General features: G+C 40.2%; 2 long non-coding RNA genes across 2 annotated transcripts; both read left to right on the top strand.

The window, feature by feature from the left end:
* The first annotated feature begins 23,399 nt into the window (after positions 1-23,399).
* Positions 23,400-34,146, top strand: LOC137445756 (uncharacterized). Its single transcript, XR_010988479.1, has 3 exons — positions 23,400-23,677; positions 24,896-25,050; positions 33,385-34,146. It is a non-coding gene; the product is annotated as an uncharacterized lncRNA (long non-coding RNA).
* A 14,289-nt stretch (positions 34,147-48,435) lies between these two features.
* LOC137445757 (uncharacterized) lies at positions 48,436-62,984 on the top strand. The gene is made up of 3 exons (XR_010988480.1): positions 48,436-48,506; positions 61,787-61,836; positions 62,806-62,984. It is a non-coding gene; the product is annotated as an uncharacterized lncRNA (long non-coding RNA).
* The last annotated feature ends 9,105 nt before the right edge of the window (positions 62,985-72,089 follow it).

The raw sequence follows: 72,089 nt of genomic DNA, 5'->3' as shown, positions 1-72,089 counted from the left end.
CTTTAGGGTGTCCTAGAAGTGCTTTCTTGGATCATCATTGCTTCCTCTTTCCACACTTAGTTCCCTGCATAGGAGGTACTTGAACATATGTACACCATTGATCCAAGCCATATGTCCAGCCCATTACACCTGGGCTTTCCATGTGGATGCACGGTAGGAATTCATCACTGGTCAGCTTAGTATAGCATCTGACTCATAGCAAGACACATAGGTGCCTTTGGTGGAACTTCTCCAGCTGGCAGATGTTCGTTCTATACTATGTCAAAATCTTGTGTCTGTTCAGCACAACAGCCTTGCACAATTTTAGTGTGCCCTGTCATCTGATCTGACACAGTTTCCATACTTGATTGGTAAACCTGGCAGGAAATTCTTTTAAATCTACGGATGTAGGAAACTCTCTCAAATCTACAGATGTAGGAAACTCTCCATCACAAAACTGGCAATTACTCAGAATAATTTAAATGTAAGCGGGCTCATGTGCAATGCACAACTCAGTCTCACTGTGTTTAGTGGAAAGGACAGAATGTTCTTCTCCAAGCTGTGATTAGTCTGATTTTTTTGCTGTGGAAGTAGCATATTTGGTGTTCAGAAGATCTGAATGTCTTGGACAATGTGTGCCACCACTGTGTAATGCTGAGCACATCAGTGCTATTAGTTCTCTGCCTGGAAACCTTAGGCCTAGTGTGCAGTTCTCCTGTAGCTCAAAAGTGAGTCCTGAGGCTGCATTCATTTTATCCAATACCTTGGAACAAAATAACATTTCTCAACTAAATGCACCAAGTACAACGAAGGACAACTTTCCATTTCATAACTAGCCATTTACAAAAACAAAGCAACTGGCAATCAGGCAGGGTCCGAATGGTATGCAATCTAAATAGAAAAATGAAGGCAGAAGGAAGAGCAGCAGAAGAAGGGAAGAATGAAGTCAAAAGGAGGTGGATGGGGGTGGCATAAATGGACAATGAACACAATGGTAAGGATGCTGAAGTTTAAAGCTAAGGAAAGAAGCTTGTCATCACAAACCTTAGTGAAGGAGTGAGTCTTTTTCTTAATGGCCAAACCACTGCATAGGCAAGAAATGGCACTGAAAACACACCTAAGTGAAATTACAGAGAGCTTCAGTTCTGGAGTTACTGGTGGCAGCAGCCTCTCAGAAATATTGTCCCAGAGGAAGTGTTTAAGTATTGTGCATAAAAGATTTTTGTTATAAGGTAAATTAGATCTTGTCCTTGTATAACAGTGGAGCAACATGACAGATAACAGTTTTTTTTTCCCCCTAAAATTAGGAGCTCAGTTCCATATGTTCACTTTAATATTAAAGATGCTGCAATGTAAAGCCTCTGTTCTATAATCTCTTTTATGACAATTTTTCATGACAAAATTGCTAACTGAACTTTGAATTCATCACCATGTTAATTCAGCTTTATATCTGCGTATCTGAGAGAATTGGATCAATGAATCTGGAAGAAGAAATGGATTAGTCTGTATGTTTAAATCTTTGGGGTTTTTATTTCCCCGTTAGCACAAGTTTGTAAAAAAGGGCTTTGCAGTTGAAGAACTACTTGAAGTTCTGCAGAGTTAGGACTACAATAAAGAGCAGCTGATATATTGACTCTTCACATACATTGCCTTATCAGAAAAATATTCAGGTGTCCCTTAGTGACAAGTAAACACAGACCACTGGTCTCATTTGTTTTAACCAATTGACAAGATAACATCATGTTATGACAAATCCAACTGAAGATTTGGAGTAAGTAATTATAACCTCATAATCTCTCAAAAGGAGTCTCTGGGTCTTTTTTGAAGCAACAAAGTTCTTGTATTACAAAACCCTGGTAGAAGCCTCAGTTCTATAAGCCACATGAAGAAACCTCAAATTAAGAATGATAATTACAAACAAGAGACATTCCTCTTGTGCTTTTTTCATTAAAAATAAACAAAAAAAGAAAAAAAAAAAGAAGCCGACTTGGCCTTTTAAAAGACATGAAGCAATGTTATCAGATTGTTTTCCCATGTGAAATACTTGCACAGGAGATACAGATACCAGCAGCATGTAGGTACAGCGCTGCAGCATGCAAGAACATAAAACGACTTTCTCTGAGGAAGCAGATGACTGATTTCTACAGCACTCTGGTTTCAGAATTGTCCAATTCTATAACAGTCTTGTCTTTTATGACTGAAGAAAGAAGGAAAAAAAAATCAAAACACACCTTTTCCATTTTCTCTAACAATTGTCAAGCATTCCTTGCAGACGTTCAAGTGCTCAAAGAATGATTTGAAACTGTATTCTGAACCTATTGGAGGAAGTTTCGAGTGTGTTGGCCCAACTGCTCCATATTGCAGAAAGCTCATTATTAAAAAGGATCCAACAAAAGTAATAGTCCAAAACGACCAAACCATATCTCCTAAAGAAAGAGTTCTGAATCCACATACAAGCACATGGATAAGAGGAAATATTTGTAGGCAAGAAGGTGAGATTGCATTGATTGCAGTGTGATTTACTGGTGTTGCCACAAAGCAGTAGTTTCCTTCCTGTGGATTTAGAAGCGTAACTTTAGGCTTCTAAGTTTACAAAGGGCTTCTACCTTCTGATAGGAAGCTATTGTATGTGCTTTTATAGCTATCTGTAAGGATACATGTCTGAAGGGATGGCATTCTTGTTTCAGTTAGTGGAAAATCTAGTAACCATGTCAAAACATTCTCCAGCTGAATGCCATAAACTCTAGATTAGACATGGAGATATAAGGCCAGCTACTACATTCATTTTAATTTTGGGAAAAAGGCAGGGATGATGGTAGATTGATTTGAATGAATTTTCAACAGATGAGAGTTTGATTGTTTTGGAATGAGAATCTTGAAGTCTCAGCCATTTTTTTTTTTGGTTGTTTGCTTTAATACAATGGAGTTAATGGACTACCCCAAAGTATGTGTTTTTCACTTCTGACTTTCTGTATAGTAAGTAACAAAAAGCTCAGTTATACTGATGCAGTAGTACAGCAGCAAGATATGAATAACAGAGGGGGAAAATGAGTTATATACAATTTGGTTCCTGAGATTTCCTTAATGGCTTTGACAATATAAAGGGAATTGTGCATAATAGAAAACAGTTCCATGAAAATTGTACAGGATATAATATTTCTGTGCAACAAGCAAAAAGTCCACATCACCTTACCTCACAATGAGAAAACAAAACTTAACTTCTATCTGAGGGAGGCTATCTGAGGCTGAGGGAGTTGGGTTTACTTAGCCTGGAGAAGAGGAGGCTCAGAAGAGACCTTATTGCTGTCTACAACTACCTGAAGGGAGGTTGTAGCCAGGTAGGGGCTGGTCTCTTCTCCCAGGCAACCAGCACCAGAACAAGAGGACACAGTCTCAAACTGCACCAGGGGAGGTTTAGGCTGGATGTCAGGAAGAAATTCTTCATAGAAAGAGTGATTGCCCATTGGAATGTGCTGCCCAGGGAGGTGGTGGAGTCACCATCACTGGAGGTGTTTAGGAAGAAACTGGATGGTGTGCTTGGTGCCACGGTTAAATTAATTAGATGGTGTTGGTTCATAGGTTGGACTTGATGACCTCAAAGGTATTTTCCAACTTGGTCTATTCTATTCTATTCTATTCTATTCTATTCTATTCTATTCTATTCTATTCTATTCTATTCTATTCTATTCTATTCTATTCTGAGGTTCTTCACCATGAGAGTGGTGAGAGCCTGGAATGGGTTGTCCAGGGATGTGGTCGAGGCCCCGTCCCTGGGGGTGTTTAAGAGCAGGCTGGATGAGGCTCTGGCCAGCCTGATCTAGTGTAGGGTGTCCCTGCCCATGGCAGGGGGGTTGGAACTAGATGATCCTTGTGGTCCCTTCCAACCCTGAATGAAACTATGAAATTATGAAACTATTGTCCCTTTAAAGAAAGCTATTATATACTACCTCCTTCATCTTGAGTCAATGGCATTTAAATGGAATTTAATACTAATTAAAGGACATTTACATACAGGAATAGTTCTAGGCTATCATCAACTCTAGTTATTTCAGTTTGATTTTTTTCTTTTAGTTTCTTTCTTTTTTTTTTCTTCTTTTTTTCTTCCTGGCTCACTATGACTATGTTTGCTTTACTTGTGAATGCCACTGTGTCACATTCCCTCATGAAGGAACTGTCCAGAACTGTGGGTTAACCTTTCTCTGGAGAACTATGAGCAGGTTCGCCTTGCCAGAAAAGTGAGTGGAGCAAAGAAGGAAGTTCATCCACTGCTGAGGACATCAGTGAGCACACAATGAGTTGGACATTGCAAGAGGTGAAAAGAAAGGCTGGTGAAGGAGATAGAGCAGCATTTCTGCAGATTTACAAAGGCAGCATACTGAAACTGAGTGTGGAGGGCATCACTGATCGGCACATAGGCAGAGTTTTATGAGAATATTTTTATTCTATCTTGTCTTACCTTGGCATTCTGAATTTCATCTGTTCCAAACATGTAGTTGTTATTTGTCCAGAGGTAACTATCATCTACAACAAATACAAAATATCTGTAAATATGGTTCCCATGTTTATGAGGCTTTTAGGTCTTATGCAGGTGTTTGTGATTTCACCACAATTCTTTCAAAGCTTCTGGTTGTGAAGATAATTTTAGAGTACTGGCAGGAACTTACAAACTGATGGAAGGCTCAAAGTATGATATTAAAGTATGAATAGAACAGAATAGAATAGAATAGAATAGAATAGAATAGAATAAATAGAATAAATAGAATAAATAGAATAGAATGGAATAGAATAGACCAAGTTGGAAGAGACCTTTGAGATCATTGAGTCCAACCTATCATCCAACACTATCTAATCAACTAAACCATGACACCAAGCACCCCATCCGGTCTCTTCCTAAACATCTCCAGTGATGGTGACTCCACCACCTCCCTGGGCAGCCCATTCCAATGGCCAATCACTCTCTCTATGAAGAACTTCTTCCTAACATCTAGCCTAAACCTCCCCTGGTGCAGCTTGAGACTGTCACTTTCTGTCACTGGTTGTCTGGGAGAAGAGACTGACCCCCACCTGGCTACAACCTCCCTTCAGGTAGTTGTAGACAGCAATAAGGTCTGCCCTGAGCCTCTTCTCCAGGCTAAGCAACCCCAGCTCCCTCAGCCTCTCATCATAGGGCTTATGCTCCAAACTCCTCACTAGATTTGTTGCCCTTCTCTGAAGACCCAAATTCATATTTTCAAAGAGAAAACATGCACACCATGACCTACTATTATTTTTCAATATTAAGCTTTGGCATTAAAATCTTCTGATGCTTACTAAGGTTGTATATATAATCTGTGACTTGTAAACCAATGTTTTGTAAAACATTGTAAAACAATGTTTTGCTTTATTTGTTTTTTGTTCTCACACACATAAAATATTTGGTTAATGAGTAAAATTTTTGATTTTCACTATTAGGCTTAGAGTCTTCCAGAGTTAGGTTCTAGTTAATGTGTGACTTTAAATCTAATCTTCTTGTTTTCTTTTAGTCTTAGTTCTTGGTATTTTTCCTTAAAATGAGTTAAAGTATAAATCAGCTGACATCATTCATAGGTACAAGATAAAATAACCATATGAATTTGCATTTGACAGATTTTCTTCTTGGATTAGTTTCTGGTATTTTGTTTTTACAAGTAACTGAACTGTCCATGACCATCAAATGCTAAGGTCAAAGAAAAATGCTACATTTTAAACAGGAATTGATCCACACACATATTCATAAAGCGTGTCTCCCATACACTACTCTGTGGTTTAAAAAATGTGATTGATATAATAGTAGTTCATTCTGTTCCAAGTAATCCTTCCTGATGGTGATTTGTTGCACATCATACTTGAGGGTAATCATGCTACTGGAATGAAGGCTACTGTACCCTCTGTACAGTATTTTATCCACGGGAGAACTGTCACATTTTAACTATGTTCCACTACTCATTGCTTTGTAATCTACACAAAAGTAGTATAATGACTTAACAGCAAAGTGTCAGGACAGGTATCTTGTAATAATATAACCTTATTACTTTTAAGGCACATCCTGCAGGAAATTTGCAAATAGCATAATTAAAATAAATATATTCCCCACTAAATTAGAGTTTGTTTTGTCATGTGGAAAAGACCCCCACCTCCACAGGTCAAAAAAACCCCAGGCTAATTTGCTCTCTACAGATTTCTTTTGGTTCTGTGTGCTTTCTTGGGAGATTGTTACTGACTCTCTCAAATACAGACCCTGTTACAGTAATCCATCCTTGTGTCACAGTGAGACATAATCTTCACAGGATTTTGTGTGATGCTTTGTGTGGATGGCTTTAAATCACATATTAATCATGGTTTGAGAGAGTAGTGTTCTAGTATCAACTTGACTGTGCCCCTGCTGCAATGCTCAGTTTAAGGCTCTGAGTTTGACCTAAATAGTCCAATGATACAAGGTGAAGGAGTAGTCTTTGTCCATGGCTTTATACACTAGATTTACTTTTTGGCTTGGCCTACCTGCAGGTATTAGTTCTTGAGTCATGCTGAAGAGCTTAGCTTTTCCCACAGGGCTTTCTGCAGGGTGGTGCAAGTTTTGACTATAGTTCAGTACATTTCTGTACCAAGGGGGAATTTTTGATGTGCACATTCCTTGGAGCAGTTCGTTAGTATTTGCTTATACTTTAGAATAGAGGTATTCCATTAAAATTGGCATAACTAAGTAAGTTGTGGAAGTACAAATAGATCTAATTTATACTGCTGACACCTGTCATGGGAATTTGCTTGGCACCTTTTCTTATTTCACCAAACTCAAATAATTCATAGCAATGTCAAATGAGGAAAGCATGATATATCCTTGCAAACTCTGATATATGGGGGAAGGTGTTTGAACAAAACCTGATTTCAAAGATCCCAGACAGCTGTATCTGAACCTGCTAACAGCTCTAACTAATTATCCTTAGCCAAAAAGCAACTGGACACAAGCAGAACACTGGTTTTGTAAAGGATACTGGGATACTTGCCGTCATCTGGAGAACATATTTGTAAGCCTTTGGCCAAACTCAGTGTTGATATCCATGGAGTTTTACTTCAGTAAAGCCTTTGACACCATCTCCCACATCATTCTCTTCATGAAAATTGCAGCCTATGGCATATACAGGTGTACTCGTTTCTGGATTAAAAACTGGCTGGATGTTTGGGTCCAAGAGCTGTGATAAACAGAGTTAAATCCATGTCCCTCAGGGCTTGGTACGTGGGCCAGTTCTGCTTACTATCTTTATTAATGATTTGAATGAGGGGGTAGAGGGCACTGTCAGCAAGTTTGCAGATGACACGAAACTGAGAGGGAGTGTTGATCTGCTCAAGGGTAGGAAGGCACTGCAGACAGATCTGGACAAATTAAATTGATGGGCTGAGGTCAGTGCAGTGAGCTTTAACAAGGCCATGTTCTGGGTCCTGCATGCTGGGTACTTTGGTCACAACAATCCCAAGCAATGCTACAGGCCTGTGGAAGAGTGGCTAGAAAGCAGCCCGGTGGAAAAGTATCTGGGAGTGGTGGTAGACAGGCAGCTGAACATGACCCAGCAATGTGCCCAGGTGGCCAAGAAGGCCGATGGCATCCTGGCTTGTATCTAAAGCAGTGTTCTCAGCAGGAGTAGGGAAGAGATTGTGCCCTTGTACTCAGCCTTGCTGAGGCCACAGCTTGAGTACTGTGTTCAGTTCTGGACATCACAGTATAGGAAGGAGATTGAGCTTCTGGACTGGGTCCAGGGAAGATCAATGAGGCTTATGATAGCTTTGGAGGACATGTTATATGAAGAGTGACTGAGGGAGCTGGGCTTGTTTAGTCTGGAGAAGAGAAGGCTAAGGGGAGATCTTAATGCTCTCTACAACTACCTGAAAGCAGGTTATAGTGAGGCTGGTGTTGGTCTGTTTTCCCAGGTAACTAACAATAGGATGAGAAGAAATGTGTTTAGGTTGTGCCAGGGGAGGCTGAGATTGGACATTAGGAAAAATGTCTTTACTGAGAGAGTGGTGAGGTGTTTGAACAGGCTGCCCAGGGAGGTGGTAGAGTTGCCATCCCTGGAGATGTTCAGGAAGTGTGCAGATGTGGTATTTCAGGATATGGTTTAGAGGTCATGGTAGTTGGGTTATGGTTGAACTTGAAGATCTTAAAATGTCTTTTCCAGCCCTAGTAATTCTATGGTTCTCTGATTATATGCACACTGCAGACTGTTGTGGATTCAAGACTTTTATCACAGCCTGAATTATAAATAATTTCATCTAAGTTCACACATTTTCTCTAAGAACAGGGACCCACCTAGTCTGGATGATCATTTTCCCAAGACCCTTGAAGCTTAAGTACATTTGTTGTTGCAAGGTGAGCTCACAAAAGCTCAATTGCATGCCATCTGCAAACTAATTCCCAAATACTTCCTCTATTCTCACCACTCGAAGTAGTCCATTTTTTATTGATCACAGTCATCCAGGCTGGTATTAACTAACAATGAAAGAAAAATATTCACAAATATCTGTTTAGGTGGGTTGGATTTATTGATGGGTTGGACGCGATGATCATGAAGGTCTCTTTCAACCTGGTCTGGTTATTCTATTCTATCCTATTCTTCCAAAATTTTAAAACGGCACATTGAATTTGGTGCACTTGCATTTTATGTATTCATGTCACATAAACACTGTTTTGAGCTAAGTTTTGTTCCTGTACATGTTTCCTATAATTAGAAAAGTGCAGTCAGTATAAATTTATTAAAGGACTAAAGCTCAGTTTGGTTTTGGAGAAGGTAGAAAGAATCTAGCAAGTTTAGATGATGCAATTTGGGTACAGAAACAAGACCATGTGTTGTGGGTGACCTGTCACTAACATTTAATAGCAAACAGAAAAATGGTTGTTATGCGTATTCCATCAAATAGTCAATCTCAACACAACTCATAGATCAGAAACATCAATATCACTGTTCACTGAGAAGTACCAGATAGAAAACCAGTCAGGCATGATGAACTCCTTGCAGATAGTTCATTCTTAGAGAATTCTCTGAAAGTGGCAAAGCAATCCTTCACGATGGAGAACCACTCTGAGCAGTTCCCCATGTGGTCTTTATGCTCTACTTGATTTTATTTAGCATTAGGTTAAACTATCTGAAGATAGTTTAGCCTTAAATGTTAACGCCAGGTTTTATGATACTCAGCTAAATATATCATCCTCATTTTGAATAAAATATGCTGGTTTTATAGCTTGCTTAGAAGAAATGAATACCTGGATGAAAACCAGGCAGTTTTAGCTAAGCCTGAGGTTCAGCAGGGCTTATGATCAAAGGAACAAGCATAACTCCATAATGCAAAAGGTCAGAATGAGTTGAAGTTTACCTTCCTGGTCTGCTTCCTTATGTTTTGAACACACTTCTTGGAAAACAATGCAGGCATCAAACTATTTCACTCATTGCTCCCCCTTTAAGTACCTATGGCCCAAAAGACACTCATTAATATTTGTGCATAATTTCAGTTTTAAATGTCTGCAGGGTAGTTTTTCCTTCCTTCCTTCCTTCCTTCCTTCCTTCCTTCCTTCCTTCCTTCCTTCCTTCCTTCCTTCCTTCCTTCCTTCCTTCCTTCCTTCCTTCCTTCCTTCCTTCCTTCCTTCCTTCCTTCCTTCCTTCCTTCCTTCCTTCCTTCCTTCCTTCCTTCCTTCCTTCCTTCCTTCCTTCCTTCCTTCCTTCCTTCCTTCCTTCCTTCCTTCCTTCCTTCCTTCCTTCCTTCCTTCCTTCCTTCCTTCCTTCCTTCCTTCCTTCCTTCCTTCCTTCCTTCCTTCCTTCCTTCCTTCCTCTCTTTCTTTCTCTCTTTCTTTCTCTTTCTCTCTTTCTTTCTCTCTCTTTCTCTCTTTCTTTCTCTCTTTCTCTCTTTCTTTCTCTCTTTCTCTCTTTCTTTCTCTCTTTCTCTCTTTCTCTCTTTCTCTCTCTCTTTCTCTCTTTCTTTTTCTTAATGATTCACAAATGATGGAGCAAAAATGGAATTTTCTTGAATGATATTTGCAAGACGTGTTTATTCATATAATGTATGCATGTAGGGCTGTATAAACCCTTTAACAGTGGATCCAATTGTCTCAGTGTTTAAAAAGCTACATAAAATAAGTAAAAAAAAGAGAGCTAAATTATATATTTATATATTATGATTATATATTTTATAATTACATATTATATAATTATATATGATATATAGTATACGAATATTTATACATAGAGTAAAAACCTGTATAGAAAGGTGATGAAATGCTCAATTTTCCTGAGATCTTTAGACAACTATTAGCACACCAAATGGAAGCACCCACTACAAAATGAATCTCCATTTAGAAAACACGTTAGGAGAAAATATTACTTTTGTGTCACTTGAATATAGGGAATTTTTAAATTAACATGTTCTTACATTTCTTAGAATTTGCTGTTTTGAGTGTGGTTTTCTGTACTGCTAAAACTCCACATTTTTATTTCTCCTTTTTAATTCTAAAGTAAAGGGAAAAAACAAAGAATATCACAGAAATATTCCTTTTCAAATGTCTATTCTGTTTTCTTCTTCCTTTCATTTTTTCTTTCTCTGTGGAAGTTTCTAGACCTTTTTCTAGATCAGAACAAGTGCTGATATGTAAAACATTAATGGCAATACAAAGTTTTGTATCTTCATGAAATTTGAAAAAAAAAAAAGGAAAAAAACCCCAAAATTATATAAAAACAAGAGGAAAATATCTCTCAAATGGGATTTTATTTTATTTTATTTTATTTTATTTTATTTTATTTTATTTTATTTTATTTTATTTTATTTTATTTTATTTTATTTTATTTTATTTTATTTTATGTTTTTGCAAAAGGAAGGAATCTTTTTTAGAAGTAAAGAGTGTTCCGCCCCCATCCAGTAATCTGAGAGTTCATCACCCAGCTGCAATTCCTTTGTATTTAATAGCTTCATGATATTTCTCAAATGGGAATTTTCTAGGCTCCTGCTGAACATGTATAAACTTCCAGTTTATTTTGTGTGAAGCTACTCCACTCTAACTATATTGCTTTAGGAAAGATCCCCTTCTTTACTTTAAAACTTCCTTTTGCCTATTATACAGCAAAAGACAATGAATGGGCCATTTTGCCTACTTTTCCATCCTGAAGATGATTTTATCATAGAATGGAATGGAATGGAATGGAATGGAATGGAATGGAATGGAATGGAATGGAATGGCATGGAATAGAATAGAATAGAATAGAATAGAATAGAATAGAATAGAATAGAATAGAATAGAATAGAATAGAATAGAATAGAATAGGACCAGGTTGGAAAAGGCCTTCAAGATCATCAAGTCCAACCTATCACCCAACACCATCTAATCAACTAAACCATGGCACCAAGTGCCTCATCTGGTCTCCTCTTAAACACCTCCAGTGATGGTGACTCCACCAACTCCCTGGGCAGCCCAATATAATTCTTGCTATAGTTGTATATTTTCTAAACTGAAGAAACTGAAGTGTGCTCTTAGTAATCTGAATTCTTGGTTGCTCTTGCCCTCCCCTCAACCTTCCCCATTTGAATGATCTCTTCCTGGAGATGGGGGAACAGAGCTTCTGCTATTCAAGGAGTGGGTCAGGTATCGGTTTACTGAGTGACACAATCATATACTTTTACCCTTTAAATTTCTAATAGTTGGCTTCTCTTTCTGTCTGACAGAGTGCATCAAGTTGAGGTTTTCACACAAGTTTTCCTCATAACCCCAAGATCTCATTCTCCAGGGAGAGTGGTCAGCTCAGGGACCATCCCTTTATATGGAGGGATAGGACTTATTTTACGATAGGCATCAGACCAGGTTTATCAAAACCAAAATTTCATCTGTTTTATTGCCCAGACCCTGAATCACAAGAAATCCTTTATATATTCTAAAGAGTTGGCTGTAGTTTTACCATCATTAGTAGTGTTGTAAGAACATTTGTCACTTGCCATCATTTTTTTTCCCAGGGATGTAAACATCAGATCATTCCACTGAAAAGGTTCCTTCTATTGTAAGAACCAACCTGCTCTTTGTTTCCAGCACAGTAGTACACCATCAGTGGACGTGTTTAGGAGGAGACTTGATGGGGTGCTTAGTGCCATGGTTTAGTTGATTAGATGGTGTTGGATGATGGTTGGTCGTGATGATCTCAAAGGTCTCTTCCAACCTGTTCTGTTCTGTTCTGTTCTATTCTATTCTATTCTATTCTATTCTAATTTATCCATGCTATAATTCCTTTTATCCTATGACTGTGTAGTTCCTATGAAAATGTTTAGAACCTTCATGGAAGGTAACTTTACCTTTCTAATTCTGCACTCTATTGTTGAACTCTTTAAAGAAGTATCACATGACTAATTTTAAAATGCTAATAAGCACTGAAACCAAAAATTAATCACTTCCATGTCTCTCCAGAATAAAACTTGATACTTGTCGTAGGGTTGGGGGAAAGGTTGGGCCTTCTCCCCACACTGTGAGTAAAGGGAAGAAAAAAAAAATTGAAAGGGAAAAAAACACACAGCCGGATTAGTGAAGGAGTGTGTGCTGTATATTTACAAAGCAGTTTAGGGAATGCAGGGAAATATATACAGAATTTACAGTATTTACAATATATACAGAAATATACAACAAAGTCACACAGAAATGAGATTTCCCTCCTCTGCTGAGGAGGGTCCCCCACCCCTGTACCCCCCTTCTCTCCCCCTTTTCCCCAGAGAGGGTTAGAAAGAGAGAAAGAGAGCAAATGTTAAAAATGTTAAAAGCAGTAAGGCGGTTATGTGTTAGAAGAGGCCTTATCTTATCAGTCAGTGTGGCCGAAAGCCCAGAAAGCTGCGAGCTGCAAGCCACCGAAGGAGGGGAAGAAAAACTGAGACTAGTCCCACTGGGAATCAAAACTTAAGGCAATGCTTCTGCCTCTCCACGAATGAAATTAGTTTAGACCTGCCCTTTGTTTATAAACATTCGGTCATAGTGCCCCTTTGTTAAAGGCACCGCCTCAAATGGTCACAATACTTCTTCAATAAAATTCAATATGATCATTGGAAAAAAAAATACTTTTTGTTTTAAATGCTTCTCATCATGCTTATGTGGCTTATGTGTGTTATATTTAGAATTTTTGACAGTCACATAAACTAATAAGTTGTTTCTTATCCTGTATGGAAATTCTGTTTGTTCTATTTAAATCTTAAATGTTTGATTTTGGATCAATTATTATCCCATGAAAAATGATGTATAGAATCATGTAAGATGATTTTCCTGTCTAACTGTTGAGGAAAGGAAATATGAATCTGTGCTGGACACAGTACTTTGAGAGGAACAAAAATAGAAGAAACTTCATCATAAAAATGTGTCATAAAGACAGCAGAAAAGTGCAAGCTGGAATCTCGAAGTGTTAGAGACAGCTGCACACAACTAGTGGAGAGAAGACTAATGCTAAATGGAAGTGAAGGAAATACAGCCAAATATATTTAAAATTATAACTGGATATCACTAAAGGATTTTCTGTAGGTCATCACTCATTGACAATTTCTAGAGATCGTATGTTACTGCAGTAAGGGTAACGTGAGAATGTTGTCTTTTCCAAGCTGACCATAACCAATTATGTTGTGCTTAACATTCAGCTGTTTTCCTTTTTGTTTCACTTAAGACACAACATCTGGAGTGCCTCATTAAATGAAGGTTAGATAATCTACTAATAAACTATTTAATTAGGAATTTTTCAGCAAGGAAAGTATTAAAGCTGTTATTTGTCTTTACTCACATTTATTAGTGAGGGAAAAGAAACTACAGCATTTGCTAGAAGATTTTGCATCTTTGAACAATGATTTGAAACAAACTTACTGTAGTTAGAAAAGACCATCTAGAGAATTTTCAGTTACAGTTTAGCACATTAATGCTGCAGAACATTTTACATAGCTTCATCATGCCTTTCAGATGACTTTTTCCCCCCCATTTTCTTATCCACTCTGTAAAGCTAAAAAAATAATCAAACATATTGATTTGGCACTTTATCCTTCTGCCCTTTTCATACCACTTTCAGTAGGGAAAATATTTTCCTAACTTTTTATACATGACTAGAAGACATACAATATTCTTTGCCGATGAGCCTGTAATACTCTCACCCTGGGCTGCTTTATTCAATCATTTTATCATCAATCTAGTGTGAAATACACCTTGCTGTAATAAAGCTATCTGTTTTGGTGAGAATGTTGAAAGAGGACCAATGCTGGGTATCTTCTCAGATGACTGTTTCTGTTCGGCATCAACCGGGTTGAGACCTTTTTAACACAATTCACTTGTGATCTTTTAAAGCTGTCAGGATGGAATGATTTTCAGTCACTTTTCTCTGCACTGGATTTAAAATCTTGTCCCAAAGGTGATAGATTAATAGATTAAAAAGGCAAAGTATTAATCTAATGCACTGTCCTGTCTCCTTACCCATAACTTATAGTATAGCTGTCATATGATTATGGCAGCTCTCTGATGGAACAAAGTACCTATATTTTGTTTCCTGTAAATCATTTCACTGACTGGTACACTTGTTATTTTGGTACATTATTCTGTCTGGAGTAGAACAGTTAACTGAACATTTTTTTTTATTTTTTTTTTTTTGGCAAAAGTAAAGGCCATATGAGTTATTTTTTATTTGTTTGTTTGTGGGATTTTGGTTTTTTTTCACATTTGACTATGGATTTAACTGTGTGTAGGAAATCCAAGCATAGGTTGGAAGAAGTTAGTTGAGCCAGCAGTGTGCCCAGGTGGCCAAGAAGGCCAACGGCATCCTGGCTTGCATTAGGAATAATGTGGCCAGCAGGAGCAGGGAAGTCATTGTGCCTCTGTACTCTGCATTGGTTAGGCCACACCTTGAGTACTGTGTCCAGTTCTGGCCCCTCAGTTCAAGAAGGACATCGAGACACTTGAACGTGTCCAGAGACGGGCAAATAGGCTGGGGAGAGGCCTCAAACACAAGCCCTATGAGGAGAGGCTGAGGGAGCTGGGATTGTTTAGCCTGGAGAAGAGGTGGTTCAGGGGTGACCTCATTGCCTTCTACAACTACCTGAAAGGTGGTTGTAGCCAGGAAGGGGTTGGTCTCTTCTCCCAGGCAACCAGCACCAGAGCAAGAGGACACAGTCTCAAACTGCACCAGGGGAGGTTTAGTCTCGAGGTGAGGAGAAAGTTCTTCACCGAGCGAGTCATTCGTCATTTGAACGGGCTGCCCAGGGAGGTGGTGGAGTCACCGTCCCTGGAGGTGTTCAAGAGGAGATTGGACGTGGCACTTGGTGCCATGGTCTAGTCCTGAGGTCTGTGGTGACAGACTGGACTTGATGACCTTTGAGGTCTCTTCCAACCTTAGTGATACTGTGATACTGTGAAACACTTTTCCCCAGGAACTTTAAAAGAGCTCCTTGTCTAGTGCCAAGTCTCAAGAAGGTAAAGAATGCTTTAATATGAAACACTTCCCCATTTGCTTTCAGATTTTACCCAATAGCTTGGCTTGGCAGGGGGCAGAGGCATTCTTTGTCAGGAATAAAAAATTAGTGTTTTCTTTTGCTAATTGTGGTGAAGGAGATTCTATGTTCACTTGGTTGTTAGTGTGTGGACTACAAAAATATTAGGACCACAAAGATGATCAAAAGACTAGGAAACCTACCACATTAGGACAGGTTGAGAGAAATAGATTTCTTCAGCCTTGGGAACAGAATGCTTAGGGAAGATCTTAGCACCATATTCCAGTATTTAAAAGGTGGTTAAAAAGAAGATGGATTAAGTGGAAAAGACCAGGGGTAATGAGTGCAAGTTACTCCTGGGGAGGTTCTGGCTAGACACACAGGAAAAATTCTCATGAGAGCAATCAACCATTGGAATATTCTCCTCGGGGCAGTGGTGGATTCCCAATATTGTATGCTTTTAAGACTCGTCTGGAGAGAGTGTGCAGTCATCTTGTTCAGAATGTGCTATTGCCAGAAAAGTTTGGACTGGATGATCTTTGAGGCCCCTTCCAGCCAGGTATTCTATCATTCTATGAGATTTCTTTTTTCAGTTTTTAATTAAAAAAAAAAAGGTTTTGCTTTCTTTATTGTTGTACTGTTGTCTTTGTTTGTTTGTTTCCCCTGCTTGTTTTGTGGGTTTTTGATTACTAAAGCTGAAATACCTCATGAGTTTGCTCTGTAAAATTTGCTTTGCTAGGCTAAAACACAGGCTACTTTAGCTAAGGAGTTCCTGATGTAGGATCTAGGTTGGACTCAATGATCTCAAAGGTCTTTTCCAACCTGGCTTATTCTATTCTATTCTATTCTATTCTATTCTATTCTATTCTATTCTATTCTATTCTATTCTGACCAACTTCTATTTCTAGAATTTTCTTAGAATACTTTTAAAGATAAGTCAGTCCTGCATCTTCCTTTTCATGATTCCTGTCCAGCACCCTGAACAATTCCAGGAACTCAGTATTTTAGAAAGAATTGGATTTACTTTTGACTCTCTGAAAGGGTGCTTTGAAGGATTGTGGGCAAACTGTGAAGCCTGTGCTTGTTTTAAGCATTAATTTTGGTTGGAAAACAAGAAACCTATGACCACAAGGTGAAGCCTATTTTCTGGTAGTGGGCACAATCTGTTGGTATATGATTGTATACCTGCCAGCATATTTCAACTTATATTAATTGAGATAGAGGCTGTGTAAGTGGAGTCAATTGGCTTATATTTGGAGTTTTGAATAATGTTCTCTTCTGCTCATACTATATGATTTTTTACATAATGTAGTGTTTTGGTTTTCTTTTTAATATGCTTCCAGTTTTGAGATGTATGAAGTACAGTGGGATTTCATACTGCACATATTCACTGGTGTTGTTCACATTTAGGCCACTGCTCTCAAATGACATGTCAAGAAACCCATCCCCTGTGAGTATCCAAGAATTTACATCACTCTGTATTTGAACAAGCTGCTGTGCCTCCTCGATACAGAAGAGCCAAATCTTGATATCTTATCTAAACAAAGAAAGCATCAGGATAACTACAAATTTGAATTTATAACAAAAATATAAATAGTCACAAAGGTCTCAAAAGTACTAAAAATTTAAAATACATCAGGAGTAGGAAGCTTGGAAAGCTGAAGAGAGCTCCAGGAGAACAATTCAATAGTAAATTTCTTTCTTTCTTTCTTTCTTTTAAAGTTATTTTCATAACAAAAATTTTGGAAAGTTGAAACATAAGAATTCCTATTTCTGGGTGCAGCTCACAGATCTGTCTCAAAGTTAACATATAAGTAGAAGGTGCTGAGGAATAGTTCTTGCCTCTCAGATTCCATAGGCTACTTTGGATGAAATTGCTGAAATATTAACTTTGGCATATACCGAATACAGAATTAACCAGGTCAGAAAAGACTTTTGAGATCATCAAGTCCAACCCATCACCCAACACCGTCTAATCAACTAAACCATGGCACTAAGTGCCTCATCCAATCTCTTTTTAAACACTTCCAAGGATGATGACTCTGCCACCTCCCTGGGCAGCCCATTCCATTGGCAAATCACTCCTTCTGTGAAGAATTTCTTCCTAACATCCAGTCTGAACCTCCCCCAGCCCTGCATTGTAACACAGACTCAGGATGAAGTATTTAGGAGATCATTCAGGGACTAATACAAATCTGTAAAGTATTTATGTACTCAATAAGAACAGAAATAAGATAAAATATGGAAAACCATATTATACTAAGGATAAATATAATAAAGAACATAATAGGAAAGAATCATCAAATTGTTGTGAAAGGAATTCTAATCAACTAGCGAGCTACAACTTCTTTGAAGAAGTCAAGTATGTTGATAAGAAAGATCAGTTGATGCAGCCATTTGGTTTTTCAAAACCATTTATCTTTGGAGTTTCTTCTCCAAAATCTCTTGAACTGACTTACTGTGAGATAAATTAAAATCTTCTTATTAAAAAAAAAACAGTATAAGAAAAGTAATGTCAAAATAAATGTTTATACTGGAAGGAGATCAGCTGTTGAGTCTTACATGGGTCTATATCATATATATGCTGTTCAGCATGTTAATGAATGATTTAAGAAAAAGGTAAGCAGTGAGGTGAAAAAATTCAAAGGGGCTACCAGATTAATCAAAGTCATAAAAATGAGAGACACCTGCTAAGTACTGCACAAGGACATTATCACAATGAGTGAGCAAGAGACCAAATATTGCTCTCTACAACTACCTGAAGGGAGGTTGTAGACAGGAGGAGGTTGGTCTCTTCTCCCAGGCAGCCAGTACCAGAACCAGAGGACACAGTCTCAGGCTGTGCCAGAAGAGGTTTAGGCTGTGCTAGGAGAGGTTTAGGCTGGAGGTTAGGAAGAAGTTCTATACAGAGAGGGTGATTGCCCATTGGAATGGGCTGCCCGGGGAGGTGGTGGAGTCACCATCATTGGAGGTCTTCAGGAGAAGACTTGATGGGGTGCTTGGTGCCATGGTTTAGTTGTTTAGGTGGGTTGGATTGGTTGATGGGTTGGACATGATGATCTTGAAGGTCTCTTCCAACCTGGTCTATTCTATTCTATTCTATTCTATTCTATTCTATTCTATTCTATTCTATTCTATTCTATTCTATTCTATTCTATTCTAAATACCAAATGAAATTTGGGGTAGATAAATTTGAAATGCTATGTATCAGGGAACACTCCTGATGTTGTAGATCCATTAAAAACTATTCTCAACATTAGCTAAACCCCAAAAGATTATGAGCTGAAAATAGAAGATGTTTCTGGTTTGCTGCATAAATCCCCTATATGCATGATGAGTATTGGATCTGTAGAACTGGGATTCCAGCTTTCTAAGGAGCACAGGATATGGTAAAGGCAAACAACAGTAGAAACAATCAGAGATATTGAATGACTCTCATGCAAGTATCTCAAATATCTCATACAACTGAGATTTTTTGTAAAGGATGTAGTAGATGAGGGTGCAAGTTTGCTGATGACACCAAGCTGTGTGGTGCAGCAGACACACTGGAGGGAAGGGATGCCATCCAGAGGGACCTTGACATGCTGGAGAGGTGGACACAAGCCAACCTCATGAGGTTCAACAAGACCAAGTGCAGGGTCCTGCATCTGGGTCGAGGCAATCCCAGGCACAAATCCAGGCTGAGCAGTGACTGGCTGGAAAGCAGCCCTGAGGATAGAGACTTGGGCGTGCTGGTGGATCAGAAGCTCAATATGAGCTCTCAGTGTTCACTTGCAGCCTGGAAAGCTAATCAGATCCTGGGCTGCATCAAGAGAAGTGTGGCCAGCAGGTCAAGGGAGGTGACTCTCCCCCTCTACTCAGCTCTGGTGAGACCCCACCTGGAGGACTCCGTACAGTTCTGGAGGCCCTATTGCAAGACGGATTATGGATGTGCTGGAACGTGTCCAGAGAAGGGTCATGAGGATGATCAGAGGGCTGGAGCACCTCTCCTATGAGGACAGACTGAAGGAGTTGGGGCTGTTCAGTCTGGAGAAGAGAAGGCTCCGAGGTGACCTAATTGTGGCCTTCCAGTATCTGAAGGGGGCCTACAGGAAGGCTGGGGAGGGACTTCTCAGGATCTCAGGTAGTGATAGGACTAGGGGGAATGGAATGAAGCTGGAGGTGGGGAGATTCAGGCTGGACATGAGGAAGAAGTTCTTCACCATGAGAGTGGTGAAACCCTGGAATGGGTTGTGCAGGGAGATGGTTGAGGCCCCATCCCTGGAGTTGTTTAAGACCAGGCTGAACCAGGCTCTGGCCAGCCTGATGTAGTGTGGGATGTCCCTGCCCATGGCAGGGGGGTTGGAACTAGATGCTCCTTGTGGTCCCTTCCAACCCTGACTGATACTATGACACTATGATAGATTTGACAAACGTCTATATATTTGAGATGAATAGAATAGAATAGAATAGAATAGAATAGAAAGAATAGAATTAACCAGGTTGGAAGAGACTTTTGAGATTATCGAGTCCAACCCATCACCCAACACTATCTACTGAACTAAACCATGTCACCAAGCACCCATCCAGTCTCTTCCTAGACACCTCCAGTGATGGTGACTCCACCACCTCCCTGGGTGTCTAGAATAGTTATCACCATTACTTCCACTGCAATAACTTTGAAGTCATCAAATTAAACAGGTCCCAAACAAGGAAGACAGTTTTTCTGTTAATGTGTGTCTATTTGTGAAGTTCTCTGCCAAAAGGCTGTTTTGAATATCAGAAACTTACCCAAGATAAAAATAAATAAAAAAATTATTGGATAAACTAATGGAAGAAAAACTTCTAAATAAAAAAATGCTATTTCTAAATCAGAAGTTTGAGTTGCCACTGAGGGATTAGAGATTATCCAGCTGAAACATCAGCATGAGTTTCTCCTGTTTGCTAACTGTTCCAGAGATATCTTCTGACAAGTATTGTCAGAGAGTGGATTACAGGGATCTTTGGTCTGACAAGGTGTTGCTGTCCTGGAGTTTTCATCTGTTCATTTCCTTCCAGACAGTGGCAGCTCAGAAGCCCATGATCTAAAAAGCAGTGTTACTCACTGACACTGGACAAATGAGCATGGTAGTTCAGGTGTGAGCCTTGCATTTACTTGGTGTTCAAAGGAAAAGGTTAAGCCACATTGAAGGCTGGCTTATCAAAGCTCACACGTGTCTGATGTTTGTAGAGAGAGTGTGGTATCATTTTGTTTGTTGTTCACACTGTTAACACGAAGAGGAGGAAGCACAGAAGACTGAAGTCTCAATTAGACTAACAGAGAGCCTGCTTTATGGGGAGCTGATGATAGGGAGACCCACAATGGTGAGTTCAAGAAGAGAAATACTATCTCCAAAGCTAACTCCCATAGGCATTGCCTTGCAATGCCAAGAACTATGACTGAACTCATAGCTCCAGCACATGCAGGCAGTTGTGAACTGTGAGCTACTGTGCACATCTTCAGGCTGCCAGTGTAATTCTGTGTGTGATTACTCATGCAGTTTGTCTCTTATCCCTAATGTAGGTGTCTTTCATGCTGTTGTAAAAACAGTGAAGGAAGAGGAACAAGAATGGCATGTGCTACTGAAAGATACTGTCTATATATTTCTTCTTCTCTGCTTTAAAATACTCCACAACACCATACACAACACCCTAAACCAGATCTTGGAACAAGCTGGAAATTCATATTGCAGTACCTGAATACAAAAATTAAATAAAGAGACCACATCTACGTCAATACCCTGCACTAGCATGAAATATGATGGAGGTTTTTGGAGATGCATCATCCCACCGAAAATATAAGTAGAGACAAAAATGGAAAAGGGAGAGAAAGATTGGAGATTGGATGTGGCACTTGGTGCCATGGTCTAGCCATGAGGTCTGTGGTGACAGGTTGGACTCCATGATCCTCGAGGTCTCTTTCAACCTTAGTGATACTGTGATACTGTGATACTGTGAAGATTCTAATATGCAGTTAACTAGGGGAAGGAATCTGGCTGTATGTGAGGAAAGGAGAGTTGTTCAAACAGAAGTCTTTATGGTATGTTTGCATGCTTTCTCATTTGCCTGGGGCAAGAGCCCTGCAAGGCACTGTCAACTTCCAGAGGGACCTTTTAGTAAATCTCGTTTTAGACATAATAAAAGTGCTTCTTGGTAACTCCAATTCAGCTAAAACACGTTGGGGGAGGAAGGTGAAGTACCGGTCCAGATGAATGGCAAGAATTGAATGAGAGTTGTATCAAAAGGCATTTTAAATTTTATTTAATTATTTATTTGTTTAGGTCAAGGTAGACACAAAGAACAGAAAATAAGTATTGCTTTGTACTTTCTTAGAGAACAAATAGTGATCCAGGGAATGGTAGAAAGCCAAGCTCCTGTCCATTGTCAAGAAATGCTCATTGTTATGCTAAGTAACCTAATTTGTTATTTCAGTAATCTGATAAAAAACACTATTTTTGAGCAGCTGAAGACTAAAACAAACACCCCAAAACTCAGGTCTGAACTAGGTATACTCAAGACAGAAACGGTTCTACCTTTGTTAGGACAGAGATATGTTACATAGCCAGAGGGGATATCACATTGGAAAAAGAAATATGATTGACTTCTCTGGTGGTTATTCAGATCTTATGTGTAAATGAAAGGTGAGAGGTGAGACTGGGGAAGTAGGCAAAACTGTCAAAGATGCTTGGTTGTTTTTTGTTTCCCACATGTATATCTGTTTCATACTCTAAAGAGACCATTTGGAGCAGGTCTTACCCTTTGGTAAGTGCTTGTAGCAAGTGAAGAAGACTCCACAAAACTTGTCAGTTTTTTTTTTTTTTTTACTGCCTTCTCCCAGCTTTGGCACAGTTTACAAAATAGGGGCCAGGATCTGAAAGAAGCAGCAAATATGGGAAGTAATGGGTGGTGGTGAGCAACTGGGAAGCCAGGGCATAAAAGGATATGTAAATGACCACATATCCTGGAGGAAGAATGGCAGTTCCTGCTTATCTGGTTACTATTAAACCCTGATCATTTTGTTTCAGGAACAAATGGCTATTACATTGCTTAACCTGCTTGTATAAGTGACCAGTCTTTGTCATTTACTTAAGTCCATCTCCTTTTGTACTTCCCTCCCATTTTACCTTCCTTTCAGACTGCTGATGATGTAAAATTTAATTGGGCAGAAATTAGATACTTTTAGCACACTGCTAAAATAAGTTAGTTAGTGAGTGCTCATTTGAACTTGTTTATATACAATTTAATATTTTCTCTGTTAATGAGGTATGTTACTAATAATTTATCTCTCATATGCTACCTAGCATAAATGCAGCTTTGTAACACCAATACTCCTTGCTACTTTAACTGAGCCAAGTATCAGTAGAAATAAAGAAGCACACACGTACATACTTCAGTACTAGTTTGCCAATACATCTGTGCTGGGTATTTGGCAGCATTATCTTGCGTTATTTTGTTTTTCCTACTGTCCAGTGCCTGATAAAAGTCCAACCAGATGTGTACACAAAATACAATCAAACTTTATCAGGAACCTGAATTTTCCAAAAGAATTCTTATCAGATTTATTTGAAAAAATAAAGAATTAAAATTAATAAAATGAATTTTCTACTGCTTCTCAGCAACTTCAAAATGTATCAGTCAGTGAGCATCTCTCCACCTCAACTTTTAAGGATTTTCTTACCTGATAGTTTGTTTGGTTTTTAACATGTGAAATTTGATGGAAGATGAACAAGGGGTACTCCTGGTTCCCACTGTTTGTCAGATGAGAGTATTGAGTCCAGGATCATAAAGGAAGTCGCATTCCTAGGGAAGGAGCTGGGAAGCCAGTTGCAGACGATTGCTTCCTATCACTTCAGATCAGCTAGATGTGGACTAGCTCCAGCAGGAAGATGTGCAATCACATTAACATAACGCTGTGCCTGAAGGAATGATCACCGCTGTGTTCAAGTACCTTCTCTGTCTGAAGATATTTGGCTCTTTTGCCTTGCAGCTCACACAACCTCTCTGGGGTAAAAAAAATGTGTGGGAGAGAATAGAGTGGAATGGTCATGACTGGCTGATGAGTCCTTCTGTCCTTGTCAGCGAGAAACCTAGGATTGTGATTATAGCTCTGTACATTTTGGATGCAATAGTCATTGACTAAAAAGCATGGGCATCTTTGAACTTCGAAGCAAGAGTTTCCTCACTTTTTCTACCCCATAAATCTCAGGCAAGTTACCTAAACTCTATACTTTGATTTCTGAAATCTCTGATAGATTCTATTGCTAGTATTTATAATGCTGATCCTAAAGTAATAATACTCCCTTATAAGATTGGTCTTAAAGGAAAGATTAACATAAACTGCTTACATTATTCATAGTATGTTGGATTTATTAAGCTTGGGAAGATGAAAACAGTATGCTCACAAATATGTTAATCTGAGTGTAGCTGTAATATCTTAGGATCTACTTGCCATCTGTAACTGAGAAAAAAAAGATCATCTACAAAATGACACCTATGAGTGAAATTTGAAAATAGAATGTTTAATGTTCTCCTTTCCATTAGTGAAATTTGTACTGGTATGTTCATAACCTGATGGTTTATAGACTTTTTAAGTCTAACAGAAAAGGCTTTTTAAGGTAGGCATATTTCATTGTCTACAGCGACTCCTTCCCATCCCTGTCCACAGACAATTAAGGCCCAAAATTCAGTTCTCAATAACCACAGAAACAACCCATTTTAAATAACCCATTCCCTGATTTCTGTAATTTTGTCTTTTTCCATCTAAGAACATGATTTCCTGAGAATACAGTTATTTAAAGGCACTTAAAAGCAGTGTAAGATTTTAATTCAGTAACAATGGAACTGTGTATCCTTAAAATAGTTTCCATAGTAATTCATAACAAAATAAGTAACAATAACACCTAAACATTCATAAATGAATTCATTTTCCAGTGTTTTTGCTTTTTAATGGAAGGGATTTCCACAGAATTTCCAATGACCTGGCAGTTAGTGGCATGCAATTTCTTTTTTACATTTGTATGGGAATATCACACTGCTTTTAATTAATTCAGTAACATTGTAAGAATATTTCTTGACTTTCTATTCTTAGTAAACAGAAGTGTTGAATACCTAAGGTGAAGCAGTGATTACTACTTACAACTTTTTACTATGATTTCAGACTCTAGTAACTCTAAATAAATGGCTATCATCACCAGTCAACAGATAAAAAGGATTTTATTGTAAGCCACTAAAAATTTTGAGAGGACTGTTTCTCTGTAAGTCAAAATACCGTCCCTTTGCTGAACCAGGGCTCCACACTGCCTTCTGCTTTCATCTGGTAGTGAGTTGTGTCTCACTGAGCATTTCTACTAATAGAGGTAAGTACTTTGGATTTAACAATGCAAAGCAGCTGGTTTATAACCACTTCAAACTGTTCTACTCACAGATGACAACAGACTGATATGCTGATTCCTGGACAGTGCTACTTAGGATCAAGTACTGCATGGCAAGATTCAGATATTCCCACTTCAGAATTTGCACCTGTTTGGACTTGCCCTTTCCCAAAGAATCTTTGTCTTAAAATGCTAGGAGCTCTGCAAGGTGAGAGTAACTGTTTATAGGAGGAATTTTATGGCCTTTCACCCACACCCACACCGACCTCCTTTCAGCTACTGCTCTGCCAGATGCATTTAATTATTGCCATAAACTGTAAACACTACTGCATGACCATTTCCCCCTTAGCAAGATTGTGTGTGTGAAAAAAGTAAACAGATTGTATAACAAAGTGTTCTCTAGCTGTCAGCAAGGGCTTTGAAAATAAAACACTTCCCTCCCGACTCACAATTGGCTGACAGTCGGCACATAATGAATAATAGCTCCTGGGGACCAGCAGAAAGATGTGTGGGAAAACTTTAATTAAAAGCTTGTCAGTACAATTTTACCTGGGTGACATCACCTGAGTGAAATCCTGCTGCCGGGCTTTGTTGTCTATAGGATCGCAGGTAGCGCACTTGTTTTGCTGACAGCAAACAATTCAAAAAGTACTTTAAAACACTGGAGGGAAGGCGCTGTGCTGCCAGTAAAATGTAATCCATTTGTGGTGTTCTAATTTTCTAATTAGCAGCTGTAGAAGGCTCTCCGCCATTGTGGGAGGAGGGTGACAAACAGGTTTTTGTAGCTCGTTATCTATGATGCCCTCCTGATTATGTATTTTCTTGACATTCCCTTCCAGAAAAGTGTGTTCCAAAATCAAATACGTTTTCAAATGTAGACAGCTGGGCTTGAGCCAGAAGTACAGATCTAACATCAAATTCCCAGCATGAGGATCTCTTACATATATTAAAACAGAGCAGCAAACCCAGCCATTTACAGGTTTAATCAGCAGTGAAGCTGAGCACGTATCCCAGACACACATACATGCAGAGGACACTGACACAGAGGGCTCACAGCAGGGGGCTTTCAGGTTGTGCAGAATTCCTAAGGAACAGGGTCTTTGTGATGGTTCAACACAATAAAGTGCATAGTCAAAGAGAAGAATCGCGATGATGGATTTGAATTCTGCCCGGCTTGATCTGGTGGTTCCTAATACATGAGGTGGCAACCGAGCTTTTGGATGCCAATGAGAATCAGACAGTCCAATTCTGGTCCTAAAGTTGTAAAGATTCAGGGAAAGAAACTCTCATCTAACACTACTGAAATCATTAATACTCCTAAAGCTTGGCTATTTTACAAGTAATTTGTAGTAGGGGAGAGTAGTTTCTCATAATTGAATGCTAATTAATTCAGTTACATCATGACCTAGCCCAAATCCTGAGCTGACTTTAATGGGAATAGGCTGGGTCTGATCCAGGAGCCACTGAGGCCAATGGAAACCTTTCCACTGATTCTAAGAGAATCTGATTTGGGTGTGTAGATGGATTCAAGTTATTTACCTGACAAAGGAAAGGTTCTCACTGAGTTGAGTGTGTTTGCCTTCCTTATGAACATTCTTTCAGGTTCCTTAATTTTATGTAATTATGATTTGCCAAATGTTGAGGAAAGTATTATATCTAATTAGTGGTGAACAAAAGTAAACAGAAGATTTATTTTCTTACTGCATGCTAGAATTAAATGCTATTCTTGGGAATATATATGTGAGTAGTAACACACAGAGCAGCTCCCAGGTAAGACAATGACAAGACTTCTAAAGTCAAATATTTCTAGTACAATTTTTTGTGCCAAAAGCTTGGTCTGAAGACCAGTGAGTGAGGCTTTATCACTTATTTTGATAGGAGATGCTAGAGTTAGGCAAATGGTAAGGAAAATAACTGCATCAATTACTTAAGAATTGTCCTTTATCCTTTGCTGCTCTGACACACTGTGCAATAACACTTAATTCTCTAGTAAGTTATTTGCCCATCTGAGGCTTTCTGCACATGGGTATTAAAAGAGAATCAGGTGTTTCCATGCTCCAAAGGACAAAAATTTGTTATGGTAAAATGTAAAATAACTGTTGTTTGCTGGTCAAAAGGTTCATTAGTTATTTGGCAATAAGCAATACTTCTGAATTTCAGTTACTGATTCATGATGGAATATTTACACAAAGCTAGATTCAATAAGGCACCTATAGGAGGAGTTTTGCAGTAGACTTACAAGGGAGACTTGGACTCCTGATGCTATGCTTGAGTCAGGAATTTCTGATTAGGCTAAACGATACTTTGAGAAAAGTCCTCATAAGTTCCCTTATGTGTGATTCATATCTGCATGTGGCCTGCCCTAGCAGTTAGGCCACAGAAAATTCACTGTTTTCATCACTTTCCCTCTGCATGAACATTTGAATGCATAAGAAACAGCGTTTGGGGAATGAGAGGAGGGAAAGAGACAGGGAGTATCAAGTATGGTCTTCAGAACATTGCTGTAGGGAGGGAGATACTACAGTTTTAACCTTATGTATTTGATGAAGCAGCAAATGGAATTCAGTATTCCAATCTTGAACTGAGGACCCTTTTCCTGTCTCAGTAACTCTTTAATTGGGACATAAAAAGTGAACAAAAACTAAAAAAGCTTCAGAAGCAGTGCAAAGAAAAGTACACTGCAGCCAGCTGCTGTGGAAAAGCTTTGCGCTTCTAATTGAGAACATTCTCTCCAGAAATCCTCCTAGCAAAAGTTAGAACCTGAATTTAGATTTTCTATAAAAGATAAGAAGACAGGGACAAGCTCATTGTATTTTTACAGCACTACAGGCAAACCCCTATTCTTTTAATCTAGGTTTCCCTCAAATATGTCTGTGCCATATGTTGAAAAGGATAAAATATTAGATACGATTCATGACATTTATCTCATTCCTCCTTGCCTTCTTTAGTCCTTTTTATGTTGAGTCATCAGAGGAAGCTGTGGGGTTTTTGGCATTAGCTAATCTGAAAAGCAGAATTTTCTCACACTCATAGTTTTACGTGGCTTGGAGGATTTCAGGTGGAGGATTTTTCATTCGTGTTTATTCTGGCTACTGGAACTTTGTGTCATTCTTGCCAGCCACTTGTTCTTACGTCATTGTTCAAGAAGTTAAGCTTCAAAAATTATAGTTGTGAATGTGAAGATCCAGGAGGGAGAAATCTGGCAGGTGTGGGAAGTAGGATGAATATATTAGCTGTTTTGTGAAACTAGCTTGGAGATTTCTTTCCAGGTTCTGTAGTCAGGAGTTCTCATAAGAAACTTTGCAATAAGTGTGATTCTCAAGAGGGTGCACGGGGAATTTACCAGATATTCTTTTCCCTTCAAGAAGTCATCCTTCATGGCCATATATATATATATATACATATTTATATTAGTCTTACACTACAATGATGGTTGTGGTCTTCCTTGTGTATATAAATCTAATGGGATACACCATGGTTTTGCACAGATGTACCTGTGCAAGTGAAATCTCTGTCATTGTCTTTAGTAAGCAAATCAAATGTTGGATAAAGCACTATACCAAGTGTGAGAAGACAGGGTTTTGGTTACTGGTATAGGCTTCCTGTGTAATCTTGAGCAAGTCACTTATGATCTAATTCATTAAAGTGTTAAGTCATCAGGATGAGATGCCTGCATTTTAGGCTGTTAGTCTGAAAAATTCAGATACCTAAGTGAAGGGGTCTTTTTGGTTCAGAATTTATTTGTATGCCATGTGGGGTGATTAGGAGATGAAACAATCACTTGCCAAATGGAATGTTTGGATTTCTAGCCTTGGCCCCAAAAAAAGGCTGCAGTGAGCATGAAATCAACCTGTATGAAATTCCCATATTGGTATGGAGGAAAGAAAGTTTATCCTTTAGAATTTTGATCTCAGAACTCTCTTTTAAGGAAGGTGGATTTAGTAGCTTAAAATCTGGAGTTATCACTAAAGCACTAACCTGACTTTTGCCTGTTGATGTCTTGGTTGCTAGTTCATATTACTTTTGCTGCCTTTATGTAGTCTATATTTTCTCTCTCCTCAATCCTGTCTCTATAATAAAGCAAGCAACCAAGCCTAGACATTCCCATTTTTCCTATCTCCATGCCTGCAAGCTTAAGGGTTAGTGTGATTCTTCAGGAACTGAAAGATATAGGTTTGAATTCCTCTGAAGAGGAGTGGTGAAGCTTGCTTTGTGTGTTGTAGGTAACCATAACTCTATGGAAAACAAAGCAGCAGCACCAGTAATTTTTTTTTTTGTTGTTGTTGTTTGCAGAGGCAGCAACAGTGTCTGCTGTGCTTTGCTGGGAATATGATGCTTCAAGAACACATATTTCAAATGACAGGATCAGGCACATCAAGGCTGGTTGAGTCTGCTCAAGGGCCCTCAACAGTGATTGGCCTCATAGTAGTGTTTTCATACTTCTATACATGTATGGAATAGCTAGTAACTAGATAATTTATGACCTTTAAGGTGACCTAAGAAGTCTTCAGGTGGTGACAAATTAATCCACAGATGAAGACATAACAGTCTCTTGCCTAAGTCCTGCTTTAGGTATCTAAACCTTTTAGACTTTTTTTTGTTTGTTTGGGTTTTTTTGTTTGTTTTGTTTTTCTGATTTATTCATAGAAATAGGCTGTGAAATTCTTGTTAATGAGAACAAATATACTTCAAGTACTCCTCCAATCACAACTTACAGGACTACTTGTGTAGGTGGGAAATATGCTTCTCTGTTGACATTTAGTTATGCCTTGAAGCAGGGCTCCAGAGTTCTTAAAACCATGCCAGTTATACAAGTTAGCAGACGATAGTTGTTTTCATCACCACAGGGCTGTTACAGAAGCTAGTAAGAAAAGTATAAGCAGATACTTTTATTTATTATTTACATATTATCAAAGCAAAGGAAGCCTCTTTTAATTTAGGAGAGCTATGAAAAAAAAAACCAGAAAAAAACCCAGCTTTGCTCTTGGTATTTGATGAACTGTAATCTTTGATTGTACTTGATGATAAATTAGGTGGCTGGTCTCAGTGTTCAGTCTGATTTACAAGAGATTCTTTTGAAGTGATAAATGCCTATCAGCCTGCAGTGTTACACTGTAAAACAGAAGGATCTGACCAACAACACTGTGTTTTGTTTCTAATAGATAATTCAAATGATGTAATCTAGAGACATTTTAAATCACTTAAGAGTAGTGAAACCACTCTGTTATATATAAAAAGTACTTTATTATAAGACTGACAGGTCTGAAAACAGAAGTTAAAAGAAAGTCACAAGTCATTCTTGTGACAAGTGCATGAAATCTAAAGAACAGATTCCATATGGTATCATATTTCAAGTTGTATGTCAATGACTTCATCAGAAAGTTATACCCTTCCAGTAGGAGAAATGATACCTTTGAAAACATGTGTGGCTGCATGTAAAAAGTAAGCTCTCCCTGTCTTCACAGAGAGCCAAGACACTTTCCGCTGAACAGGCAGACAGAAGAGAAAGAACAGATGTAATTATCAATCATACACTGTCATTAGCCCAGCTCTTTGGATCTACAGGAGAGAAGAGCATATACTGGTCAGTTACTGGTGCAGACTGTATTTGCTTTCCTTATAGATGTCATATCTGCTGTTTATACTCCTACATAGTGAAGGCAGGATTAATCTAAATGTCTGACAGTTTAGGCATGAGTATGGCTGCCAAGTCCATATGCATTTGTTGGCACTTGGACATCTCTTTAAGCCAGTGGGACAAGTGAGATGGGCTGACCAACAGAAATTACACACTGATTAACATCCTGCCCAAATTCTTCTGTCTTCTCTTTGGCATAGTGGACTGTTGATTTGCAGAGTTCAGATATACTGCAGAGTTCAGATCCACTCTTTCTAAAACACACAAGAATGGCCACCTTCAACATGGAAATGAGCCTTCATACCACTCTGCAGTGGAATCCAAACCCGCATCTCTATGATCCTGAAGGAGTGTCCTAAAATGAGACAGAGCTATACACAGCAAATATTTAGTTCTTTGTTTCTCCCTTGAGCTATTTCTACTGCAGGAAAACATTTACATCTATGCTTGGATACTACAGTGTTGTGGATAATTACATATTGAGGAAGATACCTAGAAAGACAAAGCTCAAAGTGCTTTTCTGCAGAAGTGAAAAAAAACCCCAAAACCAAAACCTGCCAGTATTTTAAAAGGTGCTTAAGTTCAGCATCTGTATTTATTTCCATTCTAGATGTCAATGACAGAAGCTCCTAATTAGAACTACTCAGTGAGAGTATAATTCTTAGCTCTTTAAATCACAGAATCATAGAATGGTCTGGGTTGGCAGGGACCTTCAAAGGTCATTGAGTCCAACCGCCTCTGCAGTAAGCAGGGGCATCCTCAACGAGATCAAGTTGTGGATTAACAAATCTGAAGTTATTAATCTCTAACTATGAATGAATGAGACTGAATTTTCTCAGCTGTACTTGAAAATATAGTCTTGAATCATTTAGTTGAAGTTGCTTTGTTGCTCTGTTTTAGAATAGAATAGAACAAACCAGGTTGGAAGAGACCTTCCAGATCATCGTGTCCAACCTATCAACTAATCCAACCCACCTAATCAACTAAACCATGCAACCTATCAAGTCTCCTCCTGAACACCTCCAATGGTGGTGACTCCACCACCTCCCCAGGCAGCCCATTCCAATGGGTAATCACTCTCTCTGTGTAGAACTTCCTAACCTCCAGCCTAAACCTCCCCTGGTGCAGCCTGAGACTGTGTCCTCTTGTTCTGGTGCTGGGTGCCTGGGAGAAGAGACCAACATCCACCTCTCTACAACCTCCCTTAAGGTAGTTGTAGAGAGCAATAAGGTCACCCCTGAGCCTCCTCTTCTCCAGGCTAAGCAAGCCCAGCTCCCTCAGTCTTTCCTCATAGGGCTTGTGTTCCAAACCCCTCACCAACTTCGTTGCACTTCTCTGGACACATTCCAGCAACTCAACATCCGTCTTAAACTGAGGGACCCAGAACTGGACACAGTACTTGAGGTGTGGCCTAACCAGTGCAGTGTACAGGGGCAGAATGACCTCCCTGCTCCTGCTGGTCACACTGTTCCTGATGCAGGCCAGGATGCCACTGGCCCTCTTGGCTGCCTGGGCACACTGCAGGCTCTTGTTCAGCCTGCCATCGACCAGTACTCCCAGGTCCCTCTCTGCCTGGCTGCTCTCCAGCCACTCTGACCCCAGCCATCAACATTTCTAAGTAAATTTCTTGATCTTGGACTTGTCTAGCAGTAAATGTGAGGGCAAACGTTGTAACAAGCACAGGATGCTCTGTTTCTTTGGAAATGGTGAATTGACCTGTTGCTAGCCTGCTTTATTCAGAGTACATAGTTCACTTAGATTTGTGATGGGGAACCAACATAAAATAACAGGGAGATGTTTAAGTGGTCAGTAAAAAAAACCAAAAAACAAACATATTACTTACTGAAATGCTTCTTTCTTCAGAGTAGGCTCATAGGTCAAGAAGTCCTGGGTGATTATAAAGAGCTCTGAATGCTTTCCAGAAAAACAAAACAAAACCAAAACAACAAACAAACAAACAAAAGAACCAATTGACAATTCTGAATTCAAAGGTTTTGGATACAAAAGGGGGAAAAAAATTATTTCAAACACATTTCTACGAGATAGTGTCCTGCACAAGCAACTGACTGTCAGACTTACGCAGACTGTTAAAATATTTGCCCAACAAAAAGAGAAGCCCTAACAGCTCTGCTTAACTAGAGTACAACTTCTGTGTCAGCAATAAGCAGTAGACTCAGCTGCTTATATCATTTACTAATCAGAACAATCCTGATTGCCAAAGACCTAAATCTTATCTTGAGGGCTTTGCTTGAAGGATCTGAGGTTCTGACTTTCTTCTTTAACCACAGGAATATTTCCAAAGTTTAAATCCAGATAAAACTGAGTGGTGAACACTGGTTCTTGTTAGAACATAATTCTTCCCGGAGACTCTTTATAACTGGAACGAACAAAGATATCTAGTGCACATGAAACAGACAAGGCTCTTCATTTTATTTTAAATTGGCTTGACTTGCTTCATGGCATTCATTTCAGTGGTTTCCCAACCACAGCCTGAGAAGGCTCTTAAATTGGCCAGGCAGGATTGTGTTCCAGTAAAGTTTTTAATCCTTATGTATCAAATAGATGAATTCTTGTTGCCAAAAGATGCCACAAACTGGACATATGGTAAATCTGAGAACTAGCTAATCTATGTTTTATTGCTGAATATTAATTTCAATCTATAAAGCTATGTATGCTATGTCTTTATACACAATGCACATTTTTTATATATGCATAGACATATAATGTAACTATTTTTATATAGTAAACATTGGGTTAATGGTGGTATGAGTCATCATGTGTTTGTAACAGAGGCTGATTCAAAGATGTAGGAAAATTTCAAGGCATGAGCTTCATCAAACCAAAGAAAATCTGTAATCATAACTGTTTTCTCTATACCGTTGTTGTGGTATTTGTGCTTTCCAGGTGTGAGATGGCTGCTGCTGGGAAACGCTTCAATATTACAGTGCTCCATCCTTTGCCTCCTTTCCTTTCAGCAGAAGGCATCGTGTGCTTTAAGCGGAGTTTTATGAGAATGGAATAGAATTAACTAGAAGAAGTTAACCTTTTGAAAGTGCAAATGCAGTCTCTCAGGTGTAAAAGGGAGCCTTATCCACGATGTTCCTGAGCTGCAGCTCCCATCTAGAAACAATCTCTGGTTTCTTTGTCTGGGAAAACGCCAAATGTTGCCTGCGATCTGCTGGAACGTCATCTACTTTGGTCACTCCTGATGCATGGCTCCTTGTGCTCCTCACAGTATGTCTCTTGTGCTGCGCTTTTGCTGGAGGTTTAGTGCTTGCTGTATTTTTCCCCTGCTGCCAGTTTCACCAGGTGCTCCAAAAGCGGCACCCAGCTGTGTGTGTTTGGTGACACTCTGGAGAATAACAATCTTCCCTCCAGCCACAAGCTCTGCTCATATTCAGATTGCAGGACAAATCACAGATGCATCTATGCCCTGCCTGCTGAGCTACAGCTTTTGTGAAGAATAATCATGTACAGACTATTAAAATCCCCCCATGCCTCACCTGCTAGCATGTTTGGGGGTGAATTACAGTGCATTTTCATTTAAAAAATGTTTTATTACAAGTCTGATCTCCTTTGTCTTGAGAAGGGAAATGATTTATTCAACTGATTTTCTGAAATCTTAGTCTTTCTCTTTCCCAGCACAAAAAGCAGTAATAAAAGTTATACCCCCCCCCCCCCCCCCCCCCCCCCTTGTTTTGTTCAAGTTTCTTTTGGGAAGTTTAACAGTTCATGTGATGATTACTACTCCTTCTTTATGTTAGCTGGGATTTCTCCTAAATATATTTTTATAATTCCTTTCATACTTCACTGGCAGTACTTGTATTCCTAGTTTCAAAGTACCTGTATACATGTTTACAGACTGGGGGCCCAGCAGTTTCACTACCTGGTTACAAGAGCAGCCAACAACAAAATTAAGGATGGGGTAACAATTTCAGAAATTCCTCTGCTGTTTTGAAATATTCACATAAATATCTTTATATAATATTGAATTTTAATTTTCTTTTTGATTTGTGAGAATACTCATTAAGGGGCAATTACATCCCAAGCTCATTAGTAGGGAAAGTTCTGAAACATCTTCCAGTTTTGTCTGACTAGATTTTAGAGCGATCTTTCCCAACATACTTTAGAGGTCTTATCTATGATTCCACATGAAGACACACCATTCACTCTTTTGTTCCTCCCTCTCCATGGCAAAGTTGGTTTTTTTCATGTCTATCCAAAAAGTTGGTTAACACATGTCAGGAAAGCACATTTGGTTTAGAATGTAGTAGTGAAGCTAGCTCAAAACCCAAGCACTGAAGCTCTTCCAAGTTTATCTACTTGTTGTGTGCTAGTCAAGTGGATCTGAAGAGTAAGGTATGAGAGTGTATTAAGTATGGAATTCAGATGACCCGCAAGAACAGATGACTTCCAGGATTTTTCTGGGATGGAAGGGACCCCTGCCTATTGATTGTATTGTTAGAGGAGTCAAGTCAGGGAAAGCTGGCTCAGTCAGGCACCTCTTGAATCAAGTACAGAAGTAGTTTTGAGCATTGGAATTCCTCTTCATGATTTTTTCATTCAGCGTAGTGGTAAAAGTATTGTTTAATGTCCTCTCCTTTAGCAAATTTTGGAGAAAGGGAAAGAAAGCTGTACTCAAATTAACTGACTACCTCTGATAATGTCTTATTCATGTGGTCAGAAGGTGATCTATTAAAATAAGTCTGAAAAAAAAAAAAAAATGAAAAAAGAAAAATAAACCTCCCAAAGTTTTCTGGTAAGAAAATTAAGGATAAATTTACAAAGACAATAATTCCTATTACACACAACTTTTATCAGACTACAAGTATGCCAAAATGCACTATATCCACTTAATACTTTTTCACACTGCTGATGTGCTGTTCATCAGCCATTCATAAATAAGCCCAGGATTCTGTAAATTGCTAAAATAATATTTTCTAACTCCACGGGACAAAAAAAAAAACCCCTCAATACCCACCTTGCTACATCTGAAAATGCATTTCAATGCTCTGTCCAGACCAAGAAAATTATCCCTACCAAGAAAGAGCTAAACAATTGTCAGTTAAGCTGGGAATAAATCCAAGAATTCAGAACCATGTTTTAGATGAATCATTTATTTTGTCTGTGCATAGATCTATCTGCTCTTTGAAAGGAAGTTTTTGTCTTCATTTAGTTGATTGCCTTTGTGAAGTCTCAAAAGCAGTACCCAATGATGAATATGGTAATACTTAGCAATATCTCCTTAGAACTTTATCATTGTGGAATCCAGCCCTTCTGGAATATATTTTACATTGTGTAATTTCTCATAGAAAAATGTCATATGATGGATTGAAGAAGACTTAGAAAGCATATCAACTGACTAATATACAAATGTGAAAGTCCAGGCTAATTTGACTCTTATTATTATATCTTGCTCTCCACTAACAGAGATTGGGCACAATGTTATGCATTAAAACCATCTTATCCTTAGATAATATGAATATCTATACTCTCAGTTAAGACCACTGCATATTACTTTAGAAGTGTAAAGCAGCTTTAAAATAAGTTAGGTATAAAACTGGCTTCCTTATCTTACTAATTTTTTGCTAAAAAATTAAAAGATTATAATTTGAAAAAATGCATTCTACTTTTTTATTATTATTAAAAAATCTTAAAAAAAAATCAAAAAACTCACTTTTTTTTTTTTTTTTCAAAGAGTGAACAGAACAATTCTGAAGAGTCCATTAAAAAGTCTCACAAAGTTGTGGCTACCAGTGAATACTGAAGAGTGGTAGCTCAGTCAGAGCTACATTCATAGTATCATAGTATCAGTCAGGGTTAGAAGGGACCACAAGGATCATCTAGTTCCAACTCCCCTACCATGGGCAAGGACTCCCCACACAAGATCAGGCTGGCCAGGGCCTCACCCAGCCTGGTCTTAAACACCTCCAGGGACGGGGCCTCAACCACCTCCCTTGACAACCCATTCCAGGGTTTCACCACTCTCACGGTGAAGAACTTCCTCCTCACAACCAGCCTGAATCTCCCCACCTCCAGCTTCATTCCATTACATTACTACAGTGTAAAAAAACAGTCATAGAACCACAGAATCAACCAGGTTGGAAAAGACCTTAGAGATCATCAACTCCAACCTATTACCTCATGACAACTAAATCATGGTTCCAGGTGCCACATCCAATCCTTTTTTGAACACCTCTAGGAACTCCACCACCTCCCTGGGCAGCACATTCCAATGGTGAACGACTCTCTCAGTGAAGAACTTTCTCCTCACCTTGAGTCTAAACTTCCCCTGGCACAGCTTGAAACTGTGTCCTCTTTTTCTGTTGCTGGTTGCCTGGGAGTCACAGGAGTAAAAATCAAAAGAAAAGAAAAGAAAAGAAAAGAAAAGTAGATAATGAATGCATTAAAGTGCAGAAGTTAAGTCTTTTCCTAAGGCTGAGAGACAAATTTTTGCTTTGTGACTATTATCATGCAACAAAGGCTTTATGGCATAAATGGTAGGGAGAGTATTTCACTAAATACTGCACTGCCTGGGTAGAACACATAATTAATACATTTTTCAAGATGTGGACTTTCATCAAAATATCCTTGACAGGTAACTGTTTTTAAGAACGTTGGCTATAAATCAATTATCCAAAACAGTAACTGGAAATTTTGCTTGTCAGATTTCTAAAAGCAGAGAAGTGTTTCCTTGAACTTTTGCCTGACTTTGGCTGCCAATATATTACTAGCACCTGGGAGAAGCCTCAGGCTCAAACAGTCAAAAAACACATGAAGTATCATTTTGTTTTAATAAGGGCCCCTTTCCTGTATTAGACTTTGTTGTATTATTCAATTTATTCTACTATTAAAAAAAAAAAAAAGAGAGAGAGAGAGAGAAGAAAGAAAATCTGGCCTACTGTCAGAAGATACTTGAACTTAAGTTTATAGTAAAAATCACCCTAATTATAAGAAGTAGGATAGAATTTCAAATGCTTCTTTAGTCATCCTCAGCTCTGCAAATACTGAGTAAAATAAAAAAGTCCTGCTTGTTTTAGGAAGGGCTATATGTGTGAATGTCACTATGAGGTAAGAGCATGTATATATGTTTCTGATTTGTAATAGCCTTGGTTATTTCATGTGGCTATGCAAGTCATCCTGCAGGAGACAGAAACACTGAAGTACTACCTTTCTACTGTGCTATGTTTCTGACCTGAAGAAACAATAAGGCAAAATAGTTCTGTGTTGATGCCAACACAGACTGTGGCCTTTTTACTGTGCCAGTGTGATGGTGTCACAATATTCTGTGTACTGATGATTTACAAAAGTGAGTTTTGACCAGCAGAAAAGAGGAATAATGCAGTACATCGGTGACATGAGTACACAGAAGAGCTCAGGTAACCAAATGCCCCTGTGTCTAAAATCACAGATGTTGACTAGAACATATTTTTTTCTTTATTTGATTGCTTTGACAACTTCAGGGAGGAGCTGAAGTGGGAGGAAGTAAAAGAAAAAATATGATCTCATTACTGCAGAGCTTCTGACTTAAGGTTTGATTTAATTTCCCATTCATTTCTCATTGTATAGCTGCTGTTTTACAGGAATAATTTATCACATTTCCTCAAATTTTATGTGTTCAAAATTGAAGGCAAATTTCTAAAAGATCTCATTTTAGAAATAATTTGAACTTTTTGGAACCCTTCCACTAATAAATAGCTCCTGTACAAGCTTTCTTGTTCTCCAAAAACCTTATAGTTACTGTCTCACTAACTTTCAAATCTGCGCTGCAAGAAATAAAATTGTGCCTATAAAATTGTATTGCCTTTTACTTACTGTTTTGCGGTGTCAATTCAGTAGCTCTTTATCAAAATGGCCCTGATTTCCAACAACTCACAATTGTATTTGAGCCTTTTGAGAATGGAAATGCTGACGTTGAGACAGTTGCAGCATCAGTAACGTTCTGACTGGCCATTGACTCTCATTTTTCCAATGACATTCAAGTTACAGGTTGCCTCAGGGAAATGGCAGACCTCTTTCTTAAAATTTGCAATTATATATTTGAACTTTCAAACCTGCCAAAATATGACACAATCATAACTCTGAGAATATATAAGAACTGTGTTTTCTTTTGTGGCAGGCCATAGCTGAAAGATTACAAAGGCTTTTCCATTATAAAGCCTGTAAGAGAGTTTTGCATCATGTGAATGTCACAAGCCTTTAAAAGAAGTAAAAAACAACCTGTAATGCTGTTGTAGGCAGCCATAGATACCTCCACTAGAATTGCTATTAGAATGCAAACTCTCTGTACCCTAATTCAGAATGCCAACAAATTAGCTGCTGTTCACTTTCATGCAGACTCAGCTGCATAAATGGATGTTAGGCATTTCAGTACCCATATGGATCAGCAATAAGGTATCATCTGGGATGTATATATTCTCTTGCAGCAGAGGAACAATGTGTGATACAGTGGCTAATATGAATGTTCAGAAGTCAAATATCTTATTTTCTTCCTAGTCAGCACTTCATATTCTATTGCTTGGAGTAGGTGGCCATTGGTTTCCAAGCATCTTAGACTATAGATCTTTACAGGAAGGAGATGTAGTAGAAGATATGACCTATGAGTTCACAGGATGCATAGTCAAGTTTGAAGATGTATGCATACTGTATGCAGAATCATTCACTAAGCTAATAGAAATCTGACATACTGGTCCAGACTTCAAGTCTTAGGCACAAAATTGAACTTGTTTATAAAATCAAAGGACATCAGAGAAGGGAAAGATGCCTATGTGTATGTTAACAGGAGGATATCTACTCTCTTATGAGCAGTTTTCTTTGCTGTATCTTCACTGCTTGCAAGAACAATTTTGCTGCTGCCTGCCACTTGAGTATATCCAGATGCACAGTTCTTCTGTCGACCAGATCAACCTTCACAGACCACTTGCACATGAGAAAAGAACAACATTAAGGTTTATCAGTAAGTAGAGTTCTGGGTGTTGGAAGAAGCTACACTAAAGTATGCTCACTTAAAAATAAAGCACTGAAGTGTTTTGTCGTGTTTTTATTCATTAAAGTACCACACAATAACTTTGTGGAAGTCTTTTGAGCCTTTAAAGCATTTTATGTTTCTGTGGGAACTTGCCCAACCTGAAAATTTTAATGATTTTTTTCAGTAACCTCACATGGTTTGTGCTGGATAAAGCGATTGCTTCCATACACTGAAGTAGTGCTACATCTGAATGTCACTGACAGACAGTCATTCATGCACTGAAATCTTTGACAACATTCTGTTGATGCACGGGCCTGATAGAGCAAACTCCACAGTCAAACCATCAGAGTTTTTTTCTGTGTCCCAATGAGCTGCAAACTCAAGAGCAGTAAGCCTAAAAATTCCAGAGGGATTTCGTTTATACATATCACCACGTAAGTAGGTCTGTTCTGTAGGATTCTTGTATGTAGCAGTCCCAAGGATGACTGGCACACCTTTCTGTTATACTTTTCCTTCATAGTTTCAAGCCTAGAGTCTCAGGTGTGGGTATATTGGATAGTAATTACTCTTCTCATTGAACTATTCAATTTCTAGCTATTCTTTCCTTTAAAAAAAATAATAAAAGGAAAACAAAAAAGGAAAAGATATGTGACTTCCTCAAAGTGAGGTGATTTCTCAGCTGAATTGCTCACTTCTCATAGCAAATATTCATTCGCAACAATAACTTTTACCAATAGTTCTAGGAAAATACTCAAGCAACGTAATGGGTAACATAATTTCCAAAGGTTATTCATGAAAACCAAAAGAAACCCTGAAATATTGCAAGTCCAAGAAAACTGTGAAGAAGCTTCAAACTTAATCACAACTTCGCTCTCAAGTTGAGTTGCGTGTTCATGAGTTCTCTGATTGTATGCCCTGTAGGCCATTGTGACTTACAGCTATAACCAATTCAGGCCTGAAAGATAGATGGGAGAATATTTTATCTTTAGAATGGTGTAAGTGAAGGGATTTGGAAATCTGAAGCAGGCTATCAAACCCACAGCATTAACAGCTGTGTACAAAGCTTCCCTGAGGCCCTTGCCTGGTTGGTCAAAATGGGAGCTCACTGGGAAGGTCTGGCATAGTCTTCTGGCAGTTGTTCCTCCCAACTATGAGAAGACTCTGCCTTGAGTGTTAAGTGGAAGATTCAAATTCTTATTTTGTGAGGGCTAAGTATTGTTGCTCTTGGGTATTGCCAGCAAGATTTTTGGAAATAAATCTCCTCTGATTTTTGCAAGACAAATCTGTTTGGTTTTCTCTTTGCAGTTTGTTGGCCATGGGTAATACATCCATGTGGTCAGTATGGTAGTCCTAGTAATTGCATCTATTGATGGTCATTCATCAGAAAATGAGAGTTGTAGCTTATAAGTGTGGGGAATCCTCAAGGGTAAAAGACACCATTAATCACTAAAGAAAGGTAATTGGTGGACAGAAGAAGATCAATATGACTCCTGAAGAGCAAATATAGAGCAACAGATGGATATTCTAGATATTTGGTCTATGTATTGGGTGGAGAGGAAAAAAAATAAAGGGAGAAAAAATAGTTTGCCCCACAAGGTGTTTCACATAAGCCTGCAGAGGGGCCTTTGGAGACCCTTCAGACGGAAAGCGATGTTATCTGTAGGATTCTTGTCTGGTAACTCTGTTAGCTTGTTTGTGTACCATGGACATGTGAGTGCAGCTCATGTCCATACAATTCTGTCAGCAAATTCTATGAGCTATGAGCAAATGGTCAAAGCCCAGTCTAGCAGTTGTGGAATCTGCTTCTCCACTCTCTGAAGCTTTTGTCCTAAATCCTTGGAAAAAAAGATTATTTTTTTTTTCAGTCTGTTGTTATGGTTTGATTTTACTGAAAAGTAGTGAGGTGGCACAATGGAAAAGATGGGCATCTGAGTGGCTATCTTGAGCCTCTCATAGAAGTCCTCCTTTAGGAACATAACTATCTTCTTTGTTCTTTGTCAAGCCTAATGAAGCCTAGTTCTGCGTTATGCTTCATTCTCACTTGCCTCTACCATTTAGGTGGAAAGAACAACACAGATAACTCTGGAGTCATTATGAAGGGTTTCTGTTTCTTCTGTTATAGAAGAATGGTGCCATGGCTTCCAGCAGAGGAAAGAGCAGAGCACTCTCTGCATAAGAGCTTGTATCTGACACAGATTTCAAGGTGAATTTTCCTTTTCTAAACATATATAAGTGAGGAAATTAGTAAAAGCTATTATGTTCAATGCAAAGCCATCCAGGATCTCTGAAATTAAATGATTATAATCCAAACTTCAGGAAATCATAAAAATGTGTAGATATTAGACCCAAGTCCACATGTAGATATTTAGTATGTCAAAGCATTCAAACTTGGCACAGCCTTTCTGGGAAATTTAGGAGCTTCGGTGATTACCAGAGGGCAGCAATAAGAACTGAAAGAAGATCTGAAATGCTTTTCTTGCAGGCCTACATTATACTCTCTTCTTTCCCCTCATCACTACACGTTTTGAAACCTGTTCTACCACCCCTGCCCCAGAACATGCTCCTTTGTGAAAGCAGCTGGGGGCAGTAGACAGCCATCTCTGCCTTGGGGCAGCACTAGAGACTGCTGTTTTCTCTGGAACATAGCTTGGGGTTATGTCTCTTGCTCTCCAGACCTCCATCGGTGCTTTTTGCTTTCCACAGCTCTGGAGCTGTGTGGCAGGTACACTCAGCTGGGATGAGCTAAGCCTGAGGTAGGCCACATAATCAGGAAAGAGAGCTGGCTTCAGGCAGGCAAGGTAGGAGAGCTGGAAGGAATATGACCTGAATGGCTGGCTATGCCTAGACTTAGAGCTGTCTGATGTGGGTGTGTTCCCAGGCTATATCTGGATAAGTGTGAATAGAAATGAGTTTTCCCTTTTCTCCTGCTCCTGCTCTCTTACTCCTCTGCACCACCCTGAAAGACCACGCCAGGAAAGAGATGGAGGCTTATCAGCAAGAATTCATTCTGATGGGCCCCACCACTCAGTATGGCTATTGAGCTCTTTACGTGAATAGGGGAGAATGGCTCTTGTGACTCTTAGAACACTGGTGTCACCCACCTCTGCAGTGAAGACCCAACCTTCAGAGCTCTGTTGTTGAGTCTACAAAGTTCTGTAAGCCAAAGACATAGGATGCCAGCTGTGCAGCTGCAAGCACCTTTTAAGCTGACATAATAAACACCACTTTGCCCCTAATGGTAACAGCAAGACAAAAATGTTTGTGCGTCCTTTCTGGTGTGGGCTTAATGCTTCTCTGATGAGTTTTATTACCTCAAAACAAGGTTTTGAAATGTCACTTATGTTGTTTGGAAGACTATTCATGAAATCCAGCTAGGGCTTCCCAGAAGGACTTTTCATTAATGCCTTGCACCAAACTCACTCTTGTTAGTTTCGTCTCCAAAACAAAGTTCTTGTTTTGCCTAACTACTTCATGCTTCTGATACACCTCTGCTAGACCTTCAGAAATGTCTGGGTATTTTCACAGATTCTCAAGCTTTGTTTGCTTTTATCTTTAATTTCCCCCCCCCCCCCCCCCCTTTCCCCCACCTTAGAGAATAACTCTCTTCCTAGATGTGAAGATAGATTTTGTATTATATGTACAAGATAGGCCAAATGACCAAGATTTTTCTTTTTTCTTTTTAAATTGGGAATGTTTATTTTTTGGTTGGAAAGTCCAAAGCAAAAGTCTGTCTGAAAAAGCACCCAAACAACCAAAAATCATGGGTGGTAAAAAAGCAAGAAATGAACAATCATTTCAAATCTCAGATTTGGCTAGGCACCCAGGAATCAAGAGAAATGCCAAGTGAAAATACAATGAGGTGAAAACTTTTTCTTCTTCCTCATTGGTTCTCTGTGGGACTGTCCTTTCCACAGTGCTATTAAAAGGTCCTTACCAGCACCCCTAAGCCAATGGTTAGCTGCCAGAGAGCTAAATGTTACTTCCATTTGAGAAAAAAACCCAAAACAATATATATAGATATACATTGTAAAGCTGTCACGGTGAGATCTCATGCATCGACAGCTTTTACACAACTGTATACTCTAGCATGCACTGAAACTGAGTAGTTGTCATGGTAACTGTCACATCAAATATGCCTTTTCAGTGCAGACACTTAAAAATCAAGCATTTGTGCTGTCATTAATACCACTTACATTGAGATCGTGGCAATAGGTTGATTTTCTATTCTATTTAATCATGATTGCATATTGTATATGGGAACCTTTTTCTTTTCAGGATTATTTTAATTCCTTCAGGACATTACAACAGTAAAAATTCGTTTTAGGGTTCAAAATTTTATCAGAGTTCACTGACAGTGACCTGTAATAGTTTACTTTTATGTGAGGGAACTACAGACACAGGGAACACGCGAGAACACCTTGGTTTTAAAACCCTGCAGTGACAATCTACATTTATGCCATGTGGTGTTTTGGAAATGATATTTCCTGCTACATGTTTGAATAGTATTGTCATGTAGTTTATCCTCATTGCAAATAAAATAATAACCAGTTATTCATATTGCAGATCAGGTGGGAAAACTTGCCAACATTCCTGACATGTATAAGTATCATTTCCCCAGTTTTCAAATAGCTAGCAGCATTGCTTTATTAAATTTCCTTTTTGCAAGTAAGCTATTAATTTGCAACATGTACTATCTTTACATATTTTATGTGTAGTTTGTTTTTATTTAATTCCCTTAGCTTTTGTTGGAGCAAATAAACCCCACAAAGCTTTCTTCTCCTTTTTTTTTTCTAATAACTTTTCACATGATCATAACAAGGCACTTACTGAAAACTGAAAAAACAAATGAAGATCAAACCAAATCGAAATGAACATGAAAACAGCTTTGCTTTTTTTTCCCCCCTTCTTCTTCTTGTTTTTTTCCTGAGAAATCTTGCTTTTAACTGCTCTCACATTTCCCTCTTCCCTTAATTCTAAATAAATTTCCAAGATAGTTAATTGCCTGTACTTACTTGTGCAAATGAATAGTAGAGTTTGGAATAGTGCAGTTTACTAACTTACTGCCTCATTATAAATTAATGTAAATATACATTGTAAATGCATGCTTGAAAGAAACTGTAGAATTATATTATCTGACTTAGCATGCCACTGAGCAAAATGGCATAATTTGATTTTAACAGTTTGATAAAATCCTCTGTGTCAAACTAGTCTTTAAAAGTCATATTGGTTTATAATTACACCCCAGTTTAGTTGAATGATTTCTAAACTGTAAGAAAATAGTCTTTTATAGGCATTTCAATTCCCATAGAATTGTTAGGGTTGGAAGTGACCTCAAGGATCATCTAGTCCCAGCCCCCCCCTGCAATGAGCAGGGACACCTCACACTACATCAGGTTGCTCAGAGCCACATCCAGCCTGGCCTTCAAAACCTCCAGGGATGAGGCTTCTACCACCTCCCTGGGCAACCTGTTCCAGCATCTCACCACCCTCATGGGGAAGAACTTCTTCCTAACATCCAATCTGAATCTACCCATTTCTAGTTTTGTTCCATTCCCCCTAGTCCTATCATTACCTGACACCCTGAAAAGTCCCTCCCCAGCCTTCTTGTAGGCCCCCTTCATATAACGGAAGGCCACAATAAGGTGTCCTCAGAGCCTTCTCTTCTTCAGACTGAACAGCCCCAACTCCCTCAGTCTGCCCTCATAGGAGAGGTGCTCCAGCCCTCTAATCGTCCTCATGGCCCTTCTCTGGACACATTCCAGCATGTCCAGATCCTTCTTGTACTAGGGGCTCCAGAACTGGATGCAGTACTGCTGGTGGGATCTCACCAAAGCAGAGTAGAGGGGGAGAATCACCTCCCTCGACCTTCTGGCTATGCTTCTCGATGTGATTGGTTTTGTGGGCTGCAAGTGCACCTGGTGGCTCATGTTGAGCTTCTGATCCACCAGCACTCCTAAGTCCTTTTCTTCAGAGCTGCTCTAAAGTAAGTCTCTGCCCAGCCTATATCAGTGCTTGGGATTGCCCCAACCCAGATGCAGGACCTTGCATTTGGTCTTGTTGAACCTTATGAGGTTGTCATGGGCTCGCTTCTCCAGCCTGACAACATCCCTCCCTTCCCTCCAGCACGTCTGCTGCACCACACAGCTTGGTGTCATCAGCAGACCTGCTGAGGGTGCACTCAGTGCCACTGTCCATGTAGCCAAAAACTACAAACATTATAGGAGAGTAATAAAGCAACATTAAATGCTCATTGTGAATCGTGCTCCACATTATTTGTGTAGCTCAACCTCCAGCTGAAGCTGTAACAATGAAGGGACTGGACTTAAAGACAGATGGGTTTCTCACCTTTCTTTTTTCTTTTCTTTTCTTTTCTTTTCTTTTCTTTTCTTTTCTTTTCTTTTCTTTTCTTTTCTTTTCTTTTCTTTTCTTTTCTTTTCTTTTCTTTTCTTTTCTTTTCTTTTCTTTTCTTTTCTTTTCTTTTCTTTTCTTTTCTTTTCTTTTCTTTTCTTTTCTTTTCTTTTCTTTTCTTTTCTTTTCTTTTCTTTTCTTTTCTTTTCTTTTCTTTTCTTTTCTTTTCTTTTCTTTTCTTTTCTTTTCTTTTCTTTTCTTTTCTTTTCTTTTCTTTTCTTTTCTTTTCTTTTCTTGCAATTTGCCTTAGTGACCATTGTGGCTATGCTATCAGGTAGTGGGATTAATCAATTTCTCTTTCTTTCTTGGTCTTTATGAAGTGGGATAATAGCACGAACTTTGTACTGTGCCCTAACATCTGCAGATGTAAATACGGACCTAAGGCTTGTGTTACGTTTTGGCTGAGTTGAGATGAATGTTTTCATAGCAGCCAAAAGCTGCTTCCATAATATATGATGTTAAAACAGGAAAGCTCTTTGGACATCTTATCAGTGTGGGAATGTGCAAAGGAACAAGGTAGAATGGTGAGTAGAGAGTCTCATGGTAACAGACATTTACATTTGTGCCAGTCAGAGTATTGTACAAGAAAGATGTGTGCTGAAAGCTACAGATGAGTCATAGTATTACCAGTTGAGGTGCTGTCTTATAACACAAGATGTTTTTCCTTCCCCTCCTTCCAAGTTTTCAGAATATTTATTTTCATCTGATCCATGGATAGAGGGGGAGAAAAAAGAATCATATAATACATTAGGTTGGAAAGGACTTTTAAAGGTCATCTGGTCCAGCATGCCTGCAGTGAGTAGGGACATCTTTAACTAGATAATGTTGCTCAGAGCTCTGTCCAACCTGATGTTGAATGTTTCCAGGGATGAGTTTTCTATCATCAATTTGGGCAACCTGTTCCAGTTTTTCATCAAACTCATTGCAAAAAATTCTTCCTTATATCTAGTCTAAATCTTGTCTTTTGGTTTAAAGCCATTACCACAGGCATTGCTAAGGAGTTTGTCCCCATTTTTCTTGTGGCCCCATGCTTTGTCTGATACAGTCCAGGATGTGATTTGTCTTCTGGGCTGTGAGTGAAAATTTTTTACTCATGTCCAATTTTTCATCCACCAGTACCCTAAAGTCCTCATAAGGATTGCTCTCAGTCAGGTTGTCCCTCAAACTACATTGGTACTGAAGATTGCCCCAACCCAGATGCAGGACCTTGTACTTGGCCTGTTGAACCCTGTTATGTTCATAGAGCTAAGGGCCATTGCCCTCTGGATGCAACCATCCAACCAATTAATTGATTATCCATCAAATATTCCATTCATCAAATCTGTATTTCTCCAGTTGTGGTGGTTTGAAGTTTCCCCGCAGCATTAAATTTTAAAGGCATAGCCTAAAACTACCACTCCAATTTAGAGTGAAGAATGCTGTGGAGGAATGTGTCAAAGACATTACAGAAGCCTAGATAGATGACATCTCTAACTCTTCCCTTGTTCACTGATGAAGTCATTCCATCATAGAAACCCACTGGGTTCTTTAGGCAGGATTTACCCTTGGTAAAACTATCCTGGCTCTCTCAAATCACCTCCCATAGAAGCATGAGAGGATGAAAGAGGTAGTAGAGTTATGAAGTTCATGAAAGATAGAAAACCAACCTAAGAGTTAAGGTCTGATTGCCTAATCAAGTCAAAGCATCAATTGCACTGGGATAACGATGTCTGACAATGAATTGGTGGGGAAAAAAAGCAGAGTGTAGAACCTCTTGGTGACATAATAAGAGCTGAAAACTTCTCAGAAATTACAGCTGTAGCAATGAGATACGTTTTGTACCCTTTACTAAACCATTTTAAAGCTAGTCAATAGACAGACCTTGTGCACAGCGTGCAATACATCTGGCACTATTTTCTACTTTTGCTGGGTAGGTTTTACATTTGTGAAAAGTTGATGAGTGAGCTTAATACACATGCTTTCAAATTCATAAGTTCTTCCCTTCTGGTAATAAAAGTATGACTAGTCAGTTCATATGTCCAGTTCATGATGATTTTCTGGTAAAGATGAATGTCAAGAAAGATAAATGCATTTGATTAACTAGTCTCTGGTCAGAACTTGATTCTGTGGTGTTTACAGAGCATCTAGCTAAGCAATTTCAAATATCAAACAGAAGCCAGTAATTCACTAGGACATCCTGCTTGTTGTGACTTTCCTTGCATGGCAGTTTTGAGAAATTATTAATTTTTAAGGGGAAAGAGAAGACAGAAAAAGCTGCATATGTGCCCAATGACACATGCCTGTTTGTGCCTAATTCATTGGAAAAATTGCTCAAGAACTGTTCAGCCATGTTCGAATATGCTGCCAAGGTCAACGGGACCTTTCCAAAAGTGCTGGTTATGTGAGGTAAAAGTGCTCGAGGCAACTTCAACTTAAGCATTTTTGTATATTTGCTTGTTTTATTTGGAGAGCAGATAATCCGATGGTTTTGGCAGGCCTATCTCTGAGCATTATTGACAGCATACCTTGGAAAGCTCAGTATAGGGGTTTGGTTTAACTGAGGGTGTAGAGTCCAGCACTACTTCGCAGAGCTGCATAGTCCAGATCAGTATATTCAGACATTGCAGACTTTCAAGTCAAATTCCATTTCTATGGCAATGTTAATCCAGAGGTATGTAAGTGTATTAATTTCTTATTGTATCAGAATTATCTTAAGGCATCTAGAAAATGTGGAAGTGTTGATTCCAGTTCTGAAATGGTCAATATGGACTATCTGAAGGCATTTTGAAAGCAAATTAAAAAGACCAGTAGTACCAGGTACCAAATGCTGATGTTTCATATCCTCAGGAAACAGTAGCAAGGTAAGAAAATCTACCTAGGTAAATACAGGGCTTGTGTGTGTAGGTGAGGATAGCTGAGTTGGTTTACAAGGTTGTAGGGAGTGAGAAAAGTTGGGAAAAGTATTTGCTCTTCCAGTCATTGTTTCTGCATGTGGTTTGGGCACTGGAGACAAAGAGATGCTCCTTCAGCAGAAACAGAAAGAAGGTTAAAATCCAGCCCTTGATTAAACTTTGAAGTTTAACACACACAGTCTAAGAAGAGAAAAGAATTAGAATCTTCTCCCAAGAAAGTTAATGTGAACAGAGCTAGGCATAAAAATTCCTTAGTTTCCCATATTTCTCTTAATCATTTAGTCTGGAATAAGTATCGCATATAAGCAAGGCTTTTCTGGCTGTGGTTTGGTTTCCAACCTGGTGGTTAAAGCTCACCTCTAGCAAGCTTTGCTGCCCTGGCTTTTGGGAGCTGTAATGTCAGTGCTTGGCTTAGCAGGAGTTTCATTTCCCTACAACTTCTGGCTCCCTAAGGCCTAGCTCTGGAATGGCTGATGCACAGCCCCGCCTCCATCGTTGGTTGTTCTTGGAACTGGATGATATTCCTTTGGCAGGAATATCCCTGAGGCAAAGAAAGGCTATGATACAAGTTCACCTCGTTTACTGGAATGTCACTTTTACCATTCAGTGTTTTTTTTTCCCATTGTAATTATTTCCTGGGGGTAATTGCATGCTTTTTAGACTTTCATTTGCGCTCCCATGCTCAGTGCAAAAACTGCCGGAGGCCATTACTGAACTGCTCCAAAGAAGAACAAGCTACTAGTCACTTTGACATTGTTGTTGTTTATAAATCCTAAGCAAAATAAAATAGAAGGCTAGATATTGCTATCCCAAATCTATCTGTTTGTGGTACAGAGCTGGTCTTATGCTTAACAGTCCTTTTCGCCATTGTGTTAGATCTAGACTAATCAAGTGGTTTGGTTTGAAAAATGGGGCTACTTACAGGTGCTGTTCCACAATGAGTTGGGTACGTATCAAAGTGGCAAACCTCCCCCTCTCCTCTCCTCCCCCGAGCATTGCTATGGGTCCCTCTTGACATATGTCAGTTGGGAAAGTTATCCAAAAGGAGAACTGCATACTCTATACACCTTAAGAAGTGAGGGGGTGCCTGTTTTGCTTGGAACAGGATTGGGGTTCAAGGGAGGAACTTTTAATCATAATTCTTAGATGGTGCTGCTCTCTGGTGCTGAAGCTCAGTACCACCATTTCCTCCCATCTTTTTCTAGCTGTAAAATAAAGGTTTTGTGAGACTCTTAATTATTAATACTTTTCATTAGCTATTGAGAGCTATTGAGAGCTATGAGAGAATTACTTTGGTGTGCCCAAATATTTCTGGTTAAAAAAAAAACCCTAAACAAACAAACAAATTAAACTCCTGCCTAAAGGAAGAAATACAGTATGAATACAGAGCACTGAAATCTTACCTACCTTGAAGGTATAAAAGAAATGTCAGTTTTGCAAGTAATGTAATGTGCCTTACTCTGAAAGAGCACATGATAGAGCATAGCTAGTTATAGCATCTAAGTGAGAATTAACAGTATTAATTAGTAGTAACTCTTCTAAGTGTTATTTTTACATACTAAATTGTATAATTGTCTTTAGTTTAAAGAAATTACCTATTCATTTATCTCAGTTCAATTCATACCAAATAACTCAGCTGCTTACTATTTAATAAGGGCTACCACAAATTACTTGGAGAATGTTTCTTTTACTGTTCCTGAAAATGTAAAAGTATTAATTTAGAGTAATTTACTTTCCTTGCTAAAGGACTTCACATTTAAGGATAATCACTACATATTAAAACCCAACAGAGTTAAATACACAGAATCAGCCACAACACTGAGAAGCTTCACTGTTTTATGCCTTATGAAACTTGCACTGTGTTCCTATGAGTAAGCAATGGAAAATTCATCTTGCTTGTGTGTTAGCACTAGAAGCTTACTTCTACTTTGAGAAACTTTAGTAGATCTATTTAGTATAGCTATAGTAATTTGTCTTCTTTTTTGATCCTTGAAGGAAGTTGGTATAATTCTCCCCTAAACTTTCAAAATGAAGCAGAAGATTTTGTGGGGAAGAGCTTCTTTCACCTTCAAAGAGCAATCTTCAACCATGTATGAAGAAATCCACTTTTCAGTTCTGTTTGGTCTGCAGTTTTACAGTTTTGAAGTTCACATGTTAATTGTATCTGAAGAGTTTGTAAATTCACCTTTGTGATCTATATGAGCTAAGCTTAGAGTGAGCTCCGCTCATAAATTTTCTGAAAACTAGTTTGACATGTTAATTTCAGGGCAGGTAACTTCTGTCACTTTATTTGTATGGAAACAGGGAGGGAAGTGGATAAAAATAGAGAGAGCAATTAAAATAAACCCAAACCAAAACTTGGAAGCTGGGGAAATAAGAGAGAGATTTTAGAACAGCGTAGAGGGAAGTAACAGGGGAGAAGTTTTGTTACTTCTTGAGTGAGGCAGCCAGTCTTCATCTATGGAGCCTGTGAAACATATATACAGATGTGTGGACCTTGCAGAATAATGCCACTCCATATGATGCCATATTTGATTTAGAAACTGCAGAATATGACAGAGACTGAGGAACCATTCTGCAGACAAGGGGAACACCCCCACTGCTTTGTATGGCACTCGGGAGCACACAGGTGTACTTTGTTTAACCAAGGCCTGGGTTTTACTTCTGGCTTCAAAATGGCTAAGGACTATAGCTTTCCCTTTGATTTATGGGGGGCCAAAATACACACACTTCAGACCTCTTCAGCAAAACTTGTACTATTTTTTTATCTATATCTGAACATGAGCTAGCAGTGTGCCCAGGTGGCCAAGAAGGCCAATGGCATCCTGGCCTGCATCAGAAATAACATGGCCAGCAGGAGCAGGGAAGTCTTTCTGCCCCTGTACTCAGAACGGGTTAGGCTACACCTTGAGTACTGTGTCCAGTTCTGGGTGCCTCAGTTTAAGGACATTGAAACACCTGAACATGTCCAGAGAAGGGCAATGAGGCTGGGGAGAGGTCTTCAGCACAAGCTCTATGAGGAGAGGCTGAGGCAGCTGGGGTTGTTTAGCCTGGAGAAGAGGAGGCTCAGGGGAGACCTTGCTGATATCTACAACTACCCTAAAGGAGGTTGTAGCCAGGTGGCAGTTGGTTCCTTCTCCCAGGCAACCAGTAGCAGAACAAGAGGACACAGAAGCAAGCTGCACCAGGGGAAGTTTAGGCTCAAGGTGAGGAGAAAGTTCTTCATCGAAAGAGTAATTTGCCATTGGAATGGGCTGCGTATGGAGGCGGTAGAGTCACTGTCCCTAGAGGTGTTCAGAAAAGGATTGGATGTGGCACTTGAAGGCATGGTTTAGTTGTCATGAGGTGTAAGGTATTAGGTAATAGGTTGGACTTGATCTCTGAGGCCTTTTCCAACCTGGTTGATTGATATTATTCTATGATTCTACATCTTTTAATACATAATGGATAAGATAGCAGAATTTGAACTGTGTAAGACTGACTGAAACCAACAAAACCCTAAGGGAACCCAGCCACCTCTCTGACATATTTCTCCTTTAGAATAGGCCACTCACTGTATCCAAAATAATGCAATTCAAAGGCTGTCACATATGGAAGATGTTAGCAGTATACATTGCCTCGTTCTACTTGGTAGATGCACCCACTGAACCTACACAAGGTCCATTCCAAAATAGGTGACTTGTGAAAAGTTTTCATGCTTCTGGTTCTTATAAAAGCTAGTATATAGTCAATTTATGAGTTTCATTTTGGTTTTGCTTCTACAGTGTAAGCATTTTATTTTAAAGAACAACTTATTATACCACCATTCTTAAGAAGTCCTAATATTAGTAGGTGGAGATCTGATGATTAAAGTCTGTTTAGTCATTAGTACTATCTGCATGACAAAATGAAAGCCTATTTCTAATACAGAGTATTTACATGATCTTTATCACTTGTAACTATTACTGAAAAGTGATAAATTAGGCATACACTTTCAAAATAACACCTGGAACAGAACTCCCTCTATAAACTTGTTTAACCTTTTATTTTTTAGTGACAGATTGGAATTTATTATTTTGAAAGTCTTGGAGCACCTGGTCTGTGATTGTATCAGAGTTATAAGAAATGCCCTGGAGGCAAGGGTTGGGGAATGGTTAGAACAAGAACTGCGATTCTTCAGAAAGTACCTTTTATGTTAAGAACAAATTTAGTTTGAAAACTCAGAGCACTCTGGACTGCAATTCATTCTGACAAATCAGTGCTTAAGGTGTTAGTTATGTTGCAGTTAAATAATGTTGATATCGCCACTGTGTTTTCTGAATTTAACTCCTCTCCTTGGGAAATCTGATTAAGAGATAAATGCAGAGGAAAAACCACTTCAAGTTTGTTGCATTTCTTTCCCCTCTGGAACAGCTGTTAGTATAATACTTCCTACATCCAAAATGTGATCCTGTGTAGTTAGCAGTAGATTCAGAATGGTGTGGACAATTTACTGTAAATTTGATGACTTTAGTCTAATAGTGACTTATCCAAAAGCTACCTTTCAGAAAAACAGACTATGAACTTTGTAACTTTTCTGTTATTTCACATTCAAACTGCATCACTTTTAGATGCAATGGAGGGATAGTTTAACTCCTTCCATTCATCTCTGTCACAAATATTTAATGATGTAAATATCAAAGAGGCTTCTTTTCACTGTCAAGCATTTAAAATGAGAGCTGATTTCTAAGAGCTGATTTTTCTCAGATGTGCTGCCCGAACCATGATCAGCCCCAATGCTGCATGACACCAGTTGCAGTGTCTTTGTCAGTGGATTGCTTGTATCATCCCAGGGCTGGGGCTTAGGACGCCTGCCTGTCTGCTAAATGAAACTCTTTTACTGGCTCATTAGTTGGACTTTGACAAAGCTAAGCTTGAGTGATCATTTCTGTTTGAAACTGCCTGTCTTCAAAATCAGACTAAAGCTGTTATTAATGCAATTGGAGACACCATATTTTTGTGCTATCTTAGATATTAGGCTTGCTGCTTAGCATGTCTAAAATTAGGCTGGCATGAAAGTTCAAGAATGCAAATCAGCACTAAACCCAAGGTCAGGGTAAAACTTCCAGATCACTCCACAATGGAAAAAAAAATGGAAGGGTTATACAATTTAAGAACACATTTCTGTGTCTGCAAAAAAGAAAAAAAAAGAAAGCAAATACACAATCTGGGTAGCAAAGGAAATATGGATTTTTGCTCTAGCGCAGCTCAAGTAATTTTGTTTTCTTTTCCATCTGTCCTCCATGTGAGTCTGTCCACATGAAAAATCCCACTTTGTGAAGCCCCACAGGGATGGCATCCATATCACAGCAAATGCTGGGACCATTCATCACTTTGGTGCCTGAGATAATTTTACAGCAACTTGGCAGACACACTTCTACAAAAGATGATTTTCAGCTGTAGGCCTGAAACTAGATTTGATAGTGTTTATCACCAATATAGCCATGTTCCCAATGCTCTTAAATTAAGCTTCTTTGTGCTATGTGTTTCTTCATTTCAGTTTTACAGTGGATGTATAAAGGGACTGCCTATAACATTAGCAAAGGCATTCCAGTAACAATCTTGGAAGGGATAAAATTAATGCAATTGATGTAATTAATGAATTTTTAATTTAGCTGAGATTAGAGTTTGCCCAGTTTTTTAAAGTTTCTGGCCTTCATGAAAGAGATAAAGGGTGAAAAATACAGGTTTGGGCTAATTCCACACAGAATAAATGTGTAACAATGAATCTTTTTCAAAAGAAAGTTCACACATGTCTGTATGACAGTGAGATTTATGATTATTCTGGGTTGTTCACTTCAAAGTATCTTTAAGAATGGTTACTGTAAAATAGGACAAGGCAGAGCAAATTTCACATTGTGAACAAAGAAGAATTATCACTACTGAAAGTTATCCACAAAAACAAAGTGAAAAAAAAAAAAAAAAGAAGGACCTAAAGTGATTTGGATTTATTCCTGGTTTAAGACTAGGGGCATACAGAGATTTCTAGGAGAGGAAAGTTAGGGTAAAACAGGGGAATGATCTTCCTTTATGTTATTTGTTTCTACCTGGTTTTGTAATAACATATTGCTACAAATGCTCCACAGCCCAGTGTTACCTGAGGACGCTGAAAACCTCTGATCAGACTCTAATGAGAACCGGATCAGGGCCCATGTGAGTGCACTAGAATATCACTTCAGTCTCTGCTCTTTTCAAAAGACATTGAAACAGAAGTGTGAGAGATATGTGGACTAGAAACACATGTATTTTCCAAAGGATTCTTTCAAGTACCACTCTGCAAAATTTTCACTGTGAAACCTATAACTATTAAAAAGATGCTAGGAGCTCATTCCCTCTTCTTAGAAGCACTGAAGAAACCATGACCTATTCTTGCTGTATGTAAGTTGATTTATGCAAGTGAAGACAAATGGTTCTCAAATTTGAAGCGAAACTCTAGAGCTTTGAACCCACACGACCTGAAGCAGAAACCAGTGTTCACACCAACCCTTGCAAAGCAAAACTGCTGAGTTTGAAAGAAGTATCAGCCATCCATCTGAACAGACAGGGAATTAAAAAAAATAGAATAAAAATTGCTTAATGAATGAATATAAGCAAGACAAACTTGTTATTCATAATTTATGAAATTTGTTGCTGAGTTGCTTGGCACTCTCCCATCCCTTGAAATAATTACATATTACAGAATGTTTGGAGAGAAATAGTGATAGACTGATACCTATTTTCCTAGGCATCAGGAGTTGTCAAGAGTTCTGCTGTGGTGCAACACTTCAGTCATGCGAAGTCATAGTATCAGTCAGGGTTGGAAGGGACCACAAGGATCATCTAGTTCCAACCCCCCTGCCATGGGCAGGGACACCCCACACTAGATCAGGCCAGACAGAGCTTCATCCAGCCTGGTCTTAAACCCCCTCAACCACCTCCCTGGACAACCCATTCCAGGGTTTCACCACTCTCATGGTGAAGAACTTCCTCCTCACATCCAATCTGAATCTCCCCACCTCCAGCTTCATTCCATTCTCCCTAGCACTATCATTACCTGACATCCTGAAAAGTCCCTCCCCAGCCTTCTTGTAGGCCCCCTTCATATAATGGAAGGCCACAATAAGGTGTCCTCAGAGCCTTCTCTTCTCCAGATTGAACAGCTCCAACTCCCTCAGTCTGTCCTCATAGGAGAGGTGCTCCAGCCCTCTGATCATCCTTGTGGCCCTTCTCTGGACACATTCCAGCACATCCATATCCCTCTTGTAATAGGGGCTCCAGAACTGGATGCAGTCCTCCAGGTGGGGTCTCACCAGAGCTGAGTAGAGGGGTAGAGTCACCTCCCTTGACCTGCTGGCCCCACTTCTCCTGATGCAGCCCAGGATCTGATTGGCTTTTCGGGCTGCAAGTGCACGTTGAGAGCTCATGTTGAGCTTCCTAACAGGTCATCCTTTCATCCTTTCTTCCCCTCAACTCCATTGTACCAAAGTGATACACTGTGGACGACCTCAGCAGTTCAAAACCAGGAAGGTGGTGTAAAATTCACAAAATTGTAGAAAAGTAATATTTATCTCTTTTCAGCTTGAGTGTGTATAGCCAGGAAGACGGATGAAGAAGGCAGTTCCTTCCTGCTCTGGCAACACATGAATTATGCACAAGGCTATGGGCTACTGAGTGAATGAAAATGCCATTCAGTCTCCCATGAACTCTTCATTTCTCAAGAGAGGAAACAGCATGAAAAAAAAAAATATGGGAGAAAATGTTTCTGTTATGATCTATGTTACAAGAAATTTGGGGCTCCTTCCCCTGAAACAGTATGTAGGAAAATGAAATATTTGGAATTTGAAGTGAGATAAAATCTGAAATAAGATACTCATTTTTACCGATGATGATAATTAGCTATAGAAGTTGCTTATTAAAGTGTCTGAAATCTTTCAGCACAGATTGGATATGTTAGAGATTATCTCTTGTCCAGCCAGAGGTTATGGACAATTTAATGCAGAAAATCAGATTAGAAACTCATAACAGGCCCTCATGGCCATAAAGCTACATGGAAGTCAATGGCAACATTTTGCAACAGTGGTGATTTGGTTCAAGGCTGAAACTTCTAAATGCAGATTTCTGTTTTCCATTCTAAATTACGAAATGCCTAATGTGACAGGAGCTGAATTCTGGCTGCAGTTAGGCTGTTGCAACTCTAGTAACTTCAGCGGAACTGGAAGATTTGATACAAGGACTTATCAAACCTCTATGTTTTGACAGAGGCATTATTGCCACTTAACCAAAAACTTTTGCCTTGAGAAGCTTGTTACCACAAGCATTTATTGTGAGGAGTGGGCATTTTAATTTGTCTAGGGAAGCTAAAAAGAAAAAAGGAAAGAAAGGGACATTTTAAAGTCATAAATACACTTGTCTGTTTTTAATATGGCTAACAGAGGAATGTATTTTAAAAGAATACCACTATCTGATTTGGTAATAAAAAAATAAGTGCCGTATTCCTAACAATCCTGTCCAAATTCACTGCCTAAGCATCCTGTTAACCTATGAGAAGTGCTTTGTTTGAGAAAAAGTTAGAATCTCTCCCTGTCATTCTTTCAAGTTGCTATCCACCATACTGAGCAGAATCCCACAACTTTACAGGTGGAGCCACATTGCAGTTAGTGACACAGACAGATGACATATTTATTAGCTTGTCAAAGCTTCCTCTGTTTATGGAAGACTCACTCAGCTAAACAAAACAGTCTGCTTCCCATTGGCTAATTGAGCTGGCCCCTGTTGAGAGTCTCAGCAAAGTGCTTGATGAGGCATAAAATGATGATTAATTAATTTACTGCTCAGTTGATCATCAAACTGAGAGGTTTATGATTCTCACAGCGGTCAGCACTCTCTCTTCAATGTGCAACAGCATGAGCAGCCTTCACTCTGGCCTGCTACTGCCTTTGCTATGACCTGAGATATAGTGGCTTAACTCAGGGGAAATGGGGAAAAAATTAAAAGTTTCAAAGAACATATACTCAGCAGCCCCTTTCAGAGAGGTCTGAGTGCCAGAATACTTCTCACAAAGGGGCTTTTCACATCTCAGCATTAATAAAAGCTACTTTGCTGGACCTGCTTCAAGAAAGTAATCTTGAAGGCGCAGGAACAAGCTGCCCCAGTGTGCTGGAAGATGAGCTGCTGGGCTAGACGGCCAGCCTGGATGGGCAATGAACTTCTGAATGAATTAAGGGAAAAAAAAAGGAGGGTGTATCATCTCTGGAAGGAAGGAAAGGTAACCCATGAAATGTTTAAGGATGTTGCTAGGTCATGTAGGAAAAAAATCAGAGATAAAAGCCCATTTAGAGCTTAGACTGGCCACTGCTGTGAAGGACAACAGAAAATACTTTTATAAATATATTAATGACAAGAGGAGGGGCAAGGACAGCCTCCACTCCTTGGTGGACATGGAGGGGAATATTGTAACTAAAGACGATGAAAAGGCAGGGGTACTTAACACCTTCTTTGCCTCAAATATTAATTGCCGGATAAGTTGTCTTCTGGACAACTGGCCTCCTGAGCTGGCAGATGGAGCCAGGGAGCAGTATAGTTCCACTGTAATCCAGGAGGAAGTAGTTAGAGACCTGCTCAGCCACTTGGATCCTCACAAGTCCATGGGACTAGGTGTGATCCATCCTAGGGTGCTGAGAGAGTTGGCAGATGAGCTGGCCAAGCTGCTCTCCATCATTTTTCAAGAGTCCTGGCTCATTGCAGAGGTCACAGATGACTGAAAGCAGGCCAGTGTGATACCCATCCACAAGAAGGGCTGGTTGGATGAGCCAGGGAATTATAGGCCTGTCAGCCTGACTTCAGTGCCAGGCAAGATTATGGAACAGGTCATCTTGAGTGCAATCACACAGCACTTAGAGGATGGCCAAGGGATCAGGCCCAGCTAGCATGGATTTAGGAAGGGCAGGTCTTGCCTGACCAACCTGATCTCCTTCTATGATCAGGTAACTGCCTGGTGGATATGGGGCAGGCTGTGGATGTAGTCTACCTGGAGTTCAGCAAGGCTTTTGACACCGTCCACAGCAAACTCCTGGCCAAGCTGTCAGCTCGTGGCTTGGACAGCAGCACTCTGTGCTGGGTTAGGAACTGGCTGGAGGGCTGAGCCCAGAGAGTGGTGGTGAATGGTGCCACATCCAGCTGGCAGCCAGTCATTAGTGGTGTCCCACAGGGATCAGTGCTGGGCCCCATCCTGTTCAATATCTTCACTGATGATCTGGATGAGGGAATTGAATCCATCATCAGTAAATTTGCAGATGACACCAAGTTGGGGGCAGGAGTTGATCTGTTAGAGGGTAGGAGAGCTCTGCAGAGGGATCTCGACTGGCTGGACAGATGGGCAGAGTCCAAGGGTATGAGATTTAACACATCTAAGTGTTTGGTTCTACACACTGGCCACAACAACACCATGCAGTGTTACAGGCTGGGGTCAGAGTGGCTGGAGAGTGGCAAGGCAGAAAGGGACCTGGGGGTACTGGTGAATAGTAGGCTTAACATGAGCATGCAGTGTGCCCAGGTGGCCAAGAAGGCTAATGGCATCCTGGCCTGTATCAAGAACAGTGTGGCCAGCAGGAGCAGGGAGGTCATTGTGCTCCTGTACTCAGCACTGGTTAGGCCACACCTTGAGTCCTGTGTCCAGTTCTGGGCCCCTCAGTTTAAGAAAGATGTTGAGATGCTCCAATGTGTCTGGAGAAGAGCAACAAAGCTGAGGAGGAGTTTTGAGCACAAGCCCTATGAGGATAGGCTGAGGGAGCTGGGGTTGCTTAGCCTGGAGAAGAGAAAGCTCAGGGCAGACCTTATCGCAGTCTACAACTCCCTGAAGGGTGGTTGTAGCCAGGTGGGGTTGGTCTCTTCTCCCAGGCAACCAGTGGCAGAACAAGAGGACACAGTCTCAAGCTGCACCGGGGAGGTTTAGGCTGGATGTTAGGAAGAAATTCTTCAGAGAAAGTGAGATTGGCTGTTGGAATGTGCTGCTCAGGGAGGTGGAGTTACTCTCCATCACTGGAAGTGTTTAAGAAGAGAATGGATGAGACACTTGGTGCCATGGTTTCGTTGATTAGATGGTGTTGGGTGATAGGTTGGACTGGATGATCTTGAAGGCCTTTACCAACCTTGTTAATTCTGTATTCTGTATTATTTTGATTCTGTGGATTACATAAGAACATCCTTAAAAATAATGGTTTCTTCTCTGATTACATGGCTAAAAGTCAGAATTAGAATGAAGATATGTAGAGGTAGGACTTCACAGTTACAGGTACAGGTACATTACAAAAGATCAAAATGCTAATGTAAATAGTGACTGGCATTCTTTCTTCTTTACTTCTAGAGATAATTTTACTTAGTTGCAGCCATTTAATTCCTGACTAGTGCCAGGTGAACAAATATATATAAAAGAAAGAAACTGAATCCCAATGTTGGACAAGTCGGTTTTGCACCAGTCTTGCAGTCCAACGATGATAGGACAGGAAGAGAGGGTTGGTTTGTAAATTAAACTTTTCTCCAAGTATGTATAACCCATTCTTAAATAGGGTTCTGTCTAGGAGGAACCCAGGCTGAAGAAACAAAATCTGTCTAATATAAATTCAGTCCTTTCACTTGGCTAGAAAGAAGCGTTAGAACAATAGGGAAGTGCAAAAGGAACCGATTTGGTAGATCCTTTGTTTGTGAACTGTTTCTTCTTTGATTCAGTCTTTAGGAGACTTAATCTAGTTAAACCAGCAAAGTTATGCACAGAAACCCGAGTTTTCATATTTACACATATATACTGAGTGCAGGAAAAGATCTCAGAAAGAAACAGAGCAGAAAACCAATATATTTTAACAGAGGAGTTTAATGATAAGGAAAAAAAGGGGTGGAAAACCATTGTGGAAGATAGGATGAAAAATCAACATTTTCCAAGAACTTTCACCTTGATCAAGGAATTAACTGTCACTAAGCAATGTAAATCACTAGATTGCATGGACCTGGTTAAATAACACATTTTTTTCAAATACAATTCATCTGTCTTTGGGGTAAAGGATGTGAAAAAAAAAGGCATAAATGAGAAACTATTTCAAAAGGTTTGGGGGCAACATTTGGCAAATATTGGGTGTGAACTGCTGCATTGTGATGTGACAGACTGGGTGTGACCTGGGTGTGACCCTCAGGTGTATAAATGGAGAGTACTCTTTAGGGGCTGGAGGATTTTTACCTCCAGAAATGGGACTATTGAAATTGCCCAAGTTGTATACAAAGGATCACTAAGACAGAATCACAAAATGTTCCAGTTACTGATCTACTCTTACCTGATGCAAGCTTTAGTGCTGATATTTTCAGATATGTTAAAGTGCTGCTGAAGTCACCTTAGAAGACTGTGGATTGTGGAATTTATTAACTTGCCCAGACAAGAATATGGGCAGAACTGTTACTCTCAGTAAATAAGTGTATAATGGAAGCTCTGCAGCTCTCTCTGAAGTGGACATTTTTGGATAAAAACTTGTCCACCTCTGATGTCTCTGATTTTTCCTCACTGTTCTACATACTATCATGGTCTAAAATTCATCATTCTGTAGCCATGCCTGCTTTCTCTCATCCTCCTTTTTACGACCCCCTTCTGAAGGTCTGTGTAAAGATACATAGTGCTTCATTTTTATAGCTTCATAAAATGTAATGGCAAAAATCCCATTAGGTAATCTGGTTGACTACCTTTGAAACACAGGCTGCAGAATTTCACCTGGTTATCCCTGCACTGAGCTGAATAATGTGCATTTGACTAAAGCGTATCTTCCAGATGGATATCTAGTTTTGATTTGAAGACATCAAAGGCCACTTCTCTGACAGTTTTGAAAACATCAAAGTGTACTGAGCTTGTGGAGGATAAAAGAAATATGAGCTAATTGCCTGGATGCTGAAGGGAAATTTACAGCAAATATTTTGGTCCCATTCTGGCTTTAAAAAAAGTCTGGCTTACTGGAAAGTCTTAAAGATGTTATTACACATGTAAGTAAAGTTGGCTTTCTTTTTTTAGATGCAGGCCTCACATGGCAGACAAACAGGCCTTGAGGAAGGAAAAAAAAAGTAAGCTCTACCATGGTCTACCATAGGCAATATTTGCAATGGATTGGCTGAAGCAGAAGAAAATGATCTGGGTGACCAGATGCAGAAAATATCAAACTCCCTTAGTGAAGTTGTAAACTGGGGAAAAATTAAAGGGAAGGAGAGGGGAGGGAAAAGGAGGGGAAAGGGGAGGGGAAAGGGGAGGGGAAAGGGGAGGGGAAAGGGGAGGGGAAGGGAAGGGAAGGGAAGGGAAGGGAAGGGAAGGGAAGGGAAGGGAAGGGAAGGGAAGGGAAGGGAAGGGAAGGGAAGGGAAGGGAAGGGAAGGGAAGGGAAGGGAAGGGAAGGGAAGGGAAGGGAAGGGAAGGGAAGGGGAAAGGGAGGGAAGGGAAGGGAAGGGAAGGGAAGGGAAGGGAAGGGAAGGGAAGGGAAGGGAAGGGAAGGGAAGGGAAGGGAAGGGAAGGGAAGGGAAGGGAAGGGAAGGGAAGGGAAGGGAAGGGAAGGGAAGGGAAGGGAAGGGAAGGGAAGGGAAGGGAAGGGAAGGGAAGGGAAGGGAAGGGAAGGGAAGGGAAGGGAAGGGAAGGGAAGGGAAGGGAAGGGAAGGGAAAGGAAGGGGTCCAGTCATAGTTCATCCATCTCAAATGGATTAATAATGTGCCTTTAAAGAGTGTTTCTTCTTCCCTTGAAACTATCAAAGCAAAAAGATTTAAATTATCTGCTTTTGGAAGTTTTTGTTTGTTTGTTTGTTTTTCTGTAGCTTTACATATTTTATTTTTTCTTTTTTTTTTTTTTTAATATAATATGTTAAAATAATGTTAAATATACATTTTCTGATGGATTTAATTATTTAGCAGCATTGTAGGCAAATATTCCACTATGTGGAAAGATTTAAATTACAGCTAAATGAAGCCTTTATGCTTTGTTTTTAGCCTTTATTGAGAGCCTTCAATTTTGTGTTTGAGTAATCAACTTACACCTTTTTTTCTGTTCCAGAGTTGAAGCTTCCTAGATGAAATAATGTTTCACAGTATGAAAATGCATGTCACTTCAAAAGCAATGAGAAGGCTTTCCTAATAGCACAGCTAACAAGAGCACAAGATACTATTCTTACACGCTTATTTCATGGATTGACCCCAGTGAACTATTACTCACTATAGCAGACACAAAATAAATTAAAAGGAATAATGACTTTACTCAGTTTTGCCCTGGCACTTAGGAGATTTTATTTATCTTCACAGAATGTGGCTGTTGCTCAGACTCATGACACTCTAAAAATTCACCATATTGGTCCCAGACACTTAGGTTTAATTACAAACATCCCTCAGTTAATCACATTCTTCTGGCAGTTGGTTGAGCCATGGACGCTGGACAGCTCCTGCAGGAGCAAACTCCCTCTGGCCTTTTCCCAGGCTACATTCCTAGGACATAACCATGCAGTAGCAGCAAAAGCATGGAGTTTTATCAGATAACTTTAGCAACTGATGGATTTTGCATTGAACATCCTCTCCAAAGATAACATTTACTGTGCTGAAACAAAAATATTCCCTATTCACAGAACAGAAATAATTTTAAAATAAAAATAAACCTCCTAATTGGGCTGTTAAGGCTGGCACTGGAAGAAATCACAGAGAAGAAAAGGCAGAAGACACGCAGTTCAGTGTGTCTTGGGAAGCATTCCAGGCAGCCAGTACCAGAACAAGAGGACACAGTCTCAGGCTGCGCCAGGGGAGGTTTAGTTTGGATGTTAGGAAGAAGTTCTGTACAGAGAGAGATTGCCAATTGGAATGGGCTGCCCGGGGAGGTGGTGGAGTCACCATCATTGGAGGTGCTCAGGAGGAGACTTGATGGGGTGCTTGGTGCCATGGTTTAGTTGGTTAGGTGGGTTGGATTGGCTGATGGGTTGGATGAGATGATCTTGAAGGTCTCTTCCAACCTGGTCTACTCTATTCTATTCTATTCTATTCTATTCTATTCTATTCTATTCTATTCTATTCTATTCTATTCTAAATCCACAAGGACAGAACATGCATACTGTTGGGAAGGAATGAGTAGGATGGACAGAATTAAGCTGAATGGGAAATGTGTTGTTACTATAATCTGAATTAAAAAACCCACATTTGGAACAGAAGTGATTCTGTATAGTACCAAATCAAAATTATTCACTGGATATTCATGAACCGGCCTGCTGATTGGGGCACATTCCTTTTTAGTCCTGTAGTTACACTGAATCAGTAAGAGATCATTAAATGAAACCAAAATCAAGGCATACTAAGAGTGAAATAAAATAAAAAAAAGTGTAAAAAATCTATCAGTTGAAGTAGATTTTAAGTCATCAGCTGATATGTCTACTTGGCCAAAGCATTTCTTTCTGCATAGGGATTCTCAACCTTCTTACTCATTTTCAGCAAGATTATCAGAATAGGGATGACAGTTCATCAGGTTTTTTACCTGTTTGTTTTTAACAGTATCAGCTCCTTGGTCAGGTTTCTAAAGGTACAACACAGCACAAAGTTTTGCTTCAGTAGCCATAAAACCTCAGTACGTTCTACATAAAATGTAACCATAGATCCTCCCTCCAATCCTAGGGTGCTGAGAGAGCTGGAAGATGATCTGGCCAAGCCACTATCCATCATTTTCCAGCAGTCCTGGCTCACTGGAGAGATCCCAGAGGACTGGAAGCTGGCCAATGTTGTGCCCATCCACAAGAAGGGCCGGTTGGATGAGCCAGGGAATTATAGGCCTGTCAGCCTGACCTCAGTGCCAGGCAAGATCATGGAACAGGTCATCCTGAGTGCAATCACACAGCACTTAGAGGATGGCCAAGGGATCAGGCCTAGCCAGCATGGTCCTGCCTGACCAAACTGATCTCCTTCTACGAGCAGGTGACCCACCTGGTGGATGTGGGGAGGCCTGTGGATGTAGTCTACCTGGACCTCAGCAAGGCTTTTGACACCATCCCCCATAGCAAACTCCTGGCCAAGCTGTCAGCCCATGGCTTGGACGGGAGCACACTGCGATGGATTAGGAACTGGCTGGATGGCCGAGCCCAGAGAGTGGTGGTGAATGGTGCCACATCCAGCTGGCAGCCAGTCACTAGTGGAGTGCCCCAAGGATCAGTGCTGGGCCCCATGTTCTTTAACATCTTATTGATGATCTGGATGAGGGCACTGAGTCCATCATCAGTAAATTTGCTGATGACGCCAAGCTGGGGGCAGGAGTTGATCTGCTGGAGGGTAGAGAGGCTCTGCAGAGGGACCTCGACAGGCTGGACAGATGGGCAGAATCCAACAACATGAGATTTAACACATCCAAGTGCCGGGTTCTGCACATTGGCCACAACAACCCCATGCAGTGCTATAGGCTGGGGTCAGAGTGGCTGGAGAGCAGCCAGGCAGAGAGGGACCTGGGGGTACTGGTCGATGGTAGGCTTAACATGAGCCTGCAGTGTGCCCAGGCAGCCAAGAGGGCCAATGGCATCCTGGCCTGCATCAGGAACAGTGTGACCAGCAGGAGCAGGGAGGTCATCCTGCTCCTGTACACCGCACTGGTTAGGCCACACCTCAAGTCCTGTGTCCAGTTCTGGGCCCCTCAGTTTAGGAAGGATGTTGACTTGCTGGAACGAGTCCAGAGAAGAGCAACGAAGTTGGTGAGGGGTTTGGAACACAAGCCCTATGAGGAAAGACTGAGGGAGCTGGGGTTGCTCAGCCTGGAGGAGAGGAGACTCAGGGGTGACCTTATTGCTCTCTACAACTACCTGAAGGGAGGTTGTAGACACGCAGATGATGGTCTCTTCTCCCAGGCAGCCAATACTAGAACAAGAGGACACAGTCTCAGGCTGCGCCAGGGGAGGTTCAGGTTGGATGTTAGGAAGAAGTTCTATACAGAACGAGTGATTGCCCATTGGAATGGGCTGCCCAGGGAGGTGGTGGGGTTGCTGTCACTGGAGGTGTTTAGGAGGAGACTTGATGGGGTACTTGGTGCCATGGGTTAGCTGTTTAGGTGGGTTGGATTGGTTGATGGGTTGGACGCGATGATCTTGGTTTGGTTTATTCTAAATTTTATTCAATGTGTGCCGAGCTGGTTTAATGTGGAAATATTTGCTTCAAGTGATGAGCACCCTGTTGTGACATATCAAGACTTCTACCCTAATAGTTAAAATATTTCACAGCTTCTTGTTATATTGTCCTGATGATCACTTTGTGATATCAAGCAGATTTTTGTTTGTCCTGTGGTTCCATGGCTGCTTAACACCTACAGCACCTATGCTTTTCTGGGTTTTGTTTTCTTTTCTCCAGTTTCCCAGGCAGTAAACCAAGAATCTTTGTTTTTCATACAAACATGTTGTCATTTTTTTATCATTGACAGAAGAAAACACTGAAAAAAAATCACAGAATCACAGAATTTCAGGGTCTGGAAGGGACCTCAAAAGATCATCCAGTCCGACCCCCCTGCTAGAGCAGGATCACCTACACCAGATTACACAGGAACACATCCAGGCGAGTTTTGAATATCTCCAGAGAGAGAGACTCCACAACCTCCCTGGGCAGCCTGTTCCAGTGCTCTGTCACCCTCACAGAGAAAAAAAAAAATCCTCATATTCACATGAAACTTCCTCTGCCTCAACTCTCACCCATTGTCCCTTGTATTGTCATCAAGCACCAGAGAGCAGAGTCTGGCTCCATCCTCTCGGGACTCACCCTTTATATATTTATAAACATTATTGAGGTCACCTCTCAGTCATTCCCTTAATCATCCTTGTGGCTCTGCACTGGAATCTTTCAAGTACCTCACTGTCTTTCTTGAAATGAGTGGCCCAAAACTGGACACAATACTCAAGATGCAGCCTCACCAGTGCAGAATAGAGCGGGAGGAGAACTTCTCTCTGCCTACTGGTCACGCCCCTTCTAATCCACCCCAGAATGGCATTGGCCTTCCTGGCCACAAGAGCACATTTCTGGCTCATGGTCATCCTTCCATCCACCAGGACCCCCAGGTCCCTTTCGACTTCACTGCTCTTCTGCAGGTCTGTCCCCAACCTATACTGGTGCATGGAGTTGTTCTTTCCCATGTGCAAGACTCTACACTTGTTGAACTTCTTCAAATTTCTCCCTGCCCAGCTCTCCAGCCTGTTCAAGTCTCACTGAAAGGCAGCACAACCCTCTGGTGTGTCAGCCACTCCACCCAGATGGTGTCCTCAGCAAACTTGCTGACAGTGCATTCTGTGACTTCATCCAGGTCATTGATGAATATATTGAACAGTACTGGTCCTAGTACTAACACTGAGGGACTCCGCTAGACAGGGGCCTTCAACTAGATTCTGTCCCATTGACCACAACTCTTTGACTCCATTCCTTCAACCAGTTCACATCCACCTCACTACCTGATCATCCAGACCACACTGCCTCAGTTTAATTGCAAGTATGCTGTGTTTAGTTTCAGGAAGCCAACAAGTTTCCTTACACAACTAAAATAAGAATTAGGTATGTGTAGCTCTGGAAAAGACACTTCAATTTTTAAACATCAGATTAAAAACCTTTGACTGTGAAAATAAGTTAGCTCCTTGTACCTTAACATGCACTGACTCTTAAATTTTGCTGTGGATTTTTTGTTTGTCTTTGCTTTAGACTTTCTCCATTTGATTTTAGTCACAGTTAAAACGACTGTTATTTTTGGTAAAGTCACTGGCTTTGGGAAGTGTCTTGGAGGACATTTAGTCAAACCAAACTTCTATACATGTCATATTGTAAATTACTATAACCTTTAATCTAATTGCCGTAATTTTAGATAAATACTGGGTCATATAGTTGACTTTTTAATTATTTCTTTTTAAAGGAAGACACAGAAACTACTAATCAAAGTTAAAAGAGCAAAATATTACATTTATGCTTAATACTTGGATATAATATTTTTTTTTTCAGCCATAAATGCTTATATGTTGTCATTTGGCTTTTCTATGAGCTATTAAAATAGAGAAAAAAAAAGAATCCTCAATGATCCTGGTTAAAATAAAGCAGGTACCAAAATTCTTCTCAGTTTTAAATTAATTTTTATCTGCATATTCTTTGAGCAAACAATCACCATAAGTTTCAGGAGAATGAGTAGGGATTAGGAGTTATAAGTGCATTGACTAGAGCTTGGCTATGCTCTGCTATCAAAGGCACTAAGATTTTTTTGCAAAAATAAGTTTTAAAGGGCCTATCAAAACCAATGAAATAAGAAAACAAATAACACTGTAAATTGAAAAGAATAAGCGTGGTGTTTAATGAACACTTATTGACCAATAACCTGCAACTAATGTAACTCTGGGTTTTTTCCTTTGGCTGTTCATAGCTCTAAAAGGCAGTCATTTGAAGCTGCATGGACAATAGGATGAAGTGATAGTTACCAGAAATGCATCTTATTAAAAGATAAATTAAATGAGACTAAACTGAAAGTAGATGAAAGTGTCTGCTTAGTTTAACATACCCTTGGCTTTTCATATTATTCAGTCTTGATGGTCCTTTAGAATGTAACATTGGGAGGTCAAAATCTGAAGGAGTGGTTTTTTTTTTTTCGCTGTTGCCAGCACTTCTACAGGAAATGGCAATTTTAGGTAGATATGTCTTACAAATAGCCTGGAATCAGGCAGTGCTTTGAAAATGAATAAGCAGCTGACCTTCTAAAGCCATCCAATAACAAGGATTGCAAAGTCCAGTTGTGTAGGACTAAAGAAAGAAAGAAAAGAGAGGAACTCAAAGCAGTAAAGAATTCAATTTGAACAATGTTCTATGCATTCAGATTCAACTTGTTATGAAAGCTGACAATCTCTTTCATTCAGTCTGCTCACTGTTTTAGGTAAAATCCCCCTAAAAAGAGGGAAAATAGAGCCCTACCTCTGCTGCAGTGAACAGGGTAGGCAATACAGCTCCAAGGTACATTGTTCTTTGTCCAGAGGGCAGTGCAGGACATGTACAGAACTTTGGAGTCCTACTTAAATTGTCCTTGGAGCCGGCTAACATCAAGCTCCAAGGTGCAGTATAATCCAAGAGTCATTGGTTTGGGAATAAGAACTCAGGTGTCCTCTTTCTGGGTAAATGTTTTGCCCACTGTTTTTCCCAGTGTTTGTTGGTGTCTGTATGCAGCTAGTTTTTAGTAGCTCCTCAGAAAACACATAGCACTCAGGATCTTGTTCTTAGGCCCCTATTTCCTCTATCTTTAACCAGACCAGGAACTTGGGGAGCTAGTTTTCACAAGCCTGTCAACTAAGTGTTGGGCATCCCTGGTGTCATGATATCACAGTATCACAGTATCACTTAGGTTGGAAAGGACCTCGGGGATCATCGAGTCCAACCTATCAACACAGACCCCATGACTAGACCATGGCACCAAGTGCCACGTCGAATCTCCCCTTGAACGCCTCCAGGGTCGATGACTCAACCACCTCCCTGGGCAACCCGTTCCAATGACGAATGACTCACTCAGTGAAGAACTTCCTCCTCACCTCGAGTCTGAACCTCCCCTGGCACAGCTTGAGACTGTGTCCCCTTGTTCTGGTGCTGGTTGCCTGGGAGAAGAGGCCAACCCCCTCCTGGCTACAACCACCCTTCAGGTAGTTGTAGAGGGCAATGAGGTCACCCCTGAGCCTCCTCTTCTCCAGGCTAAACAATCCCAGCTCCCTCAGCCTCTCCTCATAGGGCTTGTGTTCAAGGCCTCTCACCAGCCTTGTTGCCCTTCTCTGGACACGCTCAAGTGTTTCGATGTCCTTCTTAAACTGAGGGGCCCAGAACTGGACACAGTACTCAAGGTGCGGCCTAACCAATGCAGAGTACAGGGGCACAATGACCTCCCTGCTCCTGCTGGCCACACTATTCTTAATGCAGGCCAGGATGCTATTGGCCCTCCTGGCCACCTGGGCACACTGCTGGCTCATATTCAGGTGGCTGTCGATCAGCACCCCCAGGTCCCTCTCTGTTTGGGAGCTCTCCAGCCACTCCGACCCCAGCCTATAGCTCTGCATGGGATTGCCGTAGCCAAAGTGCAGCACTCGGCACTTGGACTTGTTGAAAGCCATCCCATTGGACTCTGCCCATCTGTCCAGTCGGTCGAGGTCCCTCTGCAGAGCCTTTCTACCCTCTAACTGACTAACATCTGCCCCTAACTTTGTGTCATCTGCAAACTTGCTGATGACTGACTCTACCCCTTCATCCAGATCATCAACGAATATGTTGAAGAGGACAGGGCCCAGCACTGATCCCTGGGGGACACCACTGGTGACTGGCCTCCAGCTGGATGTGGCACCGTTCACTACCACTCTCTGGGCCCGGCCCTCCAGCCAGTTCCTAACCCAGCACAGAGTGTAGTGGTCCAATCCACAGGCTGACAGCTTAGTCAGCAGTTTGCTGTGGGGGACGGTGTCAAAGGCCTTGCTGAAGTCCAGGTAGACCACATCCACAGGCCTCCCCACATCCACCAGGCGGGTCACCTGATCATAGAAAGAGATCAGGTTGGAGAGGCAGGATCTGCCCTTCCTGAATCCATGTTGGCTGGACCTGAGCCCTTGGCCATCCTTCAGGTGCGCAGTTATTGCCGCCAGGATAATCTGCTCCATCACTTTCCCTGGCACTGAGGTCAGGCTGACTGGCCTGGAGTTTCCAGGTTCCTCCATCCGACCCTTCTTGTGGATGGGGACCACGTTGGCCAGTTTCCAGTCATCTGGGACCTCACCGGTGAGCCAGGACTGGAGGAAAATGATGGAGAGTGGCCTGGCCAGCACATCCGCCAGCTCTCTCAGCACCCTAGGATGGATCCCATCTGGTCCCATGGACTTGTGAATATCCAAGTGACTCAGCAGGTCCCGAACTAACTCCTCATGGATTTCCAGGGTATTACTCTGCTCCCCGACCCCAACGCCCAGCTCCAGAGGCCACTCGTCCTGAGCTCCTGCCTTGCTGTTAAAAATTGAGGCAAAGTAAGTGTTCAGGACCTCAGCTTTATCCTCATCCTCAGTCACCGTGTTCCCCTCCAGGTCCAATAGGGAGTGCAGGTTCTTCCTGCCCCTCTTCTTATTGTTAATATATTTATAAAAATGCTTTTTATTGTCTTTGACTGAGGTGGCCAGCTTCAGTTCCAGCTGGGCCTTAGCCTCCCTAATTTTATTCCTACATAATCTAACAGCTTCCTTGAACATACCTCGAGAAGCCTTCCCCTCCTTCCAAAGGTGATACAACCTCCTCTTCCCCCTTAAATCCTCCAGGAGCTGCTTGCTCATCCAGGCTGGTCGCCTTCCCCGCCAGCTTGCCTTCCGGCACGTGGGAACCGCCAATTCCTGTGCCTTCAAGAGCTCCTGTTTGAAGTAGGTCCAACCCTCCTGAACCCCTTGGTTCATGAGGGCTGGTACCCAGGGGACTTTGCAGACAAGTTTTTATGCAGAGTCACACAGAATCACAGAAACAACCAGGCTGGAAAAGATCTCAGAGATCATCAACTCCAACCTATTACCTATCACCTAACACCTCATGACAACTAAACTGTGGCTCCAAGTGCCACATCCAATCCTTTTTTGAACACCTCCAGGGACGGTGACTCTACCACCTCCCTGGAAAGCACATTCCACTGGCTAATTACTCGTTCTGTGAAGAATTTTCTTATCACCTTGAGCCTAAACTTCCCCTGGTGCAGCTTGAGACTGTGCCCTCTTGTTCTGCCACTGGTTGCCTGAGAGAAAAGACTAACCCCCACCTGTCTACAACCTCCTTTCAGGAAGTTGTGGAGAGTAGTAAGGTCTTCCCTGAGCCTCTTCTTATAATTCTAGGCCAATGTTCTTCTCGGAGAAGTTTCCAAAGTGGTTGGTGGATCTTGGAATAGCCTCTCTCAGAGCCACATCCAACAGCCACAACTAAATTCTAAAGCAGAAAGCTGGGAGGAATGTAACAGCCTTTTAATTAATTTGCCCTTTTTATGCAGAGACTGCTTTCTTGGGTTATTTTCCTGTAGTGTAATCTTCCTTGACAATAATCTCCACAGTGACAAAGGCAGCTTTCAAGAAAAAGAAAGGACAGCTTTTACTGAATACACAAAGATATAAATGACACAGGGAAATTAAAACTCAAGGAGAACTTCAAGGTGCTAGGGGGGTGGAGGTGGAGGGAACGGAAACAGTGAGCAATTCAGTGACCGAAGGAGGGAAAGTGGAAGGAATTGCAGGACAGAGACTTCCACAGAAGCTTCTTCATAAGGATCTATAAAGCAGATGTTGTCCTGCCCCTTCCTTAGCAGCACTCCTCAGTAATATAAACCCA

The sequence above is a fragment of the Melanerpes formicivorus genome, unplaced genomic scaffold (assembly GCF_026170545.1).
Source record: "Melanerpes formicivorus ecotype bairdi unplaced genomic scaffold, bMelFor1.0.p_v2 SCAF_15, whole genome shotgun sequence".
Taxonomy (NCBI): domain Eukaryota; kingdom Metazoa; phylum Chordata; class Aves; order Piciformes; family Picidae; genus Melanerpes; species Melanerpes formicivorus.
The sequence above is the reverse complement of the archived record's forward strand: the minus strand, read 5'-3'. Positions and strand labels throughout refer to the sequence as shown.